Here is a 72,089-nt window from a genome sequence, read left to right as displayed (position 1 = left end):
AAAATAGCCATGATTTTTTTAAATTCCATACATTTCTACTGGATTTTTAAAAAATTATTTCTCAAAAGTTTTTTTTTTATTAAATTTTCAAAGTTTTTAAGTAAAAACTGATTTTGATTAAAAAAAACAACTGGACTTAACTTTTATTTTATTATTATATTTATGATTTACGATTTTAGCAAGTTTAGGGGCAATAATTAGTAAAGGGGCAAAAGGGGGAGATTTTGTAGTTAATTTTGGGCAATTTAAAAAATTACACTAGATATTCTTAAGATGCAGATGAAAAGCAAAAAAGAAGGTCTTAAATGTTTTAAATTGTAGTCTTGTTGAAGGGGGCAATTTGAAAAAAAAAGTTTGGGAAACCCTAATTTTAAGTTTTAGTTGAGCTTTCTACAGACCAACCAAGAAAATAAGGGCTGGTTGTTATAAAAATATACTAAATGTTTTTCAAACTAACATGGTGGTAAAGAAACTATAGTTGAATAAACATCACTGTTTAATTGTAATCAATTAAGCAGCACATTTGTTAACATAAATTATAAAAAAGCTTAAAATTATTAGGTTTACAAAGTTTATCTTCAAGCTAATAAATACCTTAGAGGCTGATTTGCAGGCTTTAATTTGACTTGAGATAGGTAGGTAAATAAAGAACTGAAGTTTTAAATAAGATGGATGGTTGTTAAAAAAACAAAAAACAAAGAAGCTCTTATTAAAGTTCTTTCTAACTTCTGCTATAGAATAGTTAAATGCTATTTGTAATTAAATAAAACTAGATTCTTTGAAAAATAGCATATTTTGGAAAAAAAATATCTTAAATTACAGTTTTTTATATATTTTTTTAAGCTAAAAGATCAGAAATTTTATTACCTGAATAATTTTTTTACAGAAAGATTTAATTGTGCTAACTTTTTTAGAAAAATTAAAGACTAGAACATATTAAGTACTTAAAAAAATCATAAAAACTAAATATTAATAAATTATAATTACTTACCTATACTTTCTGAAAATTTATGAATCAAAAAAACTAAATGTTTCCTTACCTAGTTTATTAGCTGTTTTTATTTCTTTCTAACAGATAAGGGAAAGCAAACACCTTCACAGTCTTATAACAAAACATCTGAACCAGTAAAAGATGCCCAAAAAGCTGAGGACCCTGCAGAACCAGCGGCACAAACTGTAGAACCGGCAACACAAACAGAGCCTACTACTCAGACACAAGAGCAAGCAGCTCCAGCAGAAGAACCTGCAGGTCAAACAAAAGAACAAGCAGAACCTGTAGCTCCAGTAGAGGAACCTGCAGCTCCAGAAGAAGAGACTGCAGCTCAAACAGAAGAGCCTGCAGCTCAAACAGAAGAGCCTGCAGCTCAAACAGAAGAGCCTGCAGCTCAAACAGAAGAGCCTGCAGCTCAAACAGAAGAACCTGCAGCTCAAACAGAAGAACCTGCAGTTCAAACAGAAGAACCTGCAGTTCAAACAGAAGAACCAGCAGAAGAGCCAGCAGCTCCAGTAGATGAGCCTGCAGCTCCAGTAGATGAGCCTGCAGCTCCAGTAGAAGAGCCTGCAGCTCCAGTAGAAGAGCCTGCAGCTCCAGTTGAAGAGCCTGCAGCTCCAGTTGAAGAACCTGCAGCTCCAGTTGAAGAGCCTGCAGCCCAAACAGAAGAGCCTGCAGCTCAAACAGAAGAGCCTGCAGCTCAAACAGAAGAGCCTGCAGCTCAAACAGAAGAGCCTGCAGCTCAAACAGAAGAGCCTGCAGCTCAAACTGAAGTAAAAAATGACGAAGTAGAACAACTTGCTTCAGCAGTTGAAGACATTGCTATTGATGCTGCTGAAAATGTAAGTTAAATATTAAGAGTAGACTAAGAGAAGTATAGTATAATTAAAGTTTAACAAAGTTATGAATGAATGATTTAACAAAAATGTCCTTAACCTGAGGAGATATAGCATAATTTTCAAGTATAAACATTACAAAATTAAAGGCTAATAAAACATAATTATATAACAATTAACACTGGCCCTTATTTGAAAGCTGAAAGTTTGTAATATAATTATATTTTAAGAAAAAAAGTTACAATTTTTTTACTTTGTGATATATTTTGTTTCTAATAAGTGTTTGATACTGCTTATAGAAAAAGTTTTTATTAATGTGAGGCTTTTTCAAAAGTCTGAAAACATTACTAAAAATATTTTTCGTTAATTAAAGCAATTTAATTCAAATTTTCAGCAAATTCTTCTCTCAATATTACAAACAACTTATAGGATATGGTTAAGAAAAAAACACTTTTTTACTTATTAATGGATGAAAAACTTAATTAGAAATTCTAAAATACTGTTTCTTACATTTTAATAAAATTTTTGTATAAGATTAGAGGTGCTATGTTTAAAATTCATTGCTCAAAAGTTGTAGGAGGTAGTTTTTTTAGTGAAATAAACCTTTTTTTAGCTTTTTAATTGTCAACTTATATAAGAAACTTGTTGAACTTCCTTACTTTAATCTCCTAGATCTCACAAGTTAAATCAAGTTTAAATAAAAAATGACAAGCGATATATTATTATAATAATTTATAATGTAAAATAAATATTACAAACGTTTTTGTATTAAAATTTAAATCTAGTAAAAAATCAAATTCGATTTTTTATTTTAGTTAGCCGATATATTAAGTAAAATTAAAGTCCTATAAAAAAATTTAAATTTGAAATTAAGCCTACTTAATATGAAAAACTTATCTTAAAAAGAATGATAGTGTAAGCTTGGATTTAACAATTTTAATATGTACTAATAAACAATTAAATATAATCGAAACCTTAGTTATCAAATTATTAATCAATATAGAGTTGAAAATTGTTAAATTAGGAAGTGATGACAAGTAATAAGTGGCAAGTCACGTAACTTCCTTCAAAAACCAGTGTGTAAATTAGGCAGCTAAATTACTTAGAATTTAGTCTTTTAAAGAATAGATTATAGTTAATCAAGCTTAGAATTTGATAAGAATATAGGCTGCATTGATTTGAAATCAAATAATTTTTTTACATAGACAAGCATACTTATTCTAGAGTGAGTTGCATTTGTGTTACGATAAGTTTGAAGACGTAGATAAATTAGAATTAGGATATTCTAGCTTATTAACATAAAAGCGTGTTAAAAATTATAATACAAAGTTAACAACTGATTTTATATTGTTAAAAGTAGTTATAAGTTTTGTTAATTATATATATATATATAATTTATTGAGAAAACTCGAGTTTAAGAATAATTTCATAGAATCAATAAAGTTGTTTTTAATCATCAGCTGTAGGTTAGAAATGAATTACTCTTTGCTAAAGATTAAAAAAAAAACGATATGATGTAATTGTGAAATGTTGTAGTACTAATTATACTGAGGAATAAATGATATAGAAACATCTTATAAACGAAACAGCTGTATGAAACTTTTGTTAATTATATAATTCAATAAATATTTAGCTTTAATTTAACTTGTCGAACACTATTGACCGAAACTTTTTTTAAAACTATTGATTAGCTACTAAGTAGTTAAACTAAGCAGTAAGAAAAAAAAAAATTGAAGAAATTTTTTAACCTGATTTTTTTAAATTGATTAAGTAGATGTTTGCAATTATGTTCTTACAATTTTTTGTTTATGTTCTAAAATTTAAAATAATTTGTTGTTTTATATTTAATTATAGTGTCTTTTTACTTTTTACATTTATTCCTAAAAGTAAGCATAGATAAAACTTAGCTAGTATTATTACACTTGGGTTATTAAGTTTTTTATTTTTTATACCCAAGTTTTTCATAAAGAAAAACTTGAAGATAAAGAAGTCTATTTAATGTTTTTCAAAAACATACATTTTTTAACGAAAAACGATGAGTTGCAATAATAAAGTAAATCTATGTTGATAAGTAAATTAGTTAAGATAATAACATTTTCAAATATAATGAGCATGAACTTTTGACTTGAAAAACATCGATTGCTTAAATAAATAGAATTCTGTTGAACTAAAGTTTGATTTTTATTTTCTTAGATGAGTGACAAGCCAGATTTGTCAGAAATCTCTTCTTTTGACAAAAGCAAGCTAAAGGAACAGCAGGTTGAAGAAAAATCACAACTGCCTACTTCTGAAGGTTTATTTTTAATATTAAATCTTTATTTCTAAAAACCTTGAAGTTTTTGAGAAATGTAACTAAAAAATTACTTTGTTAATATTAAACCATTTAGTTTATTTTCTATAAGATTTTTTCTACTTACGTAAGATACTTGTGACACAACTAAAATATGCATTTTTTTGTTTTGTTAAAAATTCCAATACAGTTACGTAATTTTACATGTTTTAGTTTATGTTTGTACCACATAGTTTCTTATATTTATGTTACGCAGACATTGCACGTGAAAAGGTCGTGCAGCAGGCTGCTCAAGTTGATGTTAAAATGCTCAATCATGTAGAAACTGAAGAAAAATCACAACTACCAACTCAAACAGGTATTTGTGATTTAATTGCAGTTATGTTATTCTCTGTATGTATGGTTTTTCAACTTCGAATTTACTTTCTTATTTATATTTTATTTATACTTATTATTTTACAATCAATATTAAGTTTATCTATCTATAAAAAGCATTTTAGTAATACCATTTGATAGCAAAAAAGTTAAACACAATCAAAAGTGTTTTTAAAAGCTTAAATCAAATGTATGCTATTTATCTATTCAAATCTATTCCATTTATTTTTATTAATTTAAATCTGTGTATACACTATTGTGTATATTCAGCTTTATAAACAAAACATATAAGTATGTACATTTTTTTGTCTTTATTCTTTTGTATAATAAATTACTCAATGTTAGTTATTATTTATAATAAAAACCAAGTTAACTTGGCAAATATTTTAGCCTAATACATTTTTAATATCATCTTAGCCTATTGTAACAACAATAACTAACTAAGTTACTAATTGAACAGAACCAAGTTCTAAATCTAGTAAGTTTTTAACTCTGTCAACTGTAAACCAGTCAGTTGATCTTTTGCTTACTGGTAACTTTCTTTAAACAGATATTGCAGTAGAAAAAGCACCTGGTGATGCTGCTAATTTTGACCATTCCAAACTGAACCATGTTGAAACTGAAGAGAAGCAGTCACTTCCCTCCCAACAAGGTTTGTTTTAACTTATTGTAAAGGAGATGAAAATAAAGAGTCCTTAGCGTTATGTAAATCTTACATTTCAAATTTTTTTAAATACAATCTTATAGAGTTTAATATGATTACTAATTTACAAAAACAGATAGTTAAGATAAATATCAAGAATATTTGGTTGGTTCTTAAAACAAATCATTAATTCAATTATTAAAACTTATTGATGTCGTATCTTTGTTCTCGTATATAATTTTAAGCACTAAACTTTACCTTTAACAACAGTTTCCAAAACAATATACGACCAGTTTAGTTTTTATAACAACTCCTGAGGCAGACTTGGTCGCGAGGTCCGATGTTAAATATAATCAAACAAGATAAAATTCATCAGCGCTAAGTAGAACTTCTGTTGGTACCAAAGCTGATAATCTCTTAGACGTTGAGTTGTAAACGATTTAGTTGCATCAGTATTTTTGGCAATATTCAAAAAAATTTCATTTAATGAAAAAAAATTTAATTAATGAGCTATTACTGAATACCGTTTGTTAAAACTAAAACACCGGTCTGCCTCCTAAATCTTAATAAGAACGCAAGCGGTATAGATTGTCGGAAACTGTTAAGTTTAAGGTCGTACTGTCTAGTTCATATTGTATGATAGCAAAAACATCTCAGATTTGTTATTGGTAACCAAAAAATAGCTTCTAGTAATTTGCACAAATCTTAAATTTTATATAATTTTTTTTTCTAAATTCCGTTAAATTGTCATTTGGTTGATTCAAATCTTTTTTCAATGATATTAGAGCAAAAAGTAGTTTAAGTAAAATTTTATAGTATGCATTTTTTGTAGACCTAGCTCAAGAAAAAACTATTGAAAGTTTGGGAGATTTCAACAGAGATTCATTGAAGAAGACTGAAACTGAAGTGAAGCAAATTCTTCCAAGCAGTGAAGGTCGGCTTTAATAAAAGTTCTAATTATATCAGGGTTCGTGCGCGTCAGGCTAAATAAGATTTTTTGAATAAAGTTGAAAAACGTTAGGCTAAATCAGTTTTTTTATTTAAATATTTGAAGATCTCAGTTTTTCCCTGTTCAAATGCTTGAAAATTTTCGATTGAAAAAATTGAGAAATCTTTTTCATCAGTCAGTATTTGTAAAAATAAATGCTTAAAACATTTTGTTGAATCTCTAAAAAACTTTTAAGAATCTTCCTTACTTTGTTTTGAGTAGGTTAAATACGACATAATTATGAAAATTCATAAAAAAATACAGTTTAAACATTACAGTTTAGTTCAACAACTAAGCTGTGTGTTTGAATTTGTTTACATCAGCTATGTTTTTCAGAGCTTAGTTGGTTGAACTGTTTTAATTTCTAATTTAAAGGCTTTTATACCAAATACTTATTAGATTAAAACTCTTAGCAGTTATTTATACATTTTACTGTTCGTTTAAAGTTATTAGAGATATTCACAACACTAAAGCCTAGCTTTAAGATATAAGTACTAAGTTTTGTGGGAGTACAAATTTTAGGTACAATTCATTTTTCTTTATAAGAACAAAATGCTTTAGGTTTTTTTTAACTTAAGTGTAAGCTTTTTAAATCTGATATGACATCAACACTGTATTTATTTAGAGTTTAGGATTTATAATTATCTATCAATTTTAAGTATTAGTCAAAATACTATAATAAACATTTTTTACTTATTTTAACTTGTGTAAGCGTTTCATTTTAAACTTTAATATAACACGACAATGCACGTTTTTTCATTATAAATCTTCTGGTTATAATGTTTTTACTTAGTGCTTAATTGAATTAAACAATTGTATTTAGTAATATATATTAGATTTTTACACTAGTAATAGTTATTTATTTTAAAACTTATCACTAAATTTGTTTTGTTAAGGGCATAGGGGGTCAATTACCTTTTTTACACTTAAGTCTTATTTTATTGAGTTGTAACTAAGCTATGAGTTGCTTTTTGAAGATTTTTAAAGCTCAAAATATTTTTGAGATAAAGCTGGTTGAAGTTGGAGACTACAATAGTACTAATCAAGACCTCCCAATACCTAAAATGAGTTCTAAAGTGGATTTTCCTTACTTAAAAAAAGTTAGGCTAAATTGGTCTCAGTCAGGCTAAATGAAAAAAAATTCGCGCACGAACCCTGTATATATGAGTTCTACCTGTATGAGTTCTTTAAGAATATTGTAATTAAAAAGTAACTTATTTAGTTTTTGTTTCTCTACATTAAGTAGAACCAGTTAGCGAAGCTTAAAGGAACAAAGTTATTTAATTATTAAGCTAGATACTAAAAATGTATACTGGAAAAAGTTTTGATAGGTACTGCAACTTAGAACTTATACTTAAACTTATTTTGTTGTACTGTTAATCACTACCATATATTTTTTTGACATGCAGCCTGGTTTGCTTTGAAACTTACTAAAAGTTCTAATTGTAATCGTTTTTATGAAAATTAATGTAGTTAAAACTTGTTTTAAACTAAAAATATTTCATCTTAATTCTTAACATATAAGTATTATAAAAGAAATATTTATTGAATGTTTAATTTGTAGAAGTAATAGTTTATTTGAGTTAGCATTATTAATTATGGACTAAGTTTTTAACTATCAACTTTTTTCTAGATATTGAAACAGAAAAAGCAAACAACTGATTCTAAACAATCTACGTTGGATGTAATTTCCCTCCCTTTTTCTTAGGAGAAATTTATACACAAATAATGTTTCTTATACTTAGTTTATTTTTCTACATAAAATAATTTTCGTTTTCCACATATACTTAATATTCTGTAACAATTGATTTATTTTATTTTTAATATTTTTGTTCTGAAATTTTTATTCTGTTTAAGCAGATTTAACTTAAAAATAACTTTCGTTTTCATATTATACACATCAAATATTTTCGTCCGAAATAAAATCGATATAAAGTGTTAAAAAGTTTTTTAGTGTTAATAAACATTAAGGTAATTTTTAATCAACGATTAGTTTTCGCAGTGTTCTTTCAATAAATAAATTAATAAAGTTATTATATCCTGCATAAAAAAAGTTCTACAGATCAACTTATAAAATGGATCTAGATCATTAAAAATCAAACCTAATTTAAAATTGTTCCACCACATGTAAATTTTAAATCTGTATAACTAACAACTGTTTAAGTCCTTAAAATGTCCGTAATAGACTTCAGATAATATATTCCATATATTGACTAAAATATTATGTAAATATTTGATTAAGACAAACAATTTTGACCTATAATACTACTATAAACGCCTCGTACAGTTAGCTTGATATAACTTCCTTTTTATCGAGCCAAAAATTTTTATACGTAAGTATATGCATATTTTAAAGTAAGTATTAGTTTCCAAAAAAAAAAACTTTATTTTATTTTGTGCTACTCCTCGATCTCGAGACTTATATTAAAAAAAAAACTTGATTTTAAGTGATTATTAACTTTAAATAAAATTATAAATTACAAGGATAATTTTGATTTTTTAATGAAGGTATAAATTTATTTTTAAATCGTTAATATCTATCCCCTGACGCTAAATTTAATTTTATTATAAGAGTCTTATATATTAAAAGTAAAAAATTATTTAATTTATATGGACTTGAATACATGTTATACGAGAGTACCCTACGTTTTCGTCTAATCAAATAACACGTTTCTGAAATTATTAATATCTGCTCTAATCTTATTTAAATTTTTATTTAACTAAAAGGTTAACTTAAAAACACCATAAGTCAGTTTTAAAAGTTGGTGAAATCAATTTTTTTTAATGTATACCGCAAACAAAACAAATAGTATTTATTAGTACACATTAATATGCTATCATTAACTAGCAGCACCATCATTCGAAAATACCTAAACTACAATGAACAAAAATAATTATGCTACTTAAATTTATTAGACCATTGATTATAAAATTAACTAATCTAAAATGACTTAGTACTTTGATAGTCGTAACTTATAAACTACTTCATAAAATGAACTAAATTAGTTAAAACAAAATTTAGTTTTAATGTTGTAGCTTGAATTAAAGCTAAATCAAGTCCATAAAAATAATAATTAACCAAAAGTATTAAAAACTTAACAACTTTAATACTAACTCCATATATATATAAATTGTATACCATATACAAAAACGTGAGTTTCGCCCGGGCGAAAACACCAATGTCAACTAAAGCAGAAATCCTTAACCTGGTTTAATCTTGTGAAATAGGAAAAATATTAAAAAAATGCTGATAAGTTTTGCTAAAGCTATAGATCAAGAGCTGTATTCTCTCAAAGCTGTTGAATCTTTAAAAAACCTGGAATTTGACAACTTGACCTAAAAAACAAAATTTAAGAACAAAAAACACCAAAAAACCTGGAATTTTAAACAGTTTTTACATGTTAAGAATAAAAACTTCTTTTTGACACAAAAAATCATCATATATATAAAAAATTGCTATCATCATACTAAACTTTTTTACATTAAAAAACACATTTAAAGTAGCTTTACAGTATCTTTTCAATGTTGTTATACTATTTAACACATTTTTTTTTACCTTGAACTTATTTACAACTAAAATTATACCAAAAAACGTGTACTTATAAAAACCTGGATGAAATTTCTTGAAAATCCGTGGCCACCGTAATATTGTGGTATAATTAGTTTAAAAAATGAACATGAAGAAACAAGTCAAAATCTAGAAAAACGTATTCTTGATTTACACGATGAATAACTTGTACATAGTAATTAGAGCAAAATTTATACTTTAGGACACAAAATAAACGGACTAAAAAAAGTTATTTTGGACTATAAAAAGGAAATCAAAACATTAAAAACAAAATTTAAATTGTATACTGATGTTATCCAAACAAACAAACTAAAGTTCTTACGGATATAAGTAGTAACATAGAAAATCGGAGCTAATAATTTTTTTATCCATTTTCAAAAACAAATCTTGCCTGATTGATCTTTTAACCAATAGCAATAAGATACCAATAGTCAAAAATTTTAAGTGGAATGAACACGTAAGTCATTTGTACAGAATAAAAAAAAATCATCTTATTAAATATTTTGAAAAAATTCAGCTACTATTCTAACCAAATTATTTGAAATATACATTCGTCCTAAGCTTGATTTCAGTACCCAACTTTGGCCCAACTATTTAAAAAAATTAGTAAAATTGAGTTTGTACAAAGAATTTACCCGTTTTTTATTATGTATTCGTTCTAACATACCCAATACATTATATAATGTTAGGTTAATTGAACTTGGCTTAAAATATCTATAATATAGAAAATGGTAGTTTGATTTAATAGCTTTCTATAGATAAATTAGTGGCGAAAGTAAGGTTTTTTTTCAATCAGTTTTTCTAGAATATTTTTGAATAAAAAGGAATTAAAAAAAAACACAATGTAAAAAACGGACGATGGCAAAATTTATTCTTTTACAGAAGAAATACTATTCGGAACAAATTACCACAGGATGTGATACCGTGTGGGGGGATGGAACATTTTTGTTTAAGGTTAAAAAGATTTAATTTAAAAGCTATAAACATCAGTAAAACTCAACAACTTTCCATTATTATTATGATTTAAAAGAGTAGTTTAAAAAAATGTTATCTCATCTAAACTTACTACTGGTCTTTTCTGTAAAATTATTTTTATTTCCCTACGCCTCTTTTCCTATAAATTATATATCTATTTTCAACAACAAGTTTACACAATATTCCTTCTCTAAGAAACTAACACATGTTTCTGTGTATCAACAAGTTAACACACTTCAACGGAGCTCTGTAAACGAATAAATACTGTAATCAAGCTTTTATGCTTCCCTTACAGTATTTCTTTTTTATAGGGCTCCGTAGAAGTGTGTTAACTTGTACTTTTTTAATAACATGTTTTTATCACATTCTACTTATCAAGATTATTAGAATACTAAATAGTAAGCGTAACTTCTTTTAAAGTATAAAACAATGTTAACTTCAAAGTTATTTTCAGCTTAATACTCGCTTTATTTGTATTTTGTTTTTATTAATTTAAAAAATAACAAGTATACGGTAATTGTTAGAATTTTATTTTTAACTAATTGATTTCACTAGGGTTTCATATATTTGTAAATGTTATTTAATACCAAATTCTAGAGTAAAATATGAATCCTACATAGTAATAGTCTATAACAGAAAATTGGTCACCCAATCAGTGTTTTGATATGACTCACTATAGACTTTTGAAACTAATGAAGCCTATCTTGTCAAAACAAGTTTTACATTATCGGATTATTTGTATTTGACTTTTTTCTTAAGTTTCTAAACTGTTATATGTTTATAAAGATTACTTTGCTCTCAAGATAAAATTCTTAGAATTAAGCTGTATTATGAACTTGTTTATTGTTTTACTGTCAAGTAAAACTTTTGAATTTATAGTTCGGTCTAATAAAAAAAAAGATATGCATGTTATAACTTTTTTTAAGCTTCAAGAAAAGTGAAAAAACATAGTGATTTCAAAAATTTTGTTTATAAAAATTGTAGAATGCAACATTCAATTTTACAAGTACTTAAAAAAAGTTCTGTAGAAAACTTTTTTGTTCTTCTTAATAACTGTATTATCTAACTATACAAATATAATTAAAAAAGTACATATTTTTAGAAACAAATATTTTATCTAAAAAAGTATAACAGTAAACGTTAATGCAGGGGTCGGCAAACTGCGGCCAATGGAGGGTAAAGTCCGGTCCGCGATTATTTTTTAAATTTAAATTGGCCCAAGAAAGGTACTACCTACAGCCCATGAGTATGTAAATGTTGCCCGCGAATAAAACAAAAAATAAACTAACACTAGATATTCTGAGGTTTAAGAATACAGCAAAAACTGAAACTACGACTGCGGCCCGCAAATACTTTTATTTTTGAATTTAAGCCTGCGACCATCAAATGCATGCCGACCACTGAATTAATGCATATAAAATCAGTTTAGTGCAGACTAAAAATATTAAATTTAGTAATAATCTAAATACTAAAATTTATTTCTTATTTTCTTGTTCGACGAATGCAACAACTTATAATTAAAAGTATGTACAACGTTTTTTTTAAGTTGTTATCTACATATTTTTTTTTAATGAATAGTTCTATATGAAAATTTGCTTCATTATGCATATTAGCTCACACAAAATATTTTAAGAAATAAATTCTTCTTCAAACACAAGCATAGTTTGTAAAAACTTACTAAACAATACAAAATATGCTTAATGTTTTGTACTTTATGTACTTGCAACTTTTCAAGAGTAACAGTAAATTTTACAGTAAATTTAAAAACATATAATAATCAAGGTTTTATACAAAACATAAAAATATAAAATAGATGAAAAATTACTAGATAAAAAACAACAAAACCACAATAACTAAATTGAAAGTTATTTCTTAAACATAAATAGTTTTGTTTAAATAAAACAATAACAAAACGTTTTTTCTTATATAAATACCGGATTTAAAGTGGTTGTTTTTAATTTATTAACTAATAGTTCAAGCATTGTTGGGATACTTAGTAAAATATTTTTTTACTGTAGTCTATAATGTACTTGTTTCGGCAGTACAAATACTAATTGTTCTTATTGTTTTCATTATAACAGTCTTATTGTTTTTATATTATACAATTTTTGTTATTTGTCTATTTAATTTTTTGTCTTTAGATTTTATAAGTTTAGAAGACTAGTTAGACTGTTTAATATTAGTTAACAGTTAAAATTGATACAACTTTTGTCATAGTTTGAAATTAAGCCTTTTACTTCAAGTTTAAAATCTAATTTTTACACATAATAAGTTTTGATGCAAACATGTTTTCATGATAAATGCTGTTTTGTAACAATTTTATACTAACAAATTTATTACAAATTTTAGCATTATTTAAGTTTCCGTACTTTTTGCTTTAAAGGTTGCAATCAAAGTTCTCGACTTAAAAAGGAGAATGATTCAATGATAAATTTTTAAAATTTTATTACAATACAATGTTTCACTCGTTTAAAAAAACGAGTGAAACATTGTATTGTAATAAAATTTTAAAAATTTATCATTGAAGTTATTTAAGTTTCAACCAATCTACGGCAAATTTAACAAAATATATACCACATTTTAAAAATTTTTTAACCTTGAACTCTGTAACTCAACCTGTTTTTTAAAATATATTCGCAACAGGATTCTCTCTTATTTTTTTTTTAATATTTACTTAATCAAAGATAATATTAGGTTAAATTTATTTAAAAGGTGAATGTGGAATTGTTGGTAAATTTTTTTTAATCTAATTGTTAACAATTTAGGTATCGTTTAGGTATTGTTAACAGTTTAGGTATGTCCTGGACAAGACGTTAAAAGGTATCTGTGGTGTGCGACTCGATAACCGAAAAGTTCTTTCAGCACCAGGTCCTAGGACCAAGTATTTTAAATATATTTTTGTCGTTCAATAAACTATACTGACAAGTGAATATTAGTATTTAAACTTAAACTATATGATTATTAAAAAAATATATTTCATATATAGCTTTATAGTGAAATATTAACTTTATTTAACCTTTAAAATTAACCTTGTTTGAAGTTTTGAAGAAATTTTAGGCTAAACTAACACTACAGTCTTGCAATAAACTGATCAACTCTCGTTGTAAAGTGATCAGAATTAATTTGCTAAATGAATTCTTATTGCAGTGTCTCAACAAATTTGTCTGGCCCAAATGGTAAAATTCTAGAATATACAAATCTAAAATAAAACATAGTTAAAGGCCGAAGTAATTTTCATCAAATCAGAAATAAGTAAAAATGATTATCATTTATGTAGTTTAAAAGTTGTTATAGATATGTATGCTATTAAGCTTAAAAATGAGCTGAAGGAAGAGCATTTAAGGAATATTGATGTGTATATAAGAAATATTGAAACAAAACAAACGGAAAGAAATAAGTAAACAAATGATAAAAACTTAAAAAGATTAGTTTTATTTAGATATGCATCTTGCCCTAAACTTAGTGTGACAAATTTGTCCTCTTATAATTTAGAAGAGAAAGAACTAAATGCATTATCGTACGGACTTAACTTTGCTGTTCCTACAAAGTAAGTTAATAAAGAACTGACTTATTTAGGGTTAGAAAGCTTTCTTAATCAGTTAAAACTAGTTAATCAGTGGCCTTAAAACTAAGAATAGCAACGATTTCAATACATTTAAGACGAACTTGGTAGCAATTGCTCACAACTACATAACCTATAACAATGCCGGACAAAAGTCAGTTTATCAATACAAAAGAAATAGTAAATACAATTAACACTATCAAAAAGAACGATAATAACGTTATAGCCAAACCTGATAAAGGCTTTGATGTTGTATTATTGGATAAAACAGAATACTTAGGTAAAATGAATGAAAATTTAAATGTTTCAACAAAATTTGTAAAGTTGGGACAGACTAATGAATTTGATAACTTAAACAAAATAGAAAAATCAATTATTTATTTTGTGAAGAAGCTTCTTTATAAAAAGGAGATCCAACAATCTGTTTTCATGGCTATTAAACCAATTGGTTCGATTAGACCGAGGATGTACGGTCTTCCAAAACTGCATAAACAACATATTCCTTTTAGACCTATTCTGTCGATGATTAAAAGTCACCACAGCACAAACTAGCCAGATATCTGAATTTTTTATTAGAGCCGGTTTTAATTATAACTCACAGTTTGTTGTAACAGACTCTTTTGAGGTTATCGAAAGGATTAAAAATGCAAAATCAACTAACACAGTTTTAACACCATTTGATGTAAAGCAACTGTACACCAATGTTCCATTAGAAGAATCAATTAAGGTAAGTGTTGACAAATTATATGGAATAAGAAAACCTAACTTAGAGTAGAGTATTTTTATAAAGTTGATGAAAATAGCAAAAAGTGATGTACAGTTTAGTTTTAATAATGTAATTTACAGTCAGATAGACGGCATTGCCATGGGGTCACCGTTGGGTCCAACACTTGCTAAAATTTTTATCGGATATTTAGAATCCAAAATTGCTGAAGATCTGTCATCACAGATTGTCTGAATTAGATACGTTGACGATTGTTTAGTTATATCCAAAACAGAAAGTAAAAACGAAGCTATTTTTCAAAAATTAATCTCCTTACATTAAAAGATTTCTTACACTATAAAAGTAGAAGAGAACAACCAACTGCCATTTTTAGATATATTGATAACAAAAGATAAAACAAATTTCGTAACGTTTTTAAAACTTTTACTAGGCAGTACTTACACTACCAATCTTTTTGTAGTAAGAAACGAAAAGTAAACCTAATAAAAACACTTTACCATAGAGCCTACAAGATTTTTTAATAAAGAATGGATACCCACCAGATTTGATTAAGAGGTTTATAAAATCACATCACAATAACCTAAATAAACCTAAGATATACGGACAGGAGAAATTTCCAGCAGTTTTAAAACTACCATACATTGGAGAGATATCACGTGTATTTGAGAATGAAGTTAAAGATTTAACAAAAAACATCTTACAATCAAGTTAGTCCAAGAGTTATACTTCTCTCAAAGCCTTTGTTAAAAGTGCTGTTAAAGGATCCGATACCAAACCAAGACAAAAATTGTATAGTGTACAAGTTTAATTGCTCCTGCGAAAGGAGCTATATCGGTCAGACTTCGAGGCATTTAAAAACCAGGTAAAAAGAACATCTACCTGCTTGTGTTTTGAAATTCATTGAAAAAAACCTTAAATTAAGACAACGGCAACCGAAAATTCAGCAAAAAGATCTTCAGTTGCAGAACATCTAATAAATAATAGAGATTGTGCTAGGAAATATGACATATCTTGATATAAAACAATCCATCATTGCAATAATGTATTTGATCTCGTGAAGTTGGAGGCTATCTCTATGTTTTTAGAGAAACCAGAATTGTGGAAACAAAATGAGTTCGATTACAAAGTGTCTTTATTTAGTTAAATGTCCATTTTATTTCCGTTAGTAGTATTTGAGTTTAATTATTTATTACTTTACACAGATTATTTATTGCACTAATTACTTTGTTAGTTTTAACTTTTTGTGTTTTTAGTAAAAAAAAACTATACATAATTTTATATTTTGTTCTACTGTTAGGTTCTGACGAAAATTAGTCAAATACGTATTAAACTATCACAGAAAAACTTGAGAGAGTTTTTTATATCTGTTATGAATTTATTTGACCTGTTAAGATTCAATAGCTGTTTGTTATTGAATTAAATTTGAAATTTACTAAACAGTCTATCACTTTATTTTGCAGTTTTAGAAAATAACTTTGGGTGGCTTCAAAGTAATGGACAAGTTTTTAGAATTGCGTCAGTTTTTAACTGATACGCTTAAATTAGTTTGTTGGTTTGTTTTAATTTTATTTTGATTATTTATGATTCTATTAAACCCTATTTTTAAACCTTACCGAAACACATACTCTAACCAACCTCATATTATAACCCTTACCCTAATTATAAAACTTTTACTAAAAAATCACTCAATTGTATCGAAAAAAAAAACATATATATGAAGCAGTCCTACAATTTTGGCTAACATTTTGAAATTGCCCAATAGTTTGAAACAATAATTTAAAAAATAAACAACTTTCATATAAAAGATCCTTATTTAAAATTTACTTTATACGATTAGATAGAGTAGTAGCGATAAGTTCTGAACTAGGACCTTTTATTTAAAATATATTTGTGAGTTATTTAGAGAAAGTTAATATTTTAAATTTATCGACTAAGCTAAATTAGAACTGTTTGTATCTGCTTTAAACAAACGCACAGTGTTTTATTTATCGTTAACAATTTAAGTATTGTTAAGGTATTGTTAACAGTTTAGGTATGTCCTGGACAAGAGGTTAAAAGGTATCCGTGGTGTGCGAATCGATAACCAAAAGGTTCTTCGCGCACCAGGTCCTAAGACCAAGTATTTTAAACATATTTTTCTCGTTCAATAAACTATATTGACAAGTGAATGTTAGTATTTAAACTTGAACTATATGATTATATAAAAAAAAAAATTTCATAACTCGATATATAACTTGAGTGAAATATTAACTTTATTTAACCTGTTAAGATTCAATAGCTGTTTGTTTGTTGTAAATTTACTAATTAGAAATTAATCACGACTATATTTTATATAAACAATCCTATTTTTAAATTTATTTTATACGATTAGATAGTTTAGTAGCGATTAGTTCTGAACTAAGACCTTTTATCTGAAATATATTTGTAAGTTATTACGAGAAAGTTGGTATTTTAAATTTGTCGATAAGGCTAAATTAGAATCGTTTGTATCTGCTTTAAATAAACGCACATTATTTTTTAGATGCCATATTTTACATGTAATAAAATTTCAACTTCAATAACTTTTATATATGTTTTTATAGCAGCCCTAATTATAAAAGTTTTTCCATCTCAAAAGTTGTCAAAAGTGTGTTTTTAGTTTTTCTTTTACTACTCTACCATCTAAAAAGAATAGTTTACCCAGTGTGGGGAAATACCTGAGTCATTAATCCAATATTGAGTTAGAATTTGTAATTTGTTTTGTAAGAGTTTAAAACATAAAAAATAAAATAAACAAAAAAATAAAAGTATTTACATGATGTACGACTCGATAATCGAAAGTTTTCTGAGTACACTAAGTCCTAAGATCAAACTTTTTGAGCGTCTTTTTTTATCGTTTAAAAAGCAATAAGTATTTATACTTGGGTTGGGTAAACTACCCGAATTTCCGAGAAATTTTGATCTAAAGAAATAAATTTGTTATATAGATTTATAGTCATTTGTAAAACTATATAAAACTATATACAGTTATAATTACTATGTATCTTTATTCAAAATGTATTTTTATGTGTCATACTCTGAAACTAGTGTTTTATAATTTATGCTTTGAGTAAAAATTTGTTATTGCTTATCAGGGGCGTGTCAAGACTTTTTTCAAAGGGGGTTCTTAATTTTTTATGTTCTTAATTTGCCGCTTAAATACCATTTCTTAGGTATGCACTGCCAGTTAAGTACGCAATATTTAGCCGAAAAACTCTGTGTCTAAAATGATTTTTTTTCTGCTTAGAAATAAAAACACATATAAGTAGTAATAGAAAAATATTATATTTTTTTATTTATTATACTGTATTAAATTTAGATAAATTAAAACTAAAAGATCTAGAAAAAAGTTATGAATTTAAAAATTGTACATTAAAATTCAAATCTGTTATTTAAAACAAAAATGTTACAGACATAATTAAACATTTTATATAAAAAAATAACTTACTTTATAAAAAAAATAACTTTTTTATCAGGAAACAATATTATAAAATAATTAAAACTAGAATAAATTTTTCTAAAGAAAATTTCAATTTTGAATTAAATGTTAGTATAGATGGAGTTCTTAAAACTTTTCTTTTAAATTTTAAACTCCTTACATTTTCATATCTATTTATAATAAAAAATTTTTTTTTCAAGTAGTTTAATCTATTGAAATAGAAATTTCACTAAAAAAATGTTTAGACTCATACAATTAAATTAAAATATCTTAATAAAAATCTATTGTAGTTTTAATTATTTTATAATATTGTTTCCTGATAAAAAAGTTAATTTTTTATAGAGTAAGTTAGTTATGACAGTAATACCTTTGTTTTAAATAACAGATTTGTATTTTGATATACAATTTGTAAGTTCATAAAATTTAAAATAAAAATTAAAGAGAATTTTAATAACTGTTACAAATTTTTCTTTTAAATTTTTAACTCTTTACATTTATATATCTATTTATAATGTTTTTTTTTCAAGTAATTTAATCTATAGAAAAAAAAATTCACTGAAAAAATGTTGAGACTTATACAACTAAATTAAAATATCTAATTTTTTTTAAATGTTTGCCTGATGTTGCAGGGATTCTAATCATGGTTTTGAAATCTCTTGAGTTGAAAATTTCAAAAAATCAAGAATCAACTTTGTGGCCAACAGATATACAAAATTAAAACAAATTAAATAAAAATATTAAAATACCATTAAATGATAACAGAATAAATTGCCAAGAAGTGTAGTTGTCTAAAGATGATTTTTAATACCCTCTGAATTGAACTTTTCAAGGTTTAAACCCAGTTGGTTGATACATTAACAAATAATATTAATGTTTAAGTACAAACACAACATTATTAAAATAACAACATAACACAAAAGATTCACACAACATTATTATATACAAAAAACTAAGTAAAAAAAAACTTTAGTGATTATATTTGACATTTCCAAAGTAAAATTGTAATTACAAGTTTAAAAAAAAATCTTAATAAAAAGTGATTTACACTAAGTAACAATTTATAATGGGAACTAAGAGCATCTTAGTAAAAAATTTCCTAGAAAAAAAATGCTACTTTAAAACGTTTACCTATTATGACGTCACAATTAATTTAAATTTTATTCAAAATCTTTTTCAGCTTGGCAAAAACGAGCATAATTTGTTAAGGAAACTTTTTAATCTTTCAGTGTTATAAATTCAACTTTCATCATTAAAAGTTTATTAAATAACCAAAACAAAGTCAATAAACAACGTTTTAAGTGATATTGTAAGAATCTTTTTTATTCTTTTCTTTTTTTTTCAGGGGGTTCACAGGAAACCAGTCAAAACACGCCCCTGTTGCTTATTTTATTCATCCGAGTCCTAAAAAAAGTTTTATTAAAATTATGAGAGTTTTTGTTTGATTTGTTTCTAATAATTTTTTTTGAAGCTTAAGGTGTTTGTTATGTGCTATTTTTTATTACAAGCCTGTTTTATATCTTAAAGCTCCCTATACAATAGTCACAAGTAACGATCATTAAATCATCATTAAGTCAATAGTCACCAGTAACTATCAAACTATAAGTTTACTTATATATTAATAGCATTTAAGTTCTTCACAATTTCTTAATTTGTTAACTACATTTGTTCCTTTATTTGCTATCAACCAATTAATTCAACGACAAATCGACGTTACTTATTAACCTGAAGAATATCAAAATACTTATAAAACAAAGTTCTTATATGATTTTTTCATTCAAAACCTCATATAGTTATTTGTCTTTAATAAAAAAGATTGCTCAATTTACTGAAAATTAAAGAGCTTATTTAGATAAAGATGTGCAAATTATTTTTTTTTACTACGATGTTTCGGTGGCAAAAAATTGCGACCTTTTCAAGTATAATAAAATAGTGATTTAAAACCATAAAAAAGTCATTCAAAACCTCATAAGTTAAATTATACATATAAAAATTCGAGTGATTTTCATTTTAATAACATAATAATTATGTACTAAGATGCACATTTTTTCTTCTACATTTTTTTATGTTTTACAAATATTTCATATTTTTAGAGTCACTGATTAAATTAGTGCTTTTAAAATTAGTTAAAAAATTTTAAAATTTGCAGCAAAATCACAGTTAAAAAAAAAGGGTAGGTGTCATATTTTCACGAGCGAACAAATATGCACGAGGGAACTAATTTTTACGAAAATAATTTTGCACGAAGACACTTTTTCACGAAGACACTATTGCACGAGGGAAAATTTTTGCACGATCAGAAAATTTTGCACGGGTTGCATTTTATTTATTTTTATTATTTATTTTCTTTAATAACCTTAATTTTTTTTTAGTTTGTAATGATATTAACATTTAATTTTCTTGTTTTAAAGCGGATGTTGTAAACTATTTTACGCAGTTTTCGTGACGTTCTTCTAGTATTAAAAACAAACAATTATTTTAATTTAAGAAGTTAATTTCATTTGAATGCGTATATATTTGCGTTTGTCTTTCAAATACGCGTTAGTTGCTTATTTAGTTGCTTAGTTATTCTGCGTTACGATCAAGTTACGATTAAGTTCAACGTTTTATTCACAAGTTTCGAGAAAACGTCTACATCGCGGAGTTTATGTTAGTATTTTATATAACTTAACGATTGTTAATACTTTTTATAGATTTTATTTGTGTCGTGATTTAATAGTTTCTTTCTTCAGAACTAAGAATTATTATTTAAAATAAAGTAAATTGCATTTATTCAAAGTGTGTTCTATTCATAACTTAGGAAATAGTTTTGTAACTTATAATTGTAGCTACTTGTAAGTAAAGCTGTCAGTTAGTAAGTTACTGGAGACCACGTAGTTCAGACATATACATAAACTAACATTAAAATAGCCCATTTGGTTAAAAGTTTATTCTATTTATTTTTTTTACTATCACTGTTACCTCTAACCCTTACCCTCGGTCGGTAACTTGTTTTTATTTATTTATTCGTTTTATTCTTATTTTTACTATCACTGTTGCCCCTTACCCTTACCTTTGGTCAGTAGCTTTTTTTTTAAATTAAACTCTTTTTATTTATTTATTTTTAATTGATAATAACTTTTACTAGTTATTCTTTTATTTCTATTTTTACTATCACTGTTACTCTTAACCCTTACCCTCGGTCAGTAACTTATTTTTTTTGTTTTAACTTAATTTATCTTTTAGTTTTTTTTTTAAATTGTACTTTTGCTTTTTTTTTACTCTCGTGCAAAATTGATTCTCCGTGCAAAATTGTAACTCGTGCAAAATTGACCCTTGGTGCTAAATTATCTTCGTGAAATTTTGACCCGGTCCCAGAAAAAGTATTATCGTCGAATAAAGTGTTTGTTCCATATACAATTTTTTTCTCGATTTAAGGTTAAATCTAGAATAGTCTTTAATTCAACTCTGATGCAACACCTTTTGGAAATAACCCGAGACATAACAAGAGTACGGTTGTGCACCAATTAACTTGCTACAGTGAAAGTTGCTATCTTTGGTAAACATTAAGACGATTACAGAAAAAAGTTAAAGAACATATTATTAAGTGCGTGGAAAAACACTTTGTTCCAATCGGCAAATATTAGGATAAATCTAATTAACTTGTAATTTTTACGAAACTTTCTTCTATATTACAGAATATTTACTTAATAATCTAAAACTTGCGAAAACTTTTAATTTAGAAATTTTCTATCTAATTAAAAACTCTAGAAGTATTTCTGGTTTGATTAAGCTTGAAGCAATTTATGGTTTGTGTTATACTTAGATATTTTTGTTTTTTTTATAAAGTTTAGTTAATCATTTTTATTTTCAATACTTCTCTTTATAGTTTTGTTCAGTGTTAGTGTACTCGTGTAATATAACTTATCATAAGTTTTACTCGTACTTTTATAGAAAAAAAAAATTACTTATTTCTCAGTTATAAAAGATAATTTTTAAACTGTGTCTAAGAAAATCGTAAGTAGATTAACGTGAATCCGGTGGTAGGATCGATCAGACATGCATAACCTATTTGAATTATTTTAATTATAAAGATATTTTTATTACTGTTTTTATATTTAAAATGTGAAATTGGTGTTAAGTTTCGAGTGGATAAATTTTAGATTTATCTAAAGAACTAATTATAAGTCTAAAATGCACGAAGGGTCAAATATGCACGAAGACACTTTTGCACGAAGGGTCATTTATGCATGGGTTGAAATTTTTTAAAGTTATTTTTATTTATTTACTTTAATTATTTGTTTTTCGACTATCACTATTACCTCTAGGAGCGGGTCGGAACAGCACGGAGTTGCTTTAGAACGGTGCGTCACTTTAGCATGAAGGATCAATTTTGCACGGCGTCACTTTAGCACCGTGCGTTGTTTTTGCACGGCGGGTCACTTTTGCATGGAGCGTCACTTTTGTACGACTTCAGTTTATCACCGAGCGTCATTTTTGCACTATTTCTTTCTATTCTATTTTTGCTTAAGGCGTCTTCTTTTTTGACTGAGCGTTATTTTGCTCATACCAAAACTTTTCAAACGTTCATTTGAAAGTTTTTTGTTGAAAAACTAAACTGAAAATAAAAAATCCACACTCATTAGATTCGTAAAATATTTTAAATTAAATTACAACTTTATTTAGGAAGTATTTTAATAATTTTATAATCGTAGTACTAAGTAAAATTTAATCTAAAACAAGTTTATGTTGTATGAAACTAAATTCAATACTTGAAAAAATATATTTTTAATTTTTTTGGTCATTTTAATTATATGTATAAGGTTTAATTTAATTAGATAGGGATAATACTTGAAAGCTTTTCTTAGTTTTACTAAACTTTCTAGGCTGAAAAAATGAAAATAAAAACTTTAGAATATTAAGATTATTGTATTACCATATGGTGTAAAGTATTAAAAAACATTATACATTAGTTACAAAATCAGTAAATAATGATACACTAAAAGTCTCTAAAAGCAGATTTTAATTAGTTGTTAAACACCTTTACTACTTTATACTCTTGTGTTTTTTACAAAGTTTAAAAAAATCTAAGCTGTCTTATAATTAAAAAAAATATCGTGTTGATTAGTTGTTTATCTTTACTATCTTATCGTATTCTTTGTTTAGTTTAAAATGTGTATTATTATTAAGTAACAAAATAAAATGTTTTTAGGTACTATATTCAATACTATTACATCTTTAATGGACTAAAAAATTAAAAATTAAGTTTTCTTTAAAAAATTAATAGAAAAATTAAAAAACAAAGTTTTAATTCAAGCTTAAAATTCCTACAGATTTAGAGTATTAACATTTATTTTTCATTAGTTAAATAAAAAGTTTCATAAACTTCAATTGGAATGCTTTAATTCTAGAAAAAATGAGGCTCTGTGCAAAATTGACCCACCAGGCTAAAAAGACACCGTGCAAAAGTGATCCCCATACTAAAGTGACGCTGTGCAAAAGTGACCCTTCGTGCAAAAGTTACCCATCGTGCTAAAGTGGCGTCGTGTGAAAGTGACCCTTTGTGCTAAATTGACCCACTGTGCACAATTGAGTATCGCCGTGTTAAAGTGACGCACCTTGCTGAATTGACGACCCGTGCTAAAGTATCGCTGAGCCATTATGATACCCATCCCGGTCGGTAACTTTTTTTTTTAGTAATTTTATTTATTTTTTTTTCTTCCATGCAAAAATGACCCCTCGTGCAAAAGTGTCTTCGTGCATATTTGAACCGTTCCTATTCAAGTTACATTTACCAGTCGACAATCGAAGACATAAGCTTTTTAAAGAAAAAATAACAAAACAAAATTAGCTGCAAAATTTTGATTACAATGAAAAAGATTTTGTTAATAGATATTTTGATTACATTGAAAATGATTTTGTTAATAGATATTTTGATTACAATGAAAATGATTTTGTTAATAGATTTTTTTATAGACTCTTGTATTTTACTATACTTAAATATTGGTCTCAGGCAAAAGCTTTGATATAAATAAAGGATAAAAATATTTATGACTAAGTTATATATAAGATATATACAGTAATACTACAAAACCTTAATAAGTTTTCCATAATACTTTTTTACACAGAGATATTTAATCAAGCTTTTACTTATCAGTCAAAATAAGTTCAGTATAAGAGCTTATGAATAAAAAAAACTTTCACGGGTTTATTATCTGTATACCTGTTATTAAGTATTTTCATCAAAATTAAAATTTTAGGGATTGAAAAAAATATTTTGGTTTTCTTTTGAAGCACAAGTTTCACATGAAGTTAACATAAAAAAAACACAAAGTATAAAAATTATAATCAAAAAATTTGTATCAAGTTGTAATAACAATTAAAACATTAAGAACATGCAATGATTAACAATAAAATATCTATATGAGTATAAATGAGACTAGTTTTAAAACATTTTAAGTGTATAATGAACTTTCATACTATTAGTACTTGTTGTGAAGTCTCGCAAACTCTACGAACTTTATTATTTTTATTTTAAATGGTCTTTTTAACAATCGAGAGGCAAGTTAACTAAAAATAAATAGTCTTAAACCATAACTTTAATATAACTATTATAAAGACTTATGAGGAACAAATTTCATAAAACAAAATTTAAAAGCACATAGTTGCTTTGATATAATGTCGATATACAATAAAAGCCTTTTAAGATGAAAACAATTTAAGTGTTTGCTTGATGGTATGGTTATTTTAATTGTTTATACAGTAATTTATCATTTTATTAGCTACTGCAACACACTTTTTTTTTCGAAATCATCTACTTGCTATATGAGGCTTTTAACTTTGTCCAACTTGTTGTAAATTTGTTGTTATAATACCTCAGAATAAGAGGTATGGCCCGCCAACAGAATTATTTTGTTCACAACCTATTTTACCTTGAAAACACTTTGTGCAAATAATTTAAAATTAAGCTTAAAAAATACAATGATTTTTTTCATTTTTAACTCATTATAGTATTGATTAAGTTTGGGTATGCAACTCGATGACCGAGAGGTCTTTTTGCTATCCAGGTCATTGAACCAAAACATTTTTGAGCAAAAATTTTTGTTTTTTTTTCGCTTTTGTTCATTAAACACAGCGTGATCTTTTCTTAATTTGATTTTTATTACACACTAGTGCTAAATGAATTATATTTTGTTGCCCACAAATTTAATCTAACCCGACAATTAGAAAAGTTTCCCATCACTGTTTCGAAACACAAAATATGTTGTTAAATAAATACATTAAAAAAATGTTATTTTTTCCTATTTTAAACTATTTATGAATAACAATTTCAAGTTGATTGATTAATGTTTTAAACAGTTTACTTATTATCTATACTATTATATGAAAAATAATTTTTGTTTTATGTATTACATAAAAAACAAAATTTTTTGTTAGTATACACAGCACAAAATTTTTAAATAAAATTATATTTTTATTATATGTTGATTAAAAAGACATTTTTTACATCGTTTTTTCAGAGTTTTTAACTAATAAACTTAAAAATATGTTTTGAAACTAAAATAAAGTCATAAAATATCCAATAATTGAAAGAAAATGCCTTTATATCAGTCTTTTTCGTTAATAATAAACATTTTTAAGTAAATAGAGTAATAGTATAGTTAAATAGATTTATAGTTTTACTTAATTGCACTTAGCAGAAAAGAACTAAAAATATGAATCACTGAAATCAAAACAAATTTAATTGAAAATATAAGCTTAAAAAGTGTTACTGACGGACAAAAATGTTTATTATCAAGTATGATCGGATAAATTTCTAAACATACTTTCAAAATAATCTAGATTGTGAATATAGTATTTTTTTGTAATTAAACGTAAAAGTTTACTACGAAAAAAAGTTTTAATTTTAAAAAGTTATTCTTTTTCGTTATAAACTAGACAGCTAGTTAAATTAAAGCTCTAAGTTTAATAAGATAACCTTAAGTGACCAACAGTTTATTTTTTTGCATGAACATTATAAATAAGTTGAAAGTATTTTTAGTAAATTTATGAATATAATTAAATAAATAAACAGAAAAACAATAGATATGTATTAGTTATAGTTCGTAATTTGTAAATTTTACGTTTAAGTATTTAAATTAACGTTATATTAGAACTATGGAAGTTTGAAGACTACATTGCAACACATAAAACGTTCAAACTAACTGTATTTTAAAATGCAAGCACTAACAAATAAACTGTCACAACAGCAAAAATTAGAAACTTTTTTAAAAAGACCAGACTAGTGGACCACCGTGTTTCTAGTAAAAAGTATAAAAATATCTGATATTCCTTCTAAAAACCTGATTCTAATAGAATTTTTATTAAATTAAGAATATTACATGTTTGTTTCTAAACTAGCTGCTTTTTTATTAAATATTGTTATAATATGTTGATATGATTATTTAGATAATTATCCGCAAACTAGTTTGTAGAAATAGAATACACATAAATTTTCTAAAACCTGCTTAAAATTAAAGATGTCTTATTAGTTTTGTTTTTATCTTATCATACACAATCATATTGTTCTTTTTATTCTTAAATTAGTTTCTAATGAAGGTAAATGTATACTAAAAGTTGTAATTAAAGTTTGCTTTGCTGGTCGGATCTTTTTTTAGATTAGAAACAAGTAAGAGGCTAGAGGTTTTAGGCTTGATGCGGGCCGTAGTTTACTAATAACGGTCTAGGTTTTATGCATATTATTAACGTAATCATAAATGCTAAGGTGTTAGAAAAGTATTTAACATTAAGTAAATATATTTAGGTGGGATTTTGATACAATAATTCTGTTTTTGTTTCAAATAAATATATTCACTATTCTGTTATACTTAAAGTTTTACTACCTTAAGCTAACAACAATACTTATCTTTCATTAGTTTATACTAAAAATAAATTGTAGCCTGTTTAAGATCGTGGATGTTTTGAATGCTACTTAAACTTAACTATAATAAAGTTAGATTTAATATTTTAAAAAGTAGTTTTACTTAAATTTTGTAATTGATCTTTTTATATACAAAATGAAATTTTTTAACTAATTTGTGGCTCTATTTAAAATTTTTTATTTGTGTACATTTTTATAGTGGTAATCAATTATTCTCTTATAATGATATGCAGTAGTGTAGAATGCTTAAGTAAGACTTTAAGTACTAAATTAAAGTATTTTAAAAGAAACTTAACTTAATAAGACTTTTTACTGTTGTTAATATATTTTTAATTGTGAAGAAAATATATATTACTACAGAAGATTTATTATTTTTTGTTATGAAGTTAGGTTTGGAATATTTTGACAACAAAATCCACGTAACTTCTTAATCATTACTTAAACAAAACAGGCTTTTTATTTTTATTTGAATAAATATTTATATTAAGGTGCGGAGTTATACTTTGAAAGGTAGGTAAAGACAAATAATGATACTTTATTTTGTTACAAAAGTTTGTAAAACATTGTTTTTCTTTTTAAAAGTTACTACTGAAGCAATTTTGTATTACTCACTGTTCCTAAACTAACCTTGTAGCTTTTATAGTTTAAAATAAAATGAAATCTTTATTTATAAGTTTATTTGAAAATTCGTATTTAATAAAATAAAAATGAACAAAATGAAATAAATTAAGAGGCTGAACGAATTAAAAAAATAATAAAACTCTAATTTTAAATAAATGGTTGTATATTTGTAGTTGTTGTTGCCAGCAAACTGATGTTAAAAAGTAAATACATACGAAAATTAAGATTATTTATTTGAAAACTAGTTTTAAATTTTGTATTCAAAAATTTTGTCTATCAGTTTTATTTAAATATTTGAAAATCTAAACAAAAAAAGTAAATTTCAAATTAAAACAACTGATACTGCAAAAAATCAAGAAATACGATTCCAAGTTTAATGAAATTATAAAAGGATGCAGTACTTCTGTAAATGAACTTAAATTATTGATCCTAAACAAATAAAAATATACCTTTAATTACTTTTAAAAATAGGCAAAGTCGGCAAGGTTATTAAATACTTCATTGATAAAGTTTGATCAATTAAACAATAAGATTATAAAAAAGTGATAATTTAGACTATCTTGAGACGGCAGAGTTACTAGATGGAGAAAGATTACTTTCGTGATTTTCACGCAAAATAGAATCTAAATGTCCTTCAACGGGTGTCCAGTATGGTGGAGCAGTTATTTGGTGCCCCTGTACTGTTAGGTCCAAACCAGACTTTCCTTGAAAGAAATCGTCAATAGAAACAGAGTTGTTTCGAGAGTCAGGCACAAGACCGTCTATTGTAGTGTCATTGCCACTTATATCACTTATTGATTGAAAAATTGAATCATTTATGATAAATTTATCCATGTCACTTTGAAAAGGTAACGAATTTTCCAGGCTAAAAGAGGAAGTAAAGATACTTTTATCCTCTGCTAAAAGGTTAAAGTTTTCATTGTTTGGTATTAAATTGTCATTTTTTTCTGATTCTGCTGTATATTGTGTGTTTTTTTGTTGTAATTTAGTTCCTGAACCAGCTAAATTATTTAGTGCATGACTAAAAAATGAAGTAGCTGAGTCATTAAGAGTGTTAGGAGTTAGTAATGGACTGTTTAATGACTTTACACAGGACGAGTTAGTCTGTGCATCTGTCATTATGTTGTCAGTGCCAAAATCGTCAAAAACTGTCGTCCAGTTAAAATCTCCTTTAAGAGACCCGAGCTCAGGAGCTTGTTCTTTTAAAGGATTAGAATCAGAGAATTCTTCTAGCAATGAAGAAAGCTCACTATTACTGTTTTTTCGCGTGTGTTTGTAGTTGTTATTTTTGTTTACAATTTTTTGTGGCGCTGTTTGCTTACGTTTTCTATTTAAAATGTTCAATGCTGTTGAAGCAGAAGAGGTGACACAGTCATTGCTTAATCCTCTATTTGCTAGCGAAAAAATAGAAACAGAAGCAATACCTTGATTTTGAGCGTAAGAAAGGTCGTCTTGTTTACCTAAAATAAGATCTGTAATAATCACATAACCATATAATAATTTATACTTATATTCATACCTTTTATAAAGTTAACTTTTAAATGTTTTTAATGTTTTTAAATTTAACCTATTTGTTTTAATGACAGATGTGAAATTAGTTATAAACAAATTGTTTTTATACCTTCGGTATATTCTGCAGTTTTGAAAGCAAAAAAAACATACAAGGCATAATATCTCACCATTTGCAGGTTGTTTAGTACACGGTGCAATTTTCCACTGAGTCTTGCGATTGTTTGTTTTCTTTTTTGAAACTTTTTTAAATGTTTCGTTTTGTTTCAGTGTCTTTTCAACGCATTTCTGTAATAGCATATATATTCTAAAGATTACTAACTAGAAAGAAATATTTAGATAAAAAATAAAATCAACTACCTGCCACGTGAGATCAGGCGTATTCCGGTAATAGTCATTGTTATCTTTAATCCATTTAAAAATCGATTCCAAGCACAATTGGCCAGTTGCCGAACTTTTAATGGCTTTGCAAATTAGACCTGGAATAGAGTTAAGTCTTTTTATTTCTACTTTTGGACTGATTAACTGTTTTTTGTTTTCGATAGTAGGGTCTGGGTAGAACGCTGCATCAGAAAGCAAAGGATAGCAATCATTTTTTGTAGTTTGGAAGCTTATTTTGGAAATGTCTGGCTTTTCTTCAAATTCAAACTGATCAAAAGACTTTGGCGATGTTTTATTAACGAAAACAACTGGTTTTCTGTCAATTTTGGGTGTTGTGTTTTTACTAAAATCAATTCTTCGTCTATAAGGTTTATTTTTATCCGGCTTAAATGTTGTTCTGGAGTTTAGCTGATCCAAACTAATGGTTGAAAACTTTTTCTGGTTGTTATTGGAAGCTATGGGTGCAGTTGAACGAAAATTAGAACTAGATTTCGTGTAGCTTGGCACAGACTTGTTTTGTCGAGATTTACTTGCTTGACGTCTGTTAGGGGTATAAAATCCATTCCTTTTTCTGTTGTAATTACTTCTAGAAAATATACTTCGAGAACCTCCATCAACTGGATTAGAAATGTTAACATTTAAGTTCCAAAGCCACTGTAAGTTAGTCAAGCTGTCGTCAAGCGAATCTTTTCTGTCATTCTGTAAGAAAAATAGGATAAGTCAGTGAACCTATGATTAATTATGTTTATAACAACAATTAGAAATATCAAACCTAACTACAAGCATCAAGAAACTAAGGTATAAATTTCTAGACTAGCTAATAATAAATGAAATTCGGTCCACAATTTAAAGACAAATGGTTAAAATTTATTTTACAAATACAAATATCCAATCTTAACATTTATGATGAAAAATGAATCGTGCTACACTATAAATTCAAATTAAACAACAACCGCAAAAAAGTATATCAAAAAAGTTTCAAAATTTCAGTAAAAACTTTCTTATTGGCTTTGTGATACACTTTCGCATATTCATACTAGTTTGGGCTTGTTTATACTAAAGAGCCCATAACCACGTCAAATTGTTTGTTGTCCATTTAAATAGTTTTTGACAAAGTAAACAAATAAAATACATAAGCTTATTGACGTAAGTTGTATTTGAATTTATAAGTTGCTTATTTTTAATCAGATTTAGAAACTTTAAATGTAAATTTAAAAAAGTATTTACACTCGTTTGCGTATGGAAAGGAGTTACTTTCATTTTGTTAATTAAATTTTTAGACAGTTATAAAAATTAAAAAAGTAATATATATATATATATATATATAATGTAATAATTTAAAATTAAGTTTGTTTATATTATATATTTATTCATATATAGATATATAAATAAAAGTTTAAATTTAAATAAATTAAATTCAAAAATAATTTAATTAAACTTAATTGTTTTGATTTCTTGTATTTTATGAAAAAACTAAATTACAAACCGGTTATACTCAACAAGAGGAAGTACAGTAAAAAGTTTCGCACTAAAATTATTCATTTTACATAATATCTAGTGTGTACTGCGTGTTCTCACAGACCAACCAAAGTATAAAACTTATTTGTCAATGTGGGAGACCTTATTGTTGTGTAAACATGACTTTAGTTTACGATAAAGATGTCAATTTTCGAATTTTATGATCGTAAATGGTGTTTAAATTACTTTAGTTTTTTATCTTAAGTGTTAAATGACAAAGTTCTGATGGCTTGAATAAAAAAAAAACATAAACTAAAATTTCTGTTCTTTTTTTATGTTATGATCGGAAGTGATTTAATAAATTATGTTAAATATTTTTTTATAACATATTATTTAGAATAAAAGTAAAAACATCAAGTACAAAAATAAATCACGTACCATTTAAGTCTATAGCAAAGTTTATCCAAATACTTAAACTACTCTTCCAATTTTAAAGGTATTTATAAAGAAGGCTGGTTTTTGTATTGCCGAACTAACTAGTTGAAAATTTATTTTCAATACAACAATGTATAGTAAAGTTAGCGGGAATTAGTTTAAGTTTATAGGATAAGTTTAGATTATACAGCACTAAACAGTTAAACAAATATTTTATTCTTCATTATACTCTCTGCACTAATGAGTACAAAATAATAACGTTAACAATACCAAACATATTTTTTGAATATAGCATATATCATATTTTGGAGTTATACATATGGAAAGATGGCCGACATAAAAAAAATCAGAAAACTAAAATTCTGAAGTTTTTACTAAACTTTATTGTATTGTAAAAGACAACAAATTTTAGTGATTTTAGCTTAAGTTTTTATAACACAAAATTGAAGTTTAATATTCTTTCAAATTTTAAAATAAGTTTGGATAACGTTATAGCTAGTTTTAAAACTTGCAGTTAAAAAAAAACTATATTTTTCAAAAAAATTGTTTAGTTTTAAAGCATTTAATCTTAATTGTATCGTGGAGTACTTTTAAACTAAAAAATCTATAAAAGTTGTAACCAGTAACCGAAAAGGACACAAACTTTTGGAAAATGTAGATTTAAAAAGATCGTAAATATTTCTTTTTTAAATAGTATGAATCATTTACGAATAGTTGCTTTATAATTATAAACGGCTAAATAAGATTTTTTTTATCACCTTTTATAACTAAAAATATTAAGCATTAGTTTAATGGAATAAAAAGCAAAAAAAATTTGAACTTAAAGATTTTATAATGTTAAGTAAAATGGATAATTTATATGCTAATCTCAAAAAAGCTGTAACTTGATTAGATAAATATTTAACAGCTGAAGTATAATGAAACATATATATAAATAACAGTTGTTAACTTAGGTCTAAAAATACTAGTTATTTCTTAAGTAAACGTTTAGCCAGTTACTCAAGATATTGTAAAACAGGTTTTTAAATAAACGTAAAACTACTTATACAAAATAAATCTTTAAACTTGGATTGTTGAAAAGTTTTTTTTTCTTAACTATGCACTGCATCCTTTCATATTTCATCAAAGTATACTTTCAAGTTTGGAAAAAATAAACTTTATGATAAAGTTGTCAAGTTTAAAACTTTAGCGACGACGATGTCAAAACTCACTAGATTAAACTTCTTTGGTTGATATTTAAAAATCCTTAAAGTAAATGATAGCGACTATTTTATGGTATATAGATGCTTGTGGACAAGTTTTGATTATGAATTTTATGCGACAATAAAACAAATAAATTAATTAATAATGATTATACATATATCTAACGTAATCTTACCAACTGAGGACAACGAGTACATAGAGCTTGAAAGTTTGCTTTAAGCTTTTGATGGACCTGATTTCGAGTCATTTTAGTAGATTCAACTGCCATTTTAATTTTAGTATATTTTAAAACTTACGATTATAATCTGAAATCAATTTACTCCTAAATAAACTTACAAAGTTTGATACAATACAAGACACGTAATTTGAAATAGATATTATTATGACGTAATTAAGGATATAAAAGAAATCGATAATTTAAACAAATATAAAGTGCTTGAATATTTTTACTGAACTTTTTAACTGTTATTTAAACCAAATAAAAGCATGGTATGTACCAAACTTGATATAATAAATAACTACTGCATAAACTTTAATATGAAGTATTATACAACTTAGTATATTGCAAAATAATTTGTGGATTGAAAACTCAAAAGTTTCAGAAACAATTGTAGTATAAACGATGATGACATTCAATTTAAAAACAAAAGTTTAAAAATATACTCGTAGCGTGTTCATTAGTGTTGTTTAAAATTTGCGCCAGAGTTTAAATGGTTTTCAAAAGCCTCTCGGTCAAGATGATTGGTCACTTAAAATTAGCTGTCACGCAAAGTTTTTGTTTTGAGTTGTTAATAACAAATAAAAGCTTCTATAAATTGCATGTTGACAAAATATAACTTAATCTATAAAAATATTCATTTAGAAAGTAACCATTTCCTTTGAAAAACTTTTTTGGACCAAAAAAAAGTTGCTTTAACTAAATAATTTTTAAGTTGTATAAGATATATTGCTTTGTAAATATTTCTTAAGCTACATTTTGTTTGCAACATTGAAGTTAAAAACAAGTCGGTGATTAACAACAGGTCTCAATTTACAAACTTACATAAAGTGTCTTTACATAAAAATGTTTTACTCTTGAAAAAATATATTGTTTAGTGGTCTTCTGGTATGTATATACTGTTTAATTTTAAGGACTTATTTGAGTTTATAAAATTGATGATAAAAACCTGGAAAATACATGGTGAAAATGTATTAATTAGCATAAGAAACTTTAAACTAACTAATAAATTTTCATACCTAACAGAAATACTAGCAAACAAGCTAAACGGAAGCACTCAATAAATGATAAAAAAAACATAAGCCAAACAATTACTGACATTAAAAAAAAAAAAACCTTCAAGTTTATTCTGTTTTAAATTAGAAATATTTAAAAATCTTTTATTATTTTCACTAAGTCTAAGAGATTATAGTTTTAAAAATAAATCTTTAGCTCGTAAAAGAATTGTAACAAGTTTCTAACAAACAGCAATCAAAAAAAGTATAATATTATGATTGTTAAGTTATTTAATAGCACACAACTACTTTCTCTCTTTTATTGCTAATTAATAATAGCGTAGTTATACATACACAAACTTATTAATAAATAAACAAAAACTAGGTTATAAGTAACGCTTTAAGCTATGTCCTTTTAAGTAAATGACCTTAACTATAAATAAAAAATATTTTAAAGAAGGGCAAATGTTCTGTTCCGTATGTGTAACAACTATTGTTAATAAACAAAAGATTTCTGCTTGTTACATGTTCAAACTTGAGTAGCTCTCCAAATTTTTTAACACAAGCAGTCTGTTCTATTTTTTTAAATTATAAAAGTTTTTGTTTTTCTTATACGAAAGACTTTATTTTGTTTTCCAAAATATTTTACACTGACGGTTTAACATTAATATTTTTTGTTGTAATATTTTGTCGAATTGTTTTTATCTAAACTGTTATTATAAAAACTTAGATGGAAGTTTTAGTTTCGTCACTAAAAATTAAGAAGTTATAAATAAATATAAAGTAAATTTTATCTAATAATAACTAATAGAACCCACATTTGTGAAGAAATAAAGTTGTAGATATGAAAGTATTTAAATTTATAATAATAGTAGTATTAAAGTTTTATCATTACTTAATACTGGTTTTAAACTTAGCTTTTAACTTTTGAAGTATTTAGTATTTATAGGTAGTAATTTTTTCTCACATTCAATATATATCTAAAGGACAAAACCTTATTTTTTGTATAAACTTATGGCTATAAACTATAAAATTTTGATAATTTTACAAAAACAATTAGATTTTCAACTTTCATACAGTGTATATAAAAATAGTCATGAAAACAGTTATCTACAATCATTTGAAACCTATATTATGTTAAACAAATTTGATTTTTTAAGAAATATTACTAATTAAAAAAAAAACCACCACAGTTTCGTAATAAGTGTCAGTTTTTTTCATATTTATAATTAAGATAACTATTTTTGCTATACCAACAGTAAAGCTAGCTTCTACTTATATTAATACTAGCCATTTGTTTAAAAATCTGTGGCAGCTTTATTATATACTTGATCATATTACTTTTAATTGTTTTATTTTTTTGACAGTTTAATTCTCATCTTATGGATAATTGAGGCTTAGCTTTCAAACTATAGTTCTTCAGTTATACACAATTCAAATCACTTGTGTAAAATGACTATTAACTTATGCAAAAAAAATAATTGTACTAAATTGATTAATTTAATTATTTTATAAGCTCTTCTAAAGGTTGCAGTGCATTTGATAAAATGTTGCCAATTTATATTTTTCTTGTTTAAGTAAGCATAAATAAAAAAAGGTTTTATTCGGCGCTCACCATCGCCTTTAGTGGTGGAACTACCTCTTGACTACATGTAAACAAACAGAAACATTGAAACAACTTGTAACAAAAATACTAAAAATCTATTTTCGAAAAACATGTAATATTGTTGTATAAAATAAAAACACACTTAAAAACTTGATAAAATTGTTTTTATTGGTAAAAATCCTTAAAAAGCTACATTAGTTTTACCGTTTAAAGAAACCATAAGCTTCTTTAAAAGTTAACTTTATTGTAAAACTTAATCATATAAAAACAAATAAATTACTTTACGGATAAAAGTTTTTTTAAGTTACGGACATAAGTTTTTAAATTTTATTACATCTAACATTTTTAAAATCCTAGATAATCTGTCAAGTTTTATAGTGAAATATATTTTTAGCTAGATAATTATGAATAACCAGATATATATTTTTTTTTGGCTTCATTGTTTTATACCAGTTTAAGTTGACTTGGTAGCTTATAAAAGTTTAATTAAATTAGATTTGCTCATTCAATATTACAGTTAACTAAAAAAAGTATGACTAAAAGTATAACTTGATATATTTGATTGATTAATCAAAGTTTTTACGTAAAATCATGTAAATAGTTTAAATGTGTCCTTGTACTATAGTTGTTTGTAAAAGTTCAACTCATATAATATCTAAACAAAAGTAATTGCATTAAATAAGTTTCGTTTTTACTAAGCACAACGGGAAGAAAACTCTAAAGGAGGCTGTCAACAATTTATTTTATTAAGACTTTTTTACTGAGTAATTCCTTAAGAACGAAACAATTACCGTAACAAAACTTTAAACCAGTGTTTCCTAAACTTATTTTTGTAATCAATTTCTTTGGAAAATTTTTAAAAATAATCGCCCTATTTACTAGTTAATTACCCATTTACTTTTGCTCCTCCTTACTTATTAACGCCTCCTGGTAGCCAAAATCGCCTCTAAAGGGGTGATGTTGCCATTTTGAGAAACACTGCTCTAAGTAGTGACTAAAAGAGTTAACTTACTGTTATTTCTAAACGAAAGTTTGAAGAAATTTTCTTAAAAATCTTTTAATTTATAATATTATGAAGTTTTTGATGAAAAAGAAAGTTGTAAGGTTATATCTAAAAAGCCCAACTTTAGTTTTTTTATGCTTTATCTAACACTTTTAAATAAGGAATTGTATGAGTGTTGTGTATATATTGTATTTTTAAGCAAAAACCTATTTCACACAATCTAATTTCAGTTTTTCCGAACTATATTAAACATATTTTGATTAAAAACAACAACGAATTTTTTTTTTAATTGGCAGAAAAAAACTAGAAAGAAAACCTTGGGTATTTAAATATAGTTTGTAGATTAATTACATATAAACTTCTTATTAAAAATCGGTAATTTGAATTTATGTTTATATTAAACAGATTTATACTTTTGCTATTATAAGACGTTAGTATTATTTTAGATAAACACAATTTACTTTAGTAATTTGTTTGCTTGAAATTAAGCGTTTTTTTAAACTAAATTTTTATTTGTAAAAAGTGCATGCAGCTTGCTAATGTTGTTTTTAAAAAAATTTAGTTTCTACAAAATGGCCCATAACCATACTACTGAAAATCAAGCTCTAAGTGATTCTTTATAACATAAAGTTTAAAAGTTTATTACCTTTGAAGCTATTTATTTTATAGTTAGTAATATATGTATCATATTCAAAATGCTGATTTATAAATTAATTACATACATTGTTTTTTATACCAATTAATATTTAATTCGAATAATAAAATTAGTCAATTTCTCCTTACATACCTATATGTCAACAACAATAGGGTGTAGCAAGCGTGAGTGAAAACGCCAGCTATTATGATGTCATATTGAAACACACGCCGCTTTTATGTTTTTGTTTTTATAACGGTGACTTTGCACGCTACAAAGCTTAATCAGCGGAATACTTCTACTAAGTCCTTGAAGTATATATTACTTAAGCTTTGATTTAAACTAAAATTTAAAAAGTGATCCAGTGGGTCGATAAATTAAGATCCGACCAGACCCGCTAAAACGCTAATTTTAAAAAGCATAATGAGAAAAGAAGATTTAAGGCGATACCATCAAAAGTTATCGAGTTTAAAATTCAATGAATTGTTATATAAAACTTGACAATAATGTCAATAATGATAAGGAACAAATAAACTAACTCTATTCTTAAAAAAAACTTAAAACACTGAAAATAAAAATGTTGTGTATTTATATTACAAAAACCCATCTCAATTAAATAAAAATTAAGAAGATTCCCTAAAGTTATTTGTTTAACAATATATTCTAATTGATTTTTTAAATGCGTTATTAAAATAGCTTTCAACGTTCATAAAACGCTTAATCATCAAGGTTTAAACTAGGAGTCGACAGCCTTTTATAAGTAAATGGCCAGTTTACATAAAAAAGAGTTGCTCCTGGGCCGCACTGTTACAAAATAAAACTCTTACGCGAGCCATTGTTATCTATAAGAGTTGTATTAATTAAAAGAAAAATAACCGTTTTAAACCTTAAATGTGATGAAATGAGCAGTAGCAAAATGCAAGTAATTACTAATTACTACACTAAAAGTCTAATCGTAAGTTTTACCACAACATTCAAAAAAAAAGCCGAAAATTACATCGCGTGCCGCAGATTTTTTTCGGACTGAAGTTTGACGACTTGTTGAAGAAAGTTTAAAGTTTGGTTTCAACAGCAGTGCTAATAGTTTAAATATAAACATTAAATTCATTTGAAATTTTTCAACAAATTTTTAATTTCTACTTTATCATACGTTTTTTTACTATTTCTAAACATGATGAACTTCTTCTCAAACTTACTTTGTTCCAAAGAGTTGCAAAAATATGTATATATATATTTTTTCATTAAATAACTCTTTTGTAAAGTTATTATTATATAACTTATTAATTTAATTTTTTTTATTTCAATCTTTTTTCTAAGTTTGGAAATTTAATTTTTAAGCAGCCCATATATAACCGTACTAGAAATGATATTTTAACATAAGTAAGATTATTTTTTGTTTTTGTATACGATATTTAAATTATTTCAAATACTTGATCCAATATCCAGTAGATTTTTTGTTATTTACCATATACAAGGTTTCATAAAACATATTTTTTAGCTTGTAAAAATTTAAAAGTTTTAAAGTATTATTAAGTAGTTAATCAAGGTTATAAAGTTTTTTTATAATAAGCTTAAACTTAAATTATATCTTCTGAAACTAGTTTGTTTATAGTTTCGATCTACCCTTTTTTGAACTAAACTTCTTCTTTTTAATATTAATGTTAAAAAAATTATAATGTATGCAAACATTGACCAAAAAGTAAACTATTTTTTTTAAGTTAGTAGTTATTCATATAAAAGTTTAATTGATTTTGTACGACTAAGTTATTATTTTTACTGCGTTCAATATACAGTTTTAACTATAACACCTAGTTTTCTAATGTTTATCATTTTAGTAAAGTTATTCAGATTAAATAAATTTGAGATTAAGTTAACGTTATTAATTATTTGAAAGTTTCATGTATAAAAATATTTGGTTAAGTATGATAAGTTGTGGATATTATTTGTCTATTTGAACTAAAAAAAAAAAATTTTTTTAGAGTAATTGTTTATTAAGATTTTTCCAAAAAGTTTTTATTTTTTATCTTACCTTCTTTTTATAAGAAATAATAAGTCTTAATTATTTCACAAATAAGTAAACAAATCTTTCTATAATATTGTGTAGCACCTTCACTGCTTAATTGTCACTTTGCTTTAAAAGTAGGTATATCGTTTCTAATATATTTTAAAATTTCCCTTCATCAAAGAAGCAAAAACGACTTAATGGAAAAAACATTTGCTACATATAGATTAAGTAAAAAGTATTCATTTATGGCAACTATGGTATAAATTTGATGTGTTACAAGTGAATTTTTAGTTGTAGTGTCCCTACATGATATTTTTTATTTATACAATCTTATAAAAAAAATTTATCAATGAAAAACATTGTTATAAAATCTTATATATTCTATGGTGTACTGAAGCATTTATTTGTATTTAAGTTTTTTCTTTTAATTTCGATTTAGAAACTCATTAATTATTAAAACTGTTTACAAGCACACTTTAGTGTTTTTATAAACGTTTTACAAAGTTTCTACTATTTAATGTAAGCATTTAACTTGATGTTTTTTCAAGTATTATTTTAAAATTTTTATGATAACTTTCAAACTTGCTGTTTTTCATAAGATACAATAACAAGATACGGCAAGTTGTAGCTTGAACACAAAGCGTCGGTATTTTAAGAATTGAGCATACAACAATATTTATCACAAAGCTTGTAAAGTGCCGATTTTGTTATACACCTTTGTTTGACTTCCTTATTTCTGCAATCGAAAAAAAAATATTGCTTTAAAAGTATAAAAGTTTATTCAATTTTGTTACAATAAGTTTTTAATTTGTACTTCATTAAAATTTTCAAAACATTTAAAACATTTCAAAACCAAGTGAACGAATGTCAAAGAAACAAACAAATTTTTCAAAACGGTTTGATACACAATAGTACGAAACAAGAATTTAAGTATGATTCTTCGCTAAATTATGAAAACAAAGTTTTTAAATCTATAAAAAAGTAAACACTGAGCTTAAAAAAAAGCTAAGTTGTTATTCAGTTGAACTTAAAAAAACATTTGTAATGAAGATCAATCAAAAAAATGAATTTTGTAATTCTTACATAACTATTAATAAGAGACTTATTTTATAAAAACATACAACTGTTTCAAACATTTTTAAAATGATAACTATTATCTACTACTTATAAAATTTTAACAACTTTGCATTGTTTTATAGTTTTTAATAGTCTTTCAATAGTTTAAATTGTTTCATTCTTTAGATATTTTACCAAGTAATCGCTTATAATAATTTTTTATGTTTGAATTTTTATGATTATTAATTTAAAGAAAACTTTATATACACAGTTCTTTTATGATTATATAAAATTTTATTCGTGTTTATTACTTCGAAAGCAAACAATTTATAGTTTGTTTAAATAAGTTTACGTACTATTCTAAAACAAATATAGAGTTTGAAATACTCGTAAACTTACTTTGTTTTGTAGCGATTTGCTTTGAAAAACTACTAAAAAATTAAAATATTTAATCACTAAACTTCTATATAGTTTTCTAATTTTATTATCTAAAAACTTAACGCTCTTAAAACTTGAAATATAATTTAAATTTGTTGCGTAAGCGTTATGTATAAAGCTTTGTTTTGCATTGTTTTGTATTTTATAACTTAAGTGGACTTTTTTGAATTGCTAAATTATTTACAAAAACTAACTCTAATAGGCTTAATGTGAATTATCAAATAAAAACTAATACAATTGAGTTTCATTAACAATTAACAACTCTTTGGCCTTTCTCAAGAAACTTGTGTTTATCTTCAAATTTTTTTTTTAACTGCCTGTTTAGTGAAAGTTCGATAAAAACAAATTGGTTTTTTTTTACATATAAATTTAGAATGTAAAGTTAGAAATATTAAATAACTATTTAATTATCCTTCTACATAGAGAATTAGTTGGAAAAAGGTATAGTAATAAAATCAATAGAAGTTTAAGCTGTTATAAATTATTTTTAGTGACACTAAAAAGTTGTTTTTATGTTAGACTGCTAGAAAACAAATGTTATTGTAATCTTTAACTTTATTTTTCCTCTCTATATAACAATATAAATTCAAAGTTAACATCACGTTTGATCATACCTATTCGATTATCATACCACAAGCCTTCGATAGACTAAGACCGGTTACGTCCTTATTAGCTATCAGTCTACCGAAGGCTTGTGATCTGATAATCGAATTAGTACGACCAAACTTTATGTTAACTTGATGCTTGTCTAACGGCAAACGAAAGTCCAGGCTTAGGCTCTGTAAACTTTCGCCGATGTTTTCGATGAGTAGAAATTTTAGTATATATTCTTATTTTTTTACAAACTTGCTTACGCAGAGCGATTGTTTTAAAAATAAGCTTACTTATGTTAAGAATAAGGTAATATAAATAGCAAAAATTGAACGATTACAGTAGACTACCGCTTAAGTACGCAAATTGAACCCGACCAAAAAGTGCGTACTTAGCACGGGTAGTGCGTACTTTTTTACGACATAGTATAATTTGAAATTTAGTTGTTTGTTTTCTTTCTTACAACTAGCAACCAAATAATTAAGCCAAATAAACAAGTCTTTTTATTTTAAATAACATTTAATACATAATTCTAATCTGCAAAATTATTTAAGAGATTTTAAAATGATTTATTATTTCTAAAAAAAGTTTCTACATAACTAATTACATAATACATACATTTAATATAGAAAGTCAATGTCAGTCAATGATATAAAAAAGAATATTAAGCTATATTTTCCATTTTTTGTTTTGTTAGAGTGAAAGTACCAAACTACATTGTGTTTACCAAACATTTTCAGAACATCAATGTGCGTACATTTAAATTAAATTATAATTTAACTATGTTGTACTTGTAGGTTTTTTTTTTAATTTTGTCATCTAGATTTATTTATTTTATAGCATTACAGCTCAAATATCATTATTCTTTTCACTTTTCTGCAACCACTAAATATGTATTTAGTTTATTAACATTTAATAACAGGACTGTCACAATCTCAGGCCACTTAGACTACTCGGAATTACTCACCCTAGTTTAAAAGTTGTGAAAGTCTCAGGCTAACTCAGCAGCTTGGCCATTCTACCTCGAAACATAAAATAATCTGGAAAAACTTGATGATTAATAATTTAGGCAAAAGTGCGTACTTAAGGTGGGGTGCGTACCAAAAAAAAGTGCGTACTTAAGCGGTAGTCTACTGTATTTAATTTCATTGTTTTGAGACTAGTCACAAATTGGTTTATTGAAATAATACATTGCTTCAAAGTAAATTTTTGTTTATTAAATTTGACTGACTAATTGTTACTAACATAACATATACAACTGTTTAAGTACGAACATTATACATTTAAAAGATAACTACAAAACGCTAAATTTAAAACCAGAGCATAATTATATAAAAGAACTTTTTATGAGGTTTAGTGAACATAGTAAAATTTTATTCTATATGTATAATTTTCAACTAAATAATTTGTAATAAAACTATATTTTAAAACTCGTCCTGGACAAGACGTTAAAAAGTATCCGTGGTGTACGAATCGATAACCGAAAGCTTCTTCGTGCACCAGGTTCTAGGACCAAATACTTTGAGCTTTTTTTTTTGTTGCTCAATAAACTAGATATAAATGTTATTTCGTACTATATAGTTAAGCATACTATAGAATTTAATCAACACTAAACTAATATCAGGAATAAAAACAATTTATAAAATTAAAAAAAATGCTTTATTAATGTATACTTTATCGCACTTCTTAAAAAAATAATTTACACACAATTACCCTAACATCCTCTATGTTTTCTATAATTTTATTAAGATTTTTCATAAAACTTTCCTATTTATTTTGTGGGAACGGGTCTAAATTGCACGAAGACAAAAATGCACGAGGTTACTAAATTGCACGAGGCGACTAAATTGCACGAGAACAGAATTGCACGAAGCCAAATTTGCACAAAGCCAAAATTGCACGAGGGCACAAAATTACACGAGTGAACAAAACTGCACGTAGATGATTTTTCACCAAGGGTCAATTTTACACGAGTTACATTTTTGCACGTGAGTAAAAAAATAAAGAAAAAATAAAAATTAAACAGAAAAAAAAAACAAAAAATTATTAAAAAAAAGTTACTGACCAAGGGTTAGGGGAAATAATGACAGAAAAAATAAAAAAGAAGCTAATAAAAATTATAATAATAAAAAAAATTTGATAAAAAAGTATTAAAAAAAAAGCTACCGACCGAGGGTAGGGGTTAGGGCTAACAATGATCGTAAAAAAATATTTAAAAAAAATAATTTAAAAAAAAAATAATTAAAAAAAAAAAAACTTTTAGACCGAGGGTAAGGGTTAGGGTTAACAGTGATAGTAATAAAAAAAAAAGAATTTAATTAAAACATCTAAAAAAAAATTAGCCCGTGCAAAATTGTCTGCACGTGCAAAAGTGTCTTCGTGCAAAAGTGACCCTTCGTGCAAAAGTATCTCCGTGCAATTTTATCTTTGTGCAATTTTATCCCCTCGTGCAAAAGTTTCTTCGTGCAATTTTGTCCCCTCGTGCAGTTTTGTACGCTCGCGCAATTTAGACAGCTACCCTTATTTTGTATGGAGTAAGTAAATATATTCGCCTGTTTAATTTATAACTAAACTAAACCGATTAGTATAGTATTATACTGACACTTAAAACGTTAAGTATACTACAAAGATTCATGGTTTAGACTTTAGACTAAAGCAAGTTTTCCTTGTGATTATGTCTACCTGATAAGATTTAAATGGAATTAAAACCAGTGTTGTTATCTGTTGCAGGAACTAATCTTAGCTATATGCAGTAAAAAACATTAGTTGGATATGAAACATTAATAGATTTCTTTTAGTTTTATAAGACCCTTAAAGTTTAAGTACAAGTTTAAAAACTTTTCACTTTAATTTAATCTTTGTAATCAAAATAATTTCATAAAAACTATAACAAAAACAAAATACTCCAATTAAATGAGCAATGTATTTTTAGAAATAATTTCAAAGCATGACAAATTAAATGCTTTGTTTTTTCATTCTATATATATTTCAATTTAGTTTATTAAGAAATTCAGCTTTTTAAAAATATTAGTTGCACATTATGACCTAGTAAGTATACTGTTACAAAACAATAAGTATTTTTTGTTCAGAGAACAAATTTTTTGATCACATTGTATTTTTTGGTTACTATCTAAAATAAGGATGAGGATACAGCCAAAAATTAACAACTAGTTTTAGACGATTTATTTATCGTTTTTATTTAAATATTCTAAAAAATCTATCAACCATATGATACACACTAGCTTTTATTTAAACTATTTTCAAACAAAATAAGCTTATAGAAAAGCTATTGAACATCTTTGCTAGTTTAAGTTTTTTTATGTACCAAAATTATATATTTATAATATTTTCTTTCTAAAGAAAAGTTACATATAATCAGTAAATTTTAATAATTTTTATAAGAAATAATAATAGAACTAATATACAGTATTTTTATTAAGTAAAAAAAAAATTAATATACTAATCGGTTAAAAAATGCAGTACAACAAATTTTTTTATAATCCTTATTAATTTCGTTGCTTTGTTAAGACTAAACCATGTTAGTTTACAAGTACTTTCATATAAATTTTTAATATACGTTTTAGATTAAATAATTAAGTTTATTTTAAACAAAAACATATAATATAACCTTTACAACTAGAGAGTTTTCTGAAAATAGGGTACAACAAAATGTAGGAGTTAATTTTCGATTGAAGATCAATTATATCCGTTTATGTTTCACTTTTTCATTTGCTCAACTTGGTTTTATCCCATCCCATAAATTCACCAAACAAATTACTATTCTTTCTATATTTATTTGTATTAATTTCTACCTATTTCATTCTATTTTAATCAACTGTTATAATTTTATACCAAAAAACATGTTTTAAAAATTATATATTCATCAATTTTGAACAAACTTTATTTTTTTAAAAGAGTCAATTAGTTCAAGTAATTAAGTATGTGTTTTAGATTTAATGTAATAAAGCTTTAAATCCTAAAAATCAAACTAAACAATTCCAGTCAAAAAATTAAAATACAAGTCTTGGTAGGCAAATTTTCAATTAGATTTACGACATTTCGCTGCAAATTATATGATTAATTGTTTCAATCAAAAAAAATTTTTTATAGCGTATAAGTTAAAAGTCAGATATAAAATTTAACTTGGCTCAAGCGGAGGAAACTTTAAAAATAGGTGTGCGGTTCATTTACTTTTTTGACTAAAAAAAGTACTTATTTGTCAGATTACGTGTACGACTATTTCATAAGTAAAGAATAATGCAAAAATAGAGTAGAGTATTTGTAAAACTTGTAAAATCAAACACATATCAAGTGGTGGGAGTAGAGTCTAAAAACATGCAACTTGGAAATATCAGCAATTGCAGCAGGAGATAAAGTGCTTAATCTGAACTAAAGGCAGGAATAAAATAGACTTGTCGAATAATTACCCAAAAAAAGTAGACGATTTTTCTTAGACAAAATTCAAGGTATCTTCATTTACTTACTTAAACTACACTGCATTATAAAGAATCTTAACCAATAAGTATAATACTTAAAAAATTCTAGGTTTTTTGTTTCTTTTTTATCCCATCGTATTATCAACTTTAAAGTCTATTTAAAAGCTAGTGTTCAAACTACAAATTTACTAATTTTTATCAAGTTTATAAAAGGAGGTCAAATCAATGTTGTTTAGTTTTGTATCAATAATACAACTAGTTCAGATTTGTTTCGCGTCACTGTTTTAATCAATTAGTTTATTGTTTTATTTTATTTTATATTCATAAATTTTTGTAAAATTATTTTAGTTTTAAATTAAGTAAAAAATAAAAAAACTCATGATTTAGTTAGAGTAAAAACACTAAAACATAAACTTATAAGTTATTGCAACTGACGTACAGTTATAAGTTATTAAAATATAGGTACACTTATAATTTTTACATAATTTTTATCTAAAAACATATTTAATATAGTTTTTGGTGAAGTTTTAGTTTATTTAGAAATTTTATGATTTTGTTTATTTCGTATGTTGCTTTAATATTTTTTAATTTAGTAGTTTTATAAATTAATTCTTAATTGTCCTGGACAAGACATTTAAAGGTATCCAAATGATGTGCGATTTGATAAGCGAAAGGTTTTTTCGTGCATAAGGTTCTAGGACCAAACATTTTAATGTTTTTTTTTGTTGTTCAATAAACAAGAACTAGTACTTAAACTTGTATTAGTTTTTACTTTAAACTAATTTACAATTTAAAGTAATTTTATTGTTTCTTGTTTTATTTTTTGAATACCGTTTAAAGTTAGGTTTAAATTTCTTATTAAGAATTTTTTAAACCTTGTGTGTGGTTATAAATTTATGACCATACTAAATATATTTCCTGCATAAGTAGAAAATTTACATCCTTTTACATAAAAATACTTAATTAGCAGAGATTCTGTAAAGCTGTTTATATTTTATGTGCAGCAAAACGTCATTAGTCTATAAGGTGTTTACGAACATAACTTTGAACACATATATACACAGTACACACTTAGCAAAAAATATACAATAAGTAAACATATCGTCTATTTGCTTTGATAGGAGTAATCTACCAGATCGAAGATCTGTATACGGATCCTAATTAATAAAAATAAGATCCAGATCTGGCCTGATCATAGCTGAGGTTTGGCCGGATTCGGAACCAGTTTGTTAAAAAGACCTATCTTTCTGATTATTCATATTTTTTCAGTTTTAAACTTAAATTATTGTGTTTTTTCTTTGAATTTTTTTTTATAAAAATCTTTACTGCTCTTTAGCACCTTTTAAACTTCTAACAAACCAATTAAGATTGTTGTTTTCGACAGTTTCAGAATTAGTTATTTATAAACGACTATTTTAAAGAAGAATGCACATATGAAATGAAATTATATTTCAAACATTTGTGTAAATAAAAAAAGAACGTATAGTATTAAGAACATTATTAAAATTAGGAACTGTGAAATTTTGTATTAGTTGTTTAATTACTAATTTAAAAAACTAGAAAACAAGTATAAAGTTCAAAAATCTTATTTGGCCTGAACATTTTTACTTTGAAAAGAGTAGAAAAATAAATAAAAAAGTCTAGTACTATGTGGTTTACAAAAAAGTTGATTCAAGTTATATTGTCACAGCTGAAGAATGGCAACTTGTTAACAAGATTATTAATCTGCTTGAACCTTTTACATAGTAAATTGTAGTAGAAACAACGCGTTGCTGTCAAATTTATTTCCGAATGCAGAAGTACTGTTTTTTTTTAGTTTAAAGCAATTCGTATCAATCTGGCAAAAGCAAATTTGGACTCGTATCCGGCCGCAACCCAACTATTAGATTCGATAGATTACTGTTTTATAGTAAGACAACGTAAATTAAGAGTACTTCTAAAAACAAGTTCTGTAACAGTTCTTTGTAAAACGTGCTTTTTGATAAGCTTTATTTGATACAGAACTTATTAAAAATATTATGTTACAGAATTACTATGAGGAGAAATCTAGAATAAAGTTTTTGAAGTAGTAGGTGTAATTTGTTAATTATCTAAATTTTTATAAAAATAATCTACCTTTCAACGATTATAAACTCAATAGTTTGTAAAACTAATAAGTTTATTAAGAAGTAAATTTCGTCGAACAGAACAAATTTTACATGTTGTAAAGTTCATGTTAATGCTTATATGTTAATTTATTTCTGGTGAAGATACCCTACTGACTTTGTCCTTGACAAGACGTTAAAAATTATTCAGAGATGCGCGACTCGATAAGCGAAAGGTTTCATCGTGCACTTGGTCCTAGGACTAACTATTTAGAGCGCTTTTTTTGTGCTTAATAAACAAAATAAAGTACTGTAGTCGGTAGTGTATGACCTTATGATCAAGAGGTTCTTTTTGTACATCAAGTCCTAACACCATAGTTTGGTCATTTATGTTTTCGTGTTCGATAATATTTAATTTTAAAAAATATTTTGTTTTATTTTTAGTTTAAAGATATTTTATAGAAACATTTAAGTAAATTATCAACACATGTAAAAAACTTTAATTAAAAGTATAATATAATTTCTGTTCTTTTTCCAATAGTTTCAGATTAACTTAGTAAAGTTTTCAAAAACTGTTTTAAATCATAAATCCTGGATACTTCTGAAGAAAAAAAAAACTAGATTTACACAGCAAAAAATAACTACATCGTTAGTTATGTCTACTTTAAAGTTATTACACATTTTCTAAAGCTATTAAAATGATTTTATTGAGTTTTTTATTCATTAAGTTGCTAAAAACTTACTATTTATTTCTTCTTTTTAAAACACAGTTACTCAGTTTTTTTTCAAGGTTCAAAAAGCAGACAATGTATTATAGTTTTATACTTTACTTATTATATTGTTTTAATACAAAAATTGTATGATAAAATATTTTTATTGATATACGATTAGTAATTGCTTCAATAAATTCAAAAGTAAAAATAATACTTAAAATCTAAATCTACATTCTAAATACTCAATCTAAATACAAAAAAGTTAAAACTAATTAGAACATTAAGTTACGAGTACGCTAAACTTAAATTATAGTTGTTTGCTGTACTGCGATGGTACTTTTTATCGCAATAGGTTAAGAAATTGCTTTATTCTTACAGAATATTAACTAACGATTATTTTTTATTTCCTCGTTCTCTTATTTAATTATTAGACTTTACTGTATTCTGTTCTCGATCTTAACACACGAATTGAAAAGCATCAAGTGCTTTTTATTTTAAAGCTCACATTTTCAAGTTTAAACTTTTGCTGCATGCAAGCTGCATTCAATCATAGTAATATTTAGCAAATGAAAACTTGTTTGTTTTAATGCCTAACTAAAGGATACTACTATGCCTCTTGATATTAAAAAAATAAACTGCCTGTTGAAGTTAGTCAGAGTTAATGTTAGTTAGTTTTTATGATTTGGTATTAAATTTTTAAAATATAAGAAGTATAAATATATTAAAGATATCTCAAATAAAATACTCACATAATGCAAAATGTTTATTGTCAAAGAGTTTTAAATAAAAACTGGTGTTTTTCACTATTTTTTCAGTTAAATTAGTTTTGTAATATTTTTCATTAATATTTTTAAATTAATAATTAAAACTTCTGTAAATAAAACAAATGAATTTTTTAATTATTATCTAAATAATATAATATGTTAAGTTTTTATTTATTATGTACTTTAAAAATATGTATTAAAAAAAACAAGTTGTAATATTTTACTTGCTTACAATATTAGTAAATAGTTGTTTTGTTAAAATAAACTGTCCTGGACAAGACGTTAAAATGTATCTGTAGTGTGCAATTCAATAACCGAAAGGTTTTTTTGTGCACCAGGTCCTAGAACCAAATATTTGAGTGGTTTTTTTTTGTTGTTTAATAAACAACTTTTTTTTTACTTAAAAACAACACTAAACAGTTTTATTATTATTTATGTATAAGTTATAGTAAATATCTCTATTAGTTTATCAAAAGAAAACATTATTCTTTTTGTTAGTTTATGACCTTATTATTTTTGTTGATTTAATTATAGTACTGAAACTAATTTTTAAATATTTAGAGGTATATTTTGATTTTATTTCAAACTATATTTCTATCAACTTGGACCATAAATTATGCTACTTAATGATTTTTAAGTTTAAAAATTGCAACCAGTATGTATTACCATTTTTCAACAAAAACAATTATTAATTTACTTAGTTTTTTGAAACTTACCATGTTTCCACATGGTTATTTGTTAGCATAGTTGTATGAAATTTTAAAATGCTAAATACTTATTCTCCATGTTCAGTTCATGATAAAGTCTCATATCTAAACTTTTTATAGTAAAACTCTATACAATATATTTAGTCTGTATTTAAAATCTATACAACTATAGAATGTTTTAAACTTTTTTCTTTCTAGTTGCGTTTATAAATTAATATGAGACATATTAACAACATTTATAACTTTTATAGATAATTTTATTATGTTTTTAGCTCGTTTTTTCATTTGACTAACAGTTTTTTTTTAAGTATTTTACGTAAATATTTTTAAGTACTAATGAATATTATTTATATAAAGTATAAAGCTAATCAAAATTTAATAAAATTACCTTTTAAGATAAATCTGACTTACAAAAATAAAAAATAATCAAAGTTTAACAATTGTCCGATGTTTTTATGTACTCATTAATCACAAATAAAGTTAGATTTATGTAAAAAATATTTTTCAGACAACTGTAAGAAGAATGTCATATGAAAATATTAAACCTGCTGCAAGACTCAATGGTGTTGACAAGAATATTTGGTAAATTTTTACTTAAATAATGTAAAGAAATGTTTAGTAGTTTATGAATAACTTATTATATTAAATAAACTTTTACAATAATATACTTAATTTTTTAATGATTAATTTTACTTTGATGTAAAAGTTTTAACATTCTGTATTTATAGTTTTACTTATTGCTTTTGTAGCACAATCAGCACTCTCAAAACAGATTTGTTTGATTTTAAAAAGTTTTCTGTGTGTAAAAGTTATCATACAAAAATATTACTCAAAAATGTAACTTTGTATAGTTAAAAACAATTTATTTTTAACTAATTGAAATTTGTATTAAAAATATTGCTTTAGCTTGCATACTTACTATAAGTGAGCACTATTTAAAGGAATGGTACAGAAGTTTATTATAAATAGAAAATAAAGTTTTTTGTATGTAGCTGTATATGTACTATTGATTTTAAAAACAAAGCTTTAGCATTTTTAGTTTAAAATAACTTTTGGTTCTATCAGTTCAGGGGTCAACAAACTGCAATCTGCAAACATGTTTTTATTTTAAATGCAATGCGGTTCTAAAGCATGCAAATTTGGCGTACAAAAGAATTTTTTTTTAGACTTACTAACACTAGATATTCTGAGGTTTGAAGTGAGGAGCAAAAATAAAATCTTTGGTAAATTTACAAGAAGTTTGTAGCTTACACCAGGTATTTTGGATGAGTAAAAGCTTAAACTACAACTGCTGTCTGCAAATTTTAACCTGTCTGTAAGTTAGGCCTGCAAACATAAAAATCCTGCTCACTCCTGTATCACTTTAAGTTTTTATAAAACTGTGCTGGTTTTAAATTAGCAAAATCATTTTAAATGATTATTGTACAACCAAGTTAAATTATTATTTAAATATTTTTTTGCTGTAATTTTGTCATTGCTGCCTTGGAGTACATCTCTGAGTTTTGTGTTTTGATCAAACGTTTTTAACCTTAATGAATGTTTGTAGTTTGATTATGGCTGAAAGTTTATTAAGTTATGTGAAATTTTGTCTAGATTTAATAGATTCTTTTTCTAATAATTAATTTTAAAACACTAATGGTCTACTAAAATTTATGTCTTTTATTGTAAAAGTAATTATTTTTTGGTATGAGAAGTTTGTTTCGTTCTTTGAGAAGCTGATAACAATTTTTAACGTACTAAGGAAGAAATAGCAAAGCTTTAAATAGGAACTGTATATAATATTAATTATTGTTTATAGTTTGTTTACTTAAAACATACTAAAAACCTCTTTCTCTACTACCTGTTACTTTAGTAGAATAACCTCAATATATTGAATTTAAGTATCAAATAACCTTAATACTAAAACAATTATTATTTTACTGTTAAAGAATGTGCAGTAAACCCCATATATAAATATTTTCAGGGTTGAATTTAGTGCATTAGCTGCAGAACACAAAGCCTGTAATTTAGGACAAGGATTTCCCGATTTTGCTCCACCCTCCCACATAACAAATGAACTTGCAAAAATTTCAACAGATTCTAATCACATGATCAATCAGTACACACGTGCCTTTGTAAGTAATTTTTATTGATTTACCTTATCATAATATTTTATAGACTTACTAGAATCTTTACTGCATGTTGTTTTAAGTTATGTAGTTAACTATACTTTTAAAACTCAATAAATTTTTTCAGAGGAAAATATTTGAAGCTTGAATAATAAACTTTTTTTTATATTACTACTTTTAAGGTTTTTATTACAACATAAAAAATACTTTACAAAAAAAAAAAAGAGGAATTACTTTTATAATAAAAGTGTCATTTACCAGTAAAAAACACTCATGTTTTTGATTCTATAAGTTGATTTGTTATTTCATATTTGAAATAGCATTATTAGCTTTTGTTTATTTTCATAAGATTTTATAACCTATGGATGTTGACTTGCAAAATTTTAAATTATTTGTATAAAGTAACTATTAGTGATAATATTAAAAAATGCGTGTAAGTGCCACATCTAATCAAAAATATAGTTTATTTTTAGTTAACATATGAAAAAAAAAGATAATCACCTGTCATATTGTTTTTTGAATAATTTTAATATTTTTAAATTTGTAAAAACCTTGTTAAATTTCTACATTGACTCAAGTAAAAGTTTAAATTCTGAATTATTAAGATGTTATGAACCATATTATTAGCGTAATTAAATTTCAAAAGTTATATAGTGTACTGTGTTTAAAAAAACAATTAATTTTAATCATTTTCCAATAAGCTATATTAAACTTTTATCAAGAATCAAATGTAAATAGTAATGTGAAACAAAGTATGAGTATTTTAAATAAATAATAACCACGAAAATATTCAGGGTCATGGTTCATTGGTTTCTACATTGTCAAAACTGTTTAGTCCTCTTTTTGAGCATCAAATTGATCCTCTAAACGAAATAGTAACATCTATAGGAGGCTATGGTGCTCTGTTTAACTGCTTTCAAGCTTTTGTAGAACCTGGTGATGAAGTTAGTTTATTTTATTTCTAATAATAAAATTACTTTAATAATCAATTGAAGAACTTTAAAATTTTAATTAGATCAATAATATTTGATGTAGTCTATGTTAGATTTAAGAGATGTATGTTTTTGGTATATTTTTGCTTTCTGTTTGTATATAAGTAATTATCAAACTTATAAGTTTGTCATATACTGGTTTCCAATTACACTAGAAACTTTTGTAAAACAAACTTTCACAAAAAACAAAAGTGATTAAAAATAAACCACAACAAGCCTTGACTCAATCCCAAGTCACAAACTGACTAATAAACTTTAATAGTTGATTTTTACGTTGTTAAATAGCTCCTAAGAACGCCTTTTAGCAGATAGCTTGATCTTTAAAAGCTTGATGTCATAAAATAACACAGTTTTTTATTCAAACTATTAAGTATTAATTTTTAAAACCAGTTGGAACCACCCTGTGTTTAGTATATAAATAAAAATTAAAATAAAGTAAGTTTTTTTTAAGTCTAAAACTATAACTTAATTTAATTTCATGGAAAACTAAGTTAGTACTTTTAAAGAAATCCTTATAAATTCTTTTTCACCAGACAGTTCTTTTCGACCTTTTTTGTTTATTAATAATTTTTAAGTTGTGTTTTAGCCAAAATTGTGAAAGTTTTTTACCATTTAAGTTTAGTTTTTTTTTGTTTACTAAGTTGTTCTCAATTTCTATTTGACTTATAAAACTGTAAATCTTTGAAGTTTTTCTACATTATAAAAGTTTTATATTTTTATATCGATTGAAAAAAAATGTTGTTGGTAGTAAAATTTAAACTTAATAAAAATAGTTATAAACGGTAGTTACAAATTTTTAAAAGTTTATGAGACACCTTGTGCGTTTATATTTTTATTTAGCAATGAGCAGCTAACTGTTAAGCTAATAGTGGTTTTCGCAGTATTTGAGCGTTTCAATTTTATTAAAACTTAAATATAGTTAACGAGTTTTAATGTTAAATAACTTTGGAATTAATAATTTCACAGTTTTTATATGATAAAGTAAACTTTTAGTTAAAAGATTTTTGCTTCACAGCTTGATGTTATTCGCTAGTAATGTTACAATAGTTTTTTTTTATACTAGTTTATAGCCTTTAGTTTATGTAACTTATTTAAAATTAGTATTATTCTACTAAAATTTTAAAATAGTCCCTGTTTTTATCATCAAGTTTATGTGTAATTTCCCAACTTAAAGATAATCATTAGTTTAACATTCAACTAATATGTTTTTGTTTCTTATTTGATTGGCTATACAATGACTCAAGTTACTAAAAACAAGTTACCGTTGAAAAAATACAGAATAATGAGTTATCCTACCTTGATGTACTGGTAAAAAGTTAAAATACTGAATTTGTGACTATTGCTTTCAGAAAAGAAACTTTAACAAATTATTGTCTGAATTTTCAGTCACATTGTGGTCTGAAACAAAAAGTCAATCTAATCAGGACACTAAGTCAATGTGCACATTTAATCTGTTCACCTGAATTCTTAGAAGAAGAAATTAATTTTATTGAGACCTTGTTGTATAGGAATGGATATCCTCCTGAGTTAGTAAGTAGAACTATTAAATCTCACCTAAATAGTTTTAAAAAAGATTAGGAAATTCGACCAGAAAAATGTGTAATCACCTTGGAAACTCCATACATAAACAAAAGGTCTGTTTATTTAAAGAAGAATATTAAGCAACTAATAAGTTCTACTTTTTTAGCTGCAAAACCCAGAATAATTTTTACCTCAAGTCCTATGTTGGCACCTGAAAGCAAAGACCAGATACCCACATTTAATAAAAGCACGGCTGTATAACAATATAAATGCTATTGCGACAGTAGCTATATCGGTCTTACTACTAAACAGCTGAATAAAAGAGTCAAAGAACACATACCTGCTTACATTGAAAAGTTTTTGAATTTAACTGAAAAGAAAAAAAAATCAAATAAAATTATGAATGCAATACAAAGATCTGCTATTGTAGAACATTTGGTAAACAATCAGAGTTGTGCTGAAAATTTCAAATTGGAAAGATTTAAGATAATTAAAATTTGTTATAATGTGTTTGACTTAATTAAAATGGAAGCCATATATATTTTATTTAGAAAACCAACCTTTTGTAGGCAAAAATAATTTGACTATAGTGTTGCTTTATGTACTTAATGCTCTTTTTTGGTGTTTATATGTTTGTATTTAATCAGCTTTAATAATTAGTATTTTGATTAGTTTTGTTTAGTTGACTTTGTATTTAATTATTATTTGTTTATGATGATTACTACTGTTACTACATAACTTAAATTTATCTTTTATTTGTTGCTATATATCCACTGATGAAAATAGCGTGAAATATATTTGGATTTTGTACTGAGTGTCTTTTGTATATTGTTTAAAGTTAATTTCGACTTCAAATGTTTAAATAATTTTAAAAAATGTTTGTAAAGTTTTGGTCTAAAAAAACAATAAAGTAATTGTTTTTTACTTTATGTTTTGACTTTTCGTTTTAAATAATTTGCTTATTAATATTAAAATAAATGAAAGTTTTTGAACCGTTTGGGGGTTTTACACTGTTAATTTGATTGTATGTTTGTATTAGTTAAAGCTGTATTTGTAATAAATGACAATTAGATCTCTAGTAGAACATCAGTCTTTAAACAATTGTGATAGCTTGATACGCTTCTTTACTCTTTTAACATTGGTACAAAATGTGAATTTAAGCAGCAGGTAACATTCTATTGAGATATTTGACTTTTAGTATATGGCTTATATCAGTGGTCGTCAAGGTGTACACTGGTGCACACTAGTGTACACGAAACTTTATTTGGGGTGCACGAAGTTTTTAGGGTACACGAAACTAATTTAGGGGTGCACGAAATTTTGAGATTACAAAAAAATACATAGAGTTAGATTAAGTATGTAGTTAATATTTAATAAAATATTTAAAGAATACTGAACTGGGGATTTTGTAGTAGTTGCGGAGAAGTGTTCAATTAATAAGTATGTAAGACAAAGCCATATAACTAAAATATCATTGTAAAAATAAGGTAAAACAAATAAAGAGGTCAATTAAAAAAATAATCAAATAAAAAGTTTCAGCTTCAGTTGTTAAATGGTTTGCATGTAAATACAAACTGAGTTATTACTTTTAAGGAGAAATGCACTAATAAAAGTATTTACGTAGTCCCACCACTATCGGCGCTTATTAAAATTAGATCCTGGGGTGCACCGATTTTAATTTTTGCAGCTGGGTGTACACATAATTTGATTAGCTTGACGATCACTGGCTTATATTATCAGTTTTTGTGTCATTATTTTCATTAAATATCTATAAACCCTTTTTTGTTCTTTTTATAGTTTATGTAAAGTTGCTATACACTTAAGCTACTCAGACTAGTTCTTTTTAAACTGAGGTATGCTCCGGCTAGTTTGAATTTTTATGAGGGTTTGAAATAAACTCAGTCTAGTTTATTTATTGCCTTATGGCAACTCTGTTTATCAATTAATTTGTAATGTCAAAATTTATAATTACCGTTTGATTATTACACTATTTATAAAAGTAATTTTCAATTTATCTAGTTTGTTAAACGTTTTACATTTAGGTTGGTACTGAAAATCTCTTCAGTTGATTGTATGTATTTTATATAGCGTTGTGAATTATTAAAGTTTCTAAATATTTTTAAATATGATTTTTTAAATTTAATAATTACTTGATATTTTTTTAGTTTTTATTAAACAAATAAATATATTGAAAAAATTTGAAATAATTTGTTGTGTAATAAAAGAATATCTAAATGAACTAACTCAACGTTTTATAAATTAGAAATATTGTCGAATTTTGTTTAAAAAAGGTTTTACCTATACTGAAGTTACAACTGATTAGTTTATTTTTTTTAAAGCGCACTCTGTAGAGATTTTTATGATTTTTAAATTTTTAGGTTATAATAGTTGAACCATTCTTTGATTGTTACCAACCAATGGTTAAATACGCTGGAGGAAAATGCAAGTTTATACCATTAAGACCAGTTAGTTTACTTAGTAAGAGTTAAATTGAATTGTTATAACAGTTTTATTGTATTAGGTGTAAAATTTTGTCTAGTAAATATAGTATTTAAGTTTTTTGGTAGTTTACTACAGTAATTCTAGTTTTAAAGAGTTTTTTTAACTACAATGAAAATTCACTTTTGGTTAAAAAAATTAATATGTGAAAAGTATTGTGAAAATGTTTGTTAAAAATAAAAAATAAAAATTTAGAAAAATGGAGCAGAATCAAGCGATGATTTTGTGTTAGACAAAGATGAGTTGAGGAGTGTTTTTACCAATAAAACAAAAGCTATTGTAATCAATACTCCAAACAATCCTCTTGGAAAGGTAATGAAATTGGGCATTATAAAGTAAAATCAAACTATTTACATTTAAACTTAATTTGATGATCATTTCAACAGTAGATAGTTTGTTGAAAAACTTTAAATTTCTTTATATAAATAGATAGATAAGATGATACTTTGAAATATTTTGTTAAATAAGGGTAATAGGTTTAAAAAGTCAGTTTTAATTGATATCAAAAGTTTTATAGACATTTTTTATAGTTAAGGATAAAGGTAATATAGAAGTACTGCTTTAGATAGTAGCATTAGTTTAAGTTAAAAAAGTTAAACATGAAAGTATCACAAATCAAAATGTAATTATTAGTTTTGATAACTATATTTAAATAAAAACTAATCTTATATACTGGATTTAATTTTTTGTAGGTAAACGGAATTTGTGATTAACTACAATTACTAAATTGTTTGTATTGTATTATATGAGTTTGACTTTTGTTTGTATCGAGATTTTTTGTTTTGCGTACATATGTTAAGTATGGTATTAAGCTCTTATGCAAATGTTAGTTTTGTATTTAATGAATTTCTCCTTGTAGCAGTTAAGGCCTCACACTGTTGACCAATCAAAATTCAATAAAATTTAGTGTTGTCAGCTTTTCGTAGAGTGCTTGAACTGGTTCTTCTAATATTTCAAAGTTTAATAAGCGTACAAAAATATTCAAGTACTTATGCGTTTAAAATTTTGCAAACATTTTTAAGCTTTGAGTGTTAGACACGTCAATTTTTCATTAAAAATTTTTTATTTCTAGTAAATTATAGCAATTTATTATACTTCTTCATTCCTAACATATTCAGGGACAAAAATTATTTATCAATGAATATTTCTTTTTGTTTTTAATGTATACCGTTTTTGATGTTTTCTTTTTAATATATAACCCATATATGTAGTTTGTATAATGGTTTTACTAAACTATAACGTTTATTGCAACTGCTGTTTTCTAGCTTTGGTTTTTTGTAAAAGCAGTTCTTTAAAATTTTAGTAAAATTAGATTCAAAAGTGTTCAACTTAGTTTTTGTTGGAGGGTTGCATTTTTATCAAGTCTAATTTATAAATGATTGAAAATCAAAATTAGATTCATAATGTTGAATGAACTCAAGTATGCTTGTTTTGCTTATTAGAATGATAACCACAGCAAAAAGTTTTCAGAAAATAAATAAAAATAACGACTAGGTGTTTCTAGTTAGCATATGGTATTTTCAAAACAAACAAAATGTTATAATTTGAAAATGTAAAGTAATAGAAGTGTATCCTTCTGCGTAAGTAGCTCTATTTAATATTAAATCATTTATTCTAACTCAGCGAAGAATGTTGCTTCATAGATATAATTTTTTCTTATTTACGTTGACTGTTAAGAAATACACTTTTTAAAACAACGTAACCAAAAGTTTATGTTATTAGATTTTTAAGAAAGATGAATTACAAGCTATAGCTGATTTATGCATAGAGTTTAACTGTCTGTGTATATCAGATGAAGTATACGAGTGGTTAGTCTTTGACGGAAAACAACATACAAGGATTGGTTAGAGAGAGTTTTTAATTACACACCTAAAGTTTTTTTTTAATGTTATACTAGATTTGGTCTAAATCAGAGTCTACCAATGTATCAAATTGTTTTAATATTAGTGCCTAAAGCTTTAAATAAAGTAAAACACGACTGGTGTAAGGTTTTTAAAACAAGCATTTAAAATAAAATCTTATTGAGATAAAAATTGAAAATGAAAAAGAATAATTTTCTGTTCAAATTAAAAGTTACATTTTTTTCTTACTTTAAAGAACAAAATTACAGTAAAAAAAATACTAAGTTTACAACAATATCTACAACAAACAAATACAACAAATTTCATCAGCTTATTTTTAAAATAAGAGATTTTTTAGTTTATTTAACATCATTTGATTTATAACACAATTAATCAATTATTTACAATAGTTTTAAATACTATTTAAAATATATTTACTTATCGTTTTTTTTGAAGTGTACAATGCATTTTCAAACTATAAAGTCTACAAACTGAAGAAAAATTATTGTATTAGGCTTAAGAGTTTATTATTAACCTTATATTATAATAAATTTTATTTAAATTTATGTTTATATAAGTCTAAATTTATGGTTTTGTTATGTATTTGTAGAAAATTATATTTAAATCTATAGAATGTTTAATGTAATTTAACATGGAAAGAATTACTTTAGTTTTTAGATTTTGAAAACATTTTCAAATACTTTCTATAGAATATAAAGTTGTAATTTTGTACTTAGACAAAAATAAACTCGTTTGTAATTTAAAAAATTAAAAGTACATATTATTCTTCTAGCATCACTGCCTGGAATGTGGGATAGAACGTTGACAATTGGAAGTGCCGGTAAAACATTTAGTGTTACTGGTTGGAAGGTAATAATACTATATTATATATTATATTTATATATATAATCATTATTTTATATAGTTAATGAAATACTGTTTAAGATGTAAGTGTTTGTAGTTTAATTTAATTTAATATCTTAAAGCTAGGCTGGACAATAGGCTCGAAAAAGTTGATGAAACACGTTCAAACTGTTCATCAAAACACTATCTACACTTGTCCAACACCTATTCAGGTTTTTAGACATAAGCTTAAAATTAACTGAATTATTCTCAAGTGTTAAAAGTTCGGCCACTCTATCCTTTATTTTCAAAAATAATTGAGTAGAAACATTTTTAAGGAAAAGTATGTTAAAATGACTTGATTTAGAATTAGTTTTTTTTGAAGTTTTAGAATATTTTTTTACTTTGTTTTTTAGATACGAAATTATTATTTAAAAATATTTTAATAATTTTTATCTGACTCAGTAAAAAAAGTTTTGACAACTAATTATTAAAATAGCAAAAAATTTAAACTTAATTTTTCATGTGATTCACTTATTTCTTTTGTTTACAAATGTTTTGAAAGTTTGAGCTTTTAAGGAGTTTTCAAGTTTACTTTAAACCAAAAATTGTTATCGACAGCTATAGACTGTATTAAAAAGAGGAGCCAATAATTTTTAACCCTATCATATCTAACTCGATCGTTTCTAACCCGATCATATATCTAACTCAATCAGTAAAAATCTGTTTATTTTTAGATTTTTTAATCAGGATTTATTTTTAGAATAAGCTTAACTTTACAAAACTGTTCTTATATTTAGATTTGAGTTTACTTTGCCTTAAACAAAATTTGGTCTATATATATTTTTACTTAAATTATACTTTTAATATTTATTTTATTTGAACTTATTGTGGTTTCAAGCTATTTTCCTTATTTTGACTCTTCTTTATATCAATCTGCTTAAATCAAATCTTTTTTTTGAACATAAAATATTTTCTAAACGACGATCATTCTAATTAGACGGGAAACTTGAGACATTTTTCTTCACTTGAACATTTCCATACACTACAGGCTTTGATATTGTTCTTAAAGTATATTTTTATAAAATTTACTATTTAGATAATACAGCTAAAATAAATTATACTTTTTTTGAGTTCTGGTTTATTTGGTCGGTGCTAAACCCATAGTAAAAGTGGGACATTTTGGCTTTTTTTTAAGTCTGCCTAGCATATTTCGAAACTACATAAAATGTTTTAATAATAAAAAGAAAAATATCAGTAAACTAGTATTAATAGTCGATGTCTTTATTCTTTATATAAACTTAATATTTTTTGGGATATTGGCCTTTTTTGGTTTTTTCAATTTTGGTCTTTAATTAAAGTCTTCTTGCTTAGTCAATTTTTTTTAATCTAAATTCACTCACAAACAGTTATTTTTTTGTTAAATGTTAAAATTTATCATAAATACTTTTTTTAATATTTTACGCAAACTAAGAACCACAAAGGGACTATATGTTAAACATTAAAAAAATATCACGACTATGTAAGACTATAGCTGATAAAACCAAATAAGGTCAATATTCCAAAAGTATTAAGTTTATATAAAAACAAAAACACTGACTGTTAAAGTTAATTCACTGAAGAATAATGAAAAAAAATGTATAAAATTGTGTGTTAATCCATTAACACTCAGAAACATGTCTTAATGTAATAAAGAAAGTATACTGTATAATTTGTTATTACTATATATTCTAGTGAACTTGTTTCTCTAAAAACTTTAGTTAACAAACGCTTAAATTTATATTTTTCAATAGTTATAAAATTGAATGTATTTTCTGAGATATGCTACGCAGACTAAAAGAAAGTCGAAATTTACCACTTTTTCTATAGGCTTTAGCACCAACCCAATAAACCCGAAATCAAAATACATAATTCATTATAGCTGTATTTTTTAGCTATTAAGTTCTGTAAAAAACATACTTTAAAAACAAAGAACAACGAAGTTGTTGTGTATTGAAATTTTTAAGTCAAGAAAAATGTCTTAAATTCCCCTTATTTTCAAATGGTTGTTGTATTTACTAAACTTTTTGATAACTTTTTATAACTCTGTTTTGTAGGATACTTAAAGTAAGCTGTTATAAATATATTTAAGCTAGATCTTTTGTAGGTAGAATATCTTTAACATTAAACGTAAAAACTTTTAAAAAAGTTAAACTTTATAAATGTAATATTCAGACACAAAGGTCTTCGTAAGCTATATTCAGACACAGTCTATAATCTATGCTGTAAGTCTAGCGCAAACGTTGTATGGTTGTTAACTAATCTATTATTATTTTATAATCGATTAGTTTCCATTTTTAGCTTAAAAACTCTTACAAAGTGTTTCATGAATTACACTGATCTATATAGACAATGGAATTAAAAGAAACATTAGGGGAACTTATTTAATTTTGTTTTATTAGAAAATCATAATTTTTAGATATAACCTTTAAAATAAACCCTATAAGTTATTTATATAATTTAACAAACCGCAAAAGCATGTAATGTCTGCCTTTATTAAATTTCTACCTAGATCTAGAGCAAAAAAAAAATGACACTCATAAAAAAATATATATAATTTTATATATTATATGTCATATATTAAAACATTTTATGTAGTTTCGAGATATGCTAGGCAGACTAAAAAAAAGCCAAAATGTCCCACTTGTTTTACAAATAAATCCGAGGATGATCAAATCTCGTCTAGTTAATCTTCTTTAAAATTTTCAGTTAAGCTTATAAAATATATGAAAAGTATAATCATTTAATTCACTTTTTTCGTTTTAATTTCATTTAAACTTAGACTAATGTTGATATGTTTATTTTTTTATATTTACTTTGTTAAAAATGATTAAAACAACGTAAGCACAAACGTAAAATCAACGAAAAAAAAGAACTTTAAAAAAAAATTTAAATTATGTCTAATTACGAGCAAAAACTCGCAAAAACTCTTTTTCATAAAGTAAATACAATTGTAAAAAAAAATCAAAAAAAGTACTAATTTAAGTCGTTAAAAAACATTTCGGACATTATTAAACTTAAGTGAAACTTCTAAGAAGATTAACTAGACGAGATTTGATAACCTTTTGACTTGTAATATTAACAAACAAGTCTGTTTAAAAAGGCTATATCTAAAAGTTATGATTTTCTATTAAATAAAACAAAAGTGTTCAAGTTCGCTTAATGTTTGTTTAAATTTTATTATCTAGATAGGTATGTGCATTTTGTAAAACATTTTGTGCAAGATTTCAAACTTAAAGTAAAAACTTTAGATTGATATGAAAAAAAAGTCAAAATAAGGAAATAGTTTGAAAATATCCTGAATTAAAAAAAATATTTTCATAAATATATTTTAAACAGAACTATGTAAACATTAAGTTTTGGTTAAGACAATGTATACTATATTTTGGTAACAAATATAATTAACAATTGTGTGAACGCTGATTTTTTTAAGACTGACCAAAATATCTAAACGACAATTTTTTTATTCTGATTGGGTTAAAAACGATCGGGTTAGAAATGATCGCTGACTAGAAACGATAGTAAACCATTAAAAAGTTATCTATAGACGTCAGCTTTGTCTAATTGCCATGCAATATTTAATACACTGACCAATTAGACAAAGCCGAAGTCAATGATCATACCAGCAAGCAATAGCTTCATGGTAAAAAGTTTGTTGATTGACGGTTGCGACTGAGTAACGAATTTCAATAAAAATGTAACCCGGGTCTTAGTCTACCCAAAACTTGTGGTCTAATGATCGAATTGGTATAATCAAACTTTTATGTTAACTAAGCTTGTCTTACGGAATACGTAAGCCCAGGCTTAGCTCTATTAGACTTTTGCCGTTGTTTTCTTTGAACATTTGTAGAATGTAATAAATATTATGTTTATACTATTTTTTATGAGTTAAGTTTATAAACCAGCTAATGTTTCTTTATTTAAATAATATTTTTTATACAAGTTTTAGACTGTATTGTCTTAAGAAACTTATTGTTGAAGAAAGCCTATTTATAGACTGATTCATGTACTAATTATTGTAGTATTGATAGTTGTATTGTTAGTGGTCATCCGTTTTTTTGGATTAAATGTAGCATACAAAATAAAAATTAAAGTTTTATATTATAAAGCTATGACTACTGTTAGTTAAGAAAAATTAAACAAAAAAATTAGGTTTAAAAAATCATTTAAGTTCCATACTTAAAGATATAATTAACTTAAAATTTGTATTAAGTTTTTAATAGAAATATAAGCAAGAATTGGTGGTAAGAAGCTCATAAAGAAATAAAGTAATATTTTAAATTTAAATGATGTTAATGATTTTTAAATAGTCATAAAAACTTAATAGGAAGCTGTTACAAGAGCATTCCAGTTCGAATTAGCTAACATAAACGATTCAAATGTTTCTTACCTTAAATCGCTATCTAAATCTTTACAAGCTAAACGTGATAGAATGCAAAAGATTCTTCAAGAATTCGGATTTAAAACAATTTTGTCTCATGGTGGATATTTCATGATTGCTGATGCTTCTAACATTGGTTTTTTTTTAAATGATCTTTTTAAAATACTTAGTACTATGGTTTTAACTTTGTGCACTGTATTTTATTTATAACATGTTTACATAAGTAAAAAAGATATGCTCTATAAAAGTAAGTTTATGTTTTATTTATTGGGATTTAATTTAAAATACATTTTGATTCATTCGAGTCCGGGACTTTATAAAGATATTAATTTAGTATTGAAATATATAAATTTAAGTTTATGTTTGAACAAAAAATTGGTTGATGCTTTGTTTTTTTTTAAGTGAATTTAAAACATATATCCGTTAAGAACTCAATGTACCTTAATACTGTTATTCATATTTAAAAATCAGGGTAGCTAAAAAAACCTAAAAAAATTTCGAATTTTCAATAAAAATCAAAAGAAAACCTGGAATTTTAAACAATGTTTACTTATAAAGTAATGAAACTTTGATTTGACACGAAAAATTTATCACATAGAATATAGATAAAAGTTTTTGTTATCATAGTTTTTTTAGTAAAAAGACACGCTTAAAGTAGCTTTACAGTTTCTTTTCAGTGCTGTTATACTGTTTTATATAGTTTTTTACATTAAACTTAATTTTATTCTAAAAATGGAACCAAAAATCTGGAAAAATTTCTCAAAAATCTTTGGCAACCCTGTAAAATTTAATGTGACAATTTGTTCTTGAACTTAGATGGTCGGTAAAGTTTTAGAAAAATTTTTCTTGAGTTTCCTATATTTTTTCAATAAGTCTGTTAAGGTCTCTTAAATTTTTAATAATTTTTAAATATTAATTTTCTTTTAAACATTATTGTTTATATGTTTCTGTTAGGTAAATAAAGTTATATTTTGAAAAGTATTAATTGAAAAAAAAGACATCTAAACAATATAAAACGTTTTCAAGTTCTTTTCATTTTCAAAAAAGCTAGATACGAACAATTTTAACAAATATTGATAAAATTAAGCACTGTACAAACACTCTCATTTAACTATATAGTACACAGCTTAATTAAGAAAGTATTAAGCAAATAAAGCTGGTCTTAAATTCTAGTTTTCGTTTTTTTTTTTTTCTGTGGGTTTTTTAAATTGAGTTTTATCAAGTAGCAGAAACCTTTCCTATACTTGGCTTTAACATTAAACTTCGAAAATTGTAAATAATATATAAGTTTTCAATTAATACTAAATTTGGTAACAATTTTAGTGTGTAATTAGAATTTTAGTGTGTTAGTTTTATATATCCTGAAGATGTGTTAAACCAACATATAGATTTAAAACCCCTCTTGATTGATATATATATAGAAAACGTACTATAATACAGTATCTTTATTCCATATTTATTTGTAATTTCTCAGTATTAAAACTTAATTAAAATATGTATTTTGATTAAGTTTAACATCAACAAACTTAATTTTGGGAGTAGCATAACATACTTAGTTAAATCATATGAAGTAAGAAATACAATAAAAGGTTTAGTATTTTTTTACTATAAATACCAATCCTGATACAATGCAAAGTTTGCAAAATTACAAAATTGATATAAGCATCCGTTTAAAAATAAAGCTATTCATCTGCAGATGTGGATTTGAATAGCGAAAGTTCAGCAGAATCATGGGACTACAGATTTGTTAAATGGATGATAGTTAACAAGAAACTTGCAACAATCCCTACAACAGCTTTCTATTCAGAAGAACACAAGTCTTTATCGTCTAAGTTCATTAGATTTTGTTTTTGTAAGGTTGTTTGTTTTTTTAAGTTTGATAATAGATCTTTTGCTTTATTTTGTGAACATTAACTTTATTTATTCCTTAAAATGTTTATAGGTTCTATGTTTATACAATCATTATCTATATAAGATGATAAAAATGTAGATTATACTTAAAGCTGTAATTTTTTGTTAAATAAATAGATTATTACTAAATTTACTTTCTGAAGTTTTTACTAAATGTTTTCAAAGTTATGTGCACTAAAATTAAAGTTAGTTGTTATTAGATGTTAAGTAATTATAATTAATAGTTTACACCAAATTACCATCAAAAGCAGTCCATACGGCAAAGTACTACGTTTTTATTTATGTTTTAATAACACGGTAAAACAATAACAGGATAAATTCCTTTGTCATTTAAACCAAAAAAGTCATAATATAGATTTCTTAAAGTAAAATAATTTTCACAATTAGTACTAAGTTGCCATTGATTTAACAACTAGTTTTCAAAATACAAAAATGTTATTTCACATACTTTAAGTCGTCAAGATATAGTGCAGTGCACTAGAAACTTGTTACTAGAGTATCTTATAATATATATTAAAAACAGTATCAGAAATCCTCGAACATAGTTTGTTAAAGTTTATTGTAAATAATCACGCCAAGATTAATACCAATAAATAATTTTTACTATTTATTATGTTTCAGTGCAAAAAAAAAATAAAACTATGGGTAGGGGTCAAATATGCACGAAGGGACACTTTTGAACAAGGGGTCATTTTTGCACGGGTTGAAAAATGTTTTAACTTATTTAATTTTTCATTAGTTTTAATTTTTTTATTATTTTTTTTTATCACTGTTACCCCTATCCCTTACCCTTGGTCAGTAACTTGTTTTTTCTTCTTGTTGTTTTTTTTAATTTTTTTATAAATTTTATTATTTTGTTGTTTTATTATTATTTTTTTTATTAGTTGTTTTTTATTTTTACTATCACTGTTACTCCGAACCTTTATCCTCGGTCGGTAACTTATTTTTTGTTTTTTCTTTGGTTTTTCATTATTTTATCTTTCTTTTTTGTAGGGTTGTTTATTTTTATTAACTTTTTTATTTTTTTTTACCCTCGTGCAAAAGTGACCGTTCGTGCATATTTGACTCGTTCCCGAAAACTATATGCGTAAATTAAATCTAGAGTAGATTACAAGATTATGTGATTAAATTACTGCTCTACGTAACTAAATTAAAATTTATGTTATGATTAGGATGATGAAACTATAGATGAAATGGAATTGATTTTAAAAAAGTGGAAATCTGAAATGAGTTAACATGTACTTTGCAGCATTTTAAAAATTCTTCAAAACTAGTTTCTTAACATCATGCCATGTTATTTTACTGCTAATTTTTTTTAATCTTTTTTTTTTAATTACTGTCTGAAATTGTTAAATGGTTATTGTTTTTAAACATGCTGGAATTTTTTTTGCCACTTTACTGTTAAGGTAATGTAATAGTAATTAAAGCTAATTACTTTTTACTGTCAATTTTAATAAATCACGTCACTGTTTTATTTTTCGTTTTTTAAATATGAGCATTCACTTTATTTTTGTTTAAGATGTGTTATTTTATAAAGTTTATTTTAAAATCTCAAAATTCTCTACTTTAGATAACTACTTAAAAAAAGAACGAAAATTGAATCGAATTAGCTAGCTCACTTAATGTCTAAAATGTGTCAGATAGCTTTTCATGAAACAGTATAAAAATGTATTTAAATCTGAAATATATTCTCAAATTGCCCCTTATTTAGCAAAACATGTAATCAATTAATCACTATTTTCAGCTGACTTCATTAACTTTCATAAACTAGCATGTGTAAACTGAAAATTTTATTGATATTTTCATGTAAAAAGTAGTTTAAAAAAATATAGTTATACAGTAGACTACCGCTTAAGTACGCAAATTGAACCCGACCAAAAAGTGCGTACTTAGCACGGGTAGTGCGTACTTTTTGACGACATAGTATAATATGAAATTTAGTTGTTTGTTTTCTTTCTTACAACTAGCCACCAAATAGTTAAGCCAAATAAACAAGTCTTTTTATTTTAAATAACATTCATAATTCTTAATACATAATTTATTATAGATTTTAAAATGATTAATTTTTTCTATAAAAAGTTTCTACATAATTACATAATATATACATTTAATATAGAAAGTCAATGTCATGTCAGTCAATGATATAAAAAATAATATTAAGCCATATTCTTCATATTTTGTTTTGTTAGAGGGAAAGTACCAAACTACATTGTGTTTACCAAACATTAAAACATCAATGTGTGTACACTTGAATTAAATTATGACTTAACTATGTTGTATTTGTAGGTTTTTTTTGAACTTTGTCATCTAGATTTATTTATTTTATAGCATTACAGCTCAAATATCATTATTCTATTCACTTTTCTGCAACCAGTACATAAGTATTTAGTTTATTAACATTTAATAACAGGACTGTCACAATCTCAGGCCACTTAGAATACTATTTTAACAAATCATTTGATATAAATAAATAAAAAAAATTATAAAAAATCTACATAAAATAAAAAAAAAATTGCCTTTTGGATAAGTGATTACTTAAAAGGCGGGGTGCGTACCAAAAAAAGTGCGTACTTAAGCGGTAGTCTACTGTATTTTTATCTAATAATTATTACTTTAAATTTGCCTAAATAAAATTTATATAAGGTTCTTAGTAGCTCTGTGTTAGTTATCATTTTGACAATAAAGATTTAAAGCGACAGATAATTTATTAAGGTATAAAGATTTTTTTAGAAGCTCTATTAAAAATTAAGCCAGTAGGTCGTAAAAAAGTTAGATTTTAAAATACAAAAAACGATGTCAAAAGCATTGTTTAAGTAGATTAATATTGAGTAATTAAATTTAAGTTTATACTATTTAATAAGTAAAAATTAATTATATATAACAACTGTAAAGGTGATTTCGTTTTTTTTTCTTCAACATTTACAGTATTATAGAAAAAAAAAATTATTGACTTAGTTAAAACTATCATAAAGTTTACAATTTGTTATAAGTTTAAAAAATAATATCACTTCTTGATAAACATTTTACGTTCCTTTTGATACTGGATAAAAGAACAACGATATTTTCAACTCCTATCTATAATCATTTTCATCAGTGTGTGCACTGAGTCGATTACATTAACAAATAAGAAGTTCAAACTTGTATAGCTTTTTGTTGAAATCTAAATATTATTTCTTTAACAAGTTGTTCGAACACAGATTTTCAGTACAAAATATGTTAATAATTATTCGAGTATGAAGTTAGCTTGAATAATTTTTTTAAATATCCAAACTTTGGATATAATTATTTTCTTTATCTTAGTAGCTAATTAAAAACCTTTTTTGTTCTAGAGAACGGTCCTTTGTCTAAAAACTAAAAAAAAATATCTTTTGGATTGGGGTCTCGTTTTTTGAGTGGGGCCCCTTAGAAAAAAATGTTTATTTTTTTTTTTTTTAATAAAATAATTAATTTTTTTTTAAACCTTCTTAATAATATGTGTATAACCGGCTATATTTTTTTTTTACTAATTGTCAATATTTAGTAAAATTTGGCCTTAATTAGGTTTTTTATAAATTTTCTTATTTTATGAGTTTGAGTTCATAATTCATAAAATTCAAAAAAAAACAATTTAGGCAAAATTGTACAAAATATTAACATTTAGTAAAAAAAAAATTATAGCCGTTTAAACACATATTATTAAGAAGGTTTAAAAAAAATTACATATTATTAATTTTTTTTTCACTCAAACTCAAAAAATAAAATAAAAAAAACCCAATTTTTTCGAAGGGGCCCCACTCAAAAAACAAAACCCCAATCCAAATGTTATTTTTTTAGTTTTAAGACAAATGACTGTTCTCTAGAATAAAAAAAAAAGTTTTTAATTAGCTACTAAGATAAGGAAAATAATTAGATCCAAAGTTTCGACATTAAAAAATAATTATTCAAGCTAACTTCTCACTCGTAATAATTATGTTTATTTTGCTAAAGTTTAACATTCGTCAATTATATTTTAGTAAACTAAGAAGAAAAAACTTTTTTTTTGCACACACAAACTTTTAGTCTATAAAGATAGACACATTTTACAAAGCTTTTTAAACATAGAAATCGTATGTAAAAAGCTGCATTTAGAAGACAGTTTAGCATCTTTAAAAGTAAAGATACAAAAAGAGGAGTAAGAAATAGATTCCTAAAGCCTTCTAATTTAACATACCTTTTACAATCAATTTTAATGCTAACTTCGAAAATTAAGAAATCAATACGGTGATTAATATACCAATACTAGCAATTGTCTTTAATAAAAGTGTGATTTTTTTTTTTGTATTAGTCATAATTTAATGTTATACATTTGTCTTTAATTTAGGTCACACGGAGCCGTGACGAAAATATTTCCTATTTATTTAGTAGCTTAACGTTTGTTTAAGTAAGCTACTTAGAAATTTAATTATTTTAGTTCAAAAGCTCTTTTGATATATTGATAGCTTAGATGGCTAGTTAAAAATCTTCGATTAAGGCTGAAGTTGGCAAGCTGCGGGCCAAATGCGTCTTAAGGTCAAAATCTGCGGCCCGCGAGCTACTTTCATACTAAAAACAGACCTTTTTAAAATGATAAGACTATATTTTTTCGCAGTAAAAACTTACATTTAAACTTTTAATTTAGTGACAAGTTTTATTAATACTCATTTCTTGCTCATTTTATCACATTTTTTTGTTTGAAACAGTTTGTATAATACTCATTACAGCATCAATTTAAAACAACCGCGGCCAGCGGAAGACTTTTTTGTAAAGAATGCGGCCCGCGACTTATAAAAGGCTGCCGACCCCGGATTTAAAGTTAACTTTATCACAACTTAAGTTTAATAAGAAAGAAAAGCTAAATTAATACTTGATATTCAGTTTTGTATTTAAGTATAAACAAAAAAGTACAAATTATTTTTAAAAATAGATGTCAAACTTTAAGCTAAAAGGAAACTAAAATATTTAAAATTATCCAAAAAAGAAAAAAAAAAAATTTGTCTTTCAAAAAAAGTAATTAGATAAAGATACACTGAGAAGTTGAAGTCTAAAACTATAAAATATAAAAAGGATCAATAAGTAAAAACGGGTAAATAAGCTTGTGGACAGCTTAATAGACAATCTAACAATGTTGGCATAAAATGAAGACTCCTTTATAATTCATATTGACATTTTATAAAGAACTTAATTTTTTAAACTTCTTCAAAAGTCAAAAGTAATTTATTTAATTATAAAACTTGTTTACTTTTAACTAAGTTTAATGTTTTTTTTTTGTTTTTTTTTTGTTAAATCTATAACTCCTTAGTTTATTCTTAACTCTAATATTTATTACTAAAGTTTGTATAAAGAAAAATATATATATATATTCTTTATTCTTGAATAAAATAATTACTAGCTAAAAAAATGATAATATACTTGACCAAGATTGTGTATATCGTTTACACTTTAGTTTTTATATACTTAAACAGGCTAAAACTTGCTTTTACAAGCTTATTGTTAAAGTACTCGTTTTTTATCTTATTAGGATAAGATTTTTATTAATGTAGTTTTTTATAAGTTTTTTCCAACAAAAAAGTAGACAATGTAGTTAAATTTAAAAATAAAATTGCTCTGATTCCTGATTTTATATAAGCACTATAAGTTTCTAAGTTTTTTTAATTTCTAAGTTTGAAGTAACTTTAAAAAGCTAAGTAAAAGATAGTTTGAAAACACTAATCTTTGAAGCAATGTTCCTAAGTTAAACGCATTGAAGTTGACTATTCAAAATCTATTATTAGCATTGTAAATATTTTGATAACAGGT

The 72,089-nt window shown here is 25.1% G+C and overlaps 3 protein-coding genes across 4 annotated transcripts in view; 2 read left to right on the top strand and 1 right to left on the bottom strand.

The window, feature by feature from the left end:
* LOC145841975 (uncharacterized) overlaps positions 1-8,153 on the top strand; it is a 9,507-nt gene extending 1,354 nt beyond the window's left edge. The window contains exons 2-7 of the mRNA XM_082949295.1: positions 1,076-1,833; positions 4,021-4,120; positions 4,374-4,475; positions 5,043-5,144; positions 5,968-6,069; positions 7,757-8,153. Coding sequence (XP_082805421.1) covers positions 1,076-1,833; positions 4,021-4,120; positions 4,374-4,475; positions 5,043-5,144; positions 5,968-6,069; positions 7,757-7,785 — 1,193 coding nt within the window. The 3' untranslated portion in view covers positions 7,786-8,153. The remainder of the gene's footprint in view (positions 1-1,075; positions 1,834-4,020; positions 4,121-4,373; positions 4,476-5,042; positions 5,145-5,967; positions 6,070-7,756) is intronic.
* A 20,250-nt stretch (positions 8,154-28,403) lies between these two features.
* Positions 28,404-33,216, bottom strand: LOC145842453 (uncharacterized). The gene is made up of 4 exons (XM_082949906.1): positions 33,088-33,216; positions 29,796-30,515; positions 29,606-29,723; positions 28,404-29,386 (listed from the first exon to the last, which is right to left on the bottom strand). The coding sequence occupies exons 1-4, from the start codon at positions 33,178-33,180 to the stop codon at positions 28,482-28,484; spliced, it is 1,836 nt and encodes a 611-aa protein (XP_082806032.1). The 5' UTR covers positions 33,181-33,216; the 3' UTR covers positions 28,404-28,481.
* Positions 33,217-49,226: 16,010 nt separating this feature from the next.
* On the top strand, positions 49,227-67,805 carry LOC145842566 (kynurenine--oxoglutarate transaminase 3-like). Of its 2 annotated transcripts, none has more exons than XM_082950027.1 (12): positions 49,227-49,353; positions 50,670-50,743; positions 52,125-52,275; positions 53,064-53,213; positions 57,161-57,247; positions 57,477-57,593; positions 59,004-59,124; positions 59,916-59,992; positions 60,109-60,198; positions 64,332-64,521; positions 66,082-66,242; positions 67,469-67,805. In XM_082950027.1, exons 1-12 carry the CDS (start codon positions 49,300-49,302, stop codon positions 67,529-67,531), a joined length of 1,335 nt encoding a protein of 444 aa, XP_082806153.1. In that variant the 5' UTR covers positions 49,227-49,299; the 3' UTR covers positions 67,532-67,805. The 2 variants fall into 2 exon arrangements, with proteins under 2 accessions (XP_082806153.1, XP_082806154.1); XM_082950028.1 differs by having other exon boundaries at positions 49,270-49,337.
* Positions 67,806-72,089: the final 4,284 nt, after the last annotated feature.

The sequence above is a fragment of the Thalia democratica genome, chromosome 8, assembly GCF_965202585.1.
Source record: "Thalia democratica chromosome 8, ktThaDemo2.hap1.1, whole genome shotgun sequence".
NCBI lineage: Eukaryota > Metazoa > Chordata > Thaliacea > Salpida > Salpidae > Thalia > Thalia democratica.
This window is presented reverse-complemented; position numbering and strand designations above follow the sequence as displayed.

Bases quoted from the DNA above. Each gene is read 5' to 3' on its own strand.
- LOC145842566 (XM_082950027.1), top strand. From the start codon at position 49,300: ATGCCTCTTGATATTAAAAAAATAAACTGCCTGTTGAAGTTAGTCAGA. The intron at 49,354-50,669 runs GTTAGTTAGTTT...AATATTTTTCAG, and splicing joins TGAAGTTAGTCAGAGTTAAT to ACAACTGTAAGAAGAATGTC. The intron at 59,993-60,108 runs GTAATAATACTA...AATATCTTAAAG, and splicing joins TTAGTGTTACTGGTTGGAAG to CTAGGCTGGACAATAGGCTC.
- LOC145842453 (XM_082949906.1), bottom strand. From the start codon at position 33,180: ATGGCAGTTGAATCTACTAAAATGACTCGAAATCAGGTCCATCAAAAG. The intron at 30,516-33,087 runs GTAAGATTACGT...TTTTTCTTACAG, and splicing joins GTACTCGTTGTCCTCAGTTG to AATGACAGAAAAGATTCGCT. The intron at 29,387-29,605 runs GTGAGATATTAT...ATCTTATTTTAG, and splicing joins TACTAAACAACCTGCAAATG to GTAAACAAGACGACCTTTCT.